The sequence below is a fragment of the Vicugna pacos genome, chromosome 20 (genome assembly GCF_048564905.1).
Source record: "Vicugna pacos chromosome 20, VicPac4, whole genome shotgun sequence".
Classification (NCBI taxonomy): Eukaryota; Metazoa; Chordata; class Mammalia; order Artiodactyla; family Camelidae; genus Vicugna; species Vicugna pacos.
In genome coordinates this window covers 10,137,238-10,208,661 of record NC_133006.1, presented here as the reverse complement: position 1 = coordinate 10,208,661, position 71,424 = coordinate 10,137,238, and the positions used below count along the sequence as shown (strand labels likewise).

The 71,424-nt window shown below is 44.3% G+C and overlaps 1 protein-coding gene and 1 long non-coding RNA gene across 9 annotated transcripts; one reads left to right on the top strand and one right to left on the bottom strand.

The window, feature by feature from the left end:
* The first annotated feature begins 16,248 nt into the window (after positions 1-16,248).
* On the top strand, positions 16,249-45,614 carry TFAP2B (transcription factor AP-2 beta). 8 transcript variants are annotated; one of them, XM_072944827.1, is made up of 10 exons: positions 17,443-18,028; positions 19,724-19,750; positions 20,955-21,413; positions 26,255-26,315; positions 34,037-34,256; positions 35,801-35,919; positions 38,035-38,176; positions 41,097-41,356; positions 42,397-42,459; positions 43,656-45,614. In XM_072944827.1, the coding sequence occupies exons 1-9, from the start codon at positions 17,600-17,602 to the stop codon at positions 42,456-42,458; spliced, it is 1,779 nt and encodes a 592-aa protein (XP_072800928.1). In that variant the 5' UTR covers positions 17,443-17,599; the 3' UTR covers position 42,459; positions 43,656-45,614. The 8 variants fall into 8 exon arrangements, with proteins under 8 accessions (XP_072800931.1, XP_072800933.1, XP_072800934.1 ...); XM_072944830.1 differs by lacking the exon at positions 17,443-18,028 and adding an exon at positions 16,249-16,585 and having other exon boundaries at positions 42,397-45,614; XM_072944829.1 differs by lacking the exon at positions 42,397-42,459 and having other exon boundaries at positions 17,444-18,028.
* LOC140687676 (uncharacterized) lies at positions 30,103-34,080 on the bottom strand. The gene is made up of 2 exons (XR_012062103.1): positions 33,814-34,080; positions 30,103-32,868 (listed from the first exon to the last, which is right to left on the bottom strand). It is a non-coding gene; the product is annotated as an uncharacterized lncRNA (long non-coding RNA).
* Positions 45,615-71,424: the final 25,810 nt, after the last annotated feature.

Sequence of the window (71,424 nt, the reverse complement as noted above, 5' to 3'; positions counted from 1 at the left end):
AGAGGGTATGGAAAAGCTGCCTTTCCTTTCTGGCTTCTTTAAATGTTTTCTCTAATTAGTTAACTTCCATTTTATAGTGGATAAGTTTTGTTTTCTTAATGAATGACAGAGTTCCCCTGAAAAGTATAGTCTTTTATCCTAGAGGTTATAAAGCTATTATAATGACTGTGAGACAGAAGACTGTTAAAATGGTTTTATTGAAAGGGTTTTGGAGGAGATGGCCTGTGACTTCCTTGGAACACAGAGGAAAAAGCCACTGCCTGGCTACCTGTGAAAGCATGTATTTAACTACTATAGGGCCGTATAATTCCTAGAACACATGATGGCAATTTTTGAAATTCCAGATTTCTTTACAGATTGGTCAAGCTAAAATTCAAATGGTCAGTAAAAAATCATATTTAATAACACTTTTTTGAACCCAGAAATTTTTTCTATAAATCCTCTCAGTCATTGTCAGAATGGAGACGAATTAAATTCATTCATCTATTTATTCATTCAACAAAAATATTTATTGAAGAAGTGTAATAATTAAAATATAATTTAGATGATTGAAAACCACTTAGAAGCACTGGCAGAGTGAGGTAACCATCATAAAGAATGTACAAGGGGAGGGTACAGCTCAGGTGGTGTAACAGGAATTAATGTAACCCTCACTTTTCCTCCAAATCTTTTTTTTTTCCCACATGATTCTCTCTTCAAACGTATACACTCCCTTTCAAAATATCAGCGGGCGCTCCCGAGACCTTGATAAGCAAGAGAGAGTATTCTACTGCCCTCTGCTGGCGGATGGAGTTATCACCATCAACCGGACTGCTGGAGCAGGGATGGGGGCGCTCCGTGATTCCCTCCACAGCTAGTTACCACCTGCCAGCTAATGTATCATCTAACACAGATGATGGACACAGAAGCACAGAGACCATAGATGAATGGATGGATGGACAGATGATAGATGGTTAAAGAGACTACTATTATTCAGAGACAAGGCTGAGTATTTTTGTTCTGCAAACTATATTAGATCTATTATCAGCACTAAGTCAAACTTCTATAAACCCGCAAAATAAAACTAGGGTAAAAGTTTTAGAACGATAGCCATTTGACAAGTGTGCAATGTGGAAGGAGATGATTCTAACCAATTGTACGGATAACTGATAAACTGAAGCTGCTCAGGAGAGGGGAAAGATCTAGATTAGAAACTGGAAAATTGTTGTCAAAGAAATAAACGAAGAATAAAAGGGTGGATAAAGAAGACGTAATCACAACATCGTAATTCTTTGTTACGTGTCTCTGTTCACGTATATGAAGTCCACGAAAGCACTTCTTACAACACTTAACAAATCGTTACATGGCTTTGTGCCTTAGATCACCCCACCTTTAAAGTTTTCAGCCCAACATTACAAGCGCACAGTGAGCGTGACAGATAAACCATGTTGCATTTGTGTGTCTGTTTTCTTAAAATATGGTTGTTATATTTAGTCTTACAATTTATTTGCACCATAGATTTCATTGAAAGTTTCCAGAAGGTTGATGTGAAATATAATGGCTTAAAAATTGAATCGATCCTGGTGGAGGAACCTGCTGTATCCTCCCTGTCCAGGAACTGGTGACACTCACTTCTACGTCTTAATGAAGCATCGTGACTCACTGGGGTCGTGTCTGGGCTGGAAAACTGGCTCAGCAATGTTATTCCCATCCTTGGGCAGGGAACAGACATGCGTGTCCAACTCAAACTTGGATTGTCAGCACGAACAAAGCATTGAGCACATTTTACTTTGTTCCTCAGAATTTAGCCTGGCCTCAAGTCATTACTCAGTAAATACTGATCAATTGATTCAAAAAGTTTGTTAAATAAAAAAATCTTGGAAAATATGAGGACTGTATTCAGACTGGAATACAAACAAATGATTAAAGAAACCTTTCTAACTGATTATTAAATTCTTAAACTTAGAAATAAAACTTATGGAAATAGTGACTAATAAGATAAATGCGAGAATCCTTCATCAGATGGTTGTAGGATTTGAGCAGAAGGTCACGGGCCATGCTGAGTAACAGAAGTATTGTACATAAGTGATTCCTTCTAAGCTTCTCTATGAAAGTATCCAAGCAAATTGCACTTTCTTTTTTCATCATTTTCATTTTCCAATTTGCTTCACTTTTAATTCATTAAATTGGAGTAAAAAAAAAAACACATTAAGCATAACAGCCCACAATACTGACATCACAATCAATTGAGAAGTGTTTGCATCTCCATGCTTTGTAAACCTACATTATACGATATTCAAATATGGAGGCCATGCTTGTAAAGGATGGGCCACCGTGGAAGAGATGACAAGAGTTTACCAAGCAAATTCAGTCACCTACTTTTTAGTAGCTATTCTCGCTAAGATTTTAAAGTCTGTATCACCTCAAATACTGTGTCATTCTTATTTTTAGGGCTAAGAGACTGGACTGCATTACACATCTGATTCATCCCAACTCCAAACTCTCTGAATAGCTCCTCTTACCTGCCTGTGTGTCTGAGTGATTTGATGTAACAGCTTCAACAACACCTTTCCCTGCGGCCCCAGGCACTGTAGGAACAGTGCAGATGTGGTCCCTGCTCTCTTACGACTTTATAGCCCAGTCGAGCTTATGAGTGAATAGACAAATCTAATAAAGGATAATAATGCTCTCTCATTTAGCCTTTATTCACTTGACCAACATGTTTTGATGCCCCACTCTGTGTCAGGTACCCCACTCCCATGGAGACATGAAAAAAAAATCAATAAATGAGACAATTTCAGAGAATGGTTATGTGCTATGAAAAACGGAACCAGAATAACACAATATGGAGTGGATGGGAGAAGCTTGTGCTCTGATCACATCTCGCCTTGATTTAGGTAGTAGTTTTTGGTGGCGGTAAGGGACATCAGAGAATGCTTGCCAAAGGACGTGATATGTAAATGGAGACCCAAAGAATTCACTTCCTATTAAATAATTGTTTTTTTGAAAATACCTTTTATCCGCCTCATTCAGGTGTTTTGAAATTTAAAACAGCAAGGATACAGAAAGCCACGCACACACAAGACTAGAAGAGGCACTAACGGGGTGCACGAAGGGGTAAGCTGTGCTGTCTCCCCTCAAGGCTGTGCCGTGAAACACAGAAGGATTAATTACTAAATGGTGCGCTGCTGACTTTAGCTGCTGTTGGAGAAATCAAGGGGCACTAGACTAACTGGAAAATGGTTTGAGGAGAAGATGAAACTTGGACTGGTTCCTAAATAATATTAAAATTAGGCAGAGAGCAGCACAAGTCAGAGATGGAAACTGGAGTGATGCAACGGATGGACAAGTATGGAAATTGCTTGAGCAGGACTGAGAGGAGAAATAAGCCGAACAAAGGGCATGGAGAAACATGCTGGAGGCCTGAGAGCCCAGACAGAGGGTTTGATGCTTTAGGGTGAAAGTCTCAAGCATGAAGGAGACACGCCAACAGCGCTGTCTCTGGAGGGTCTGAGCTAGATACTGCGTTTACTGTAAGTTTCTCTCTGGAATAGGCGTGTCCTGACGTTGTCACCCCCTCCCAGTGATTAGAAGCCTTCCCCTTCCATACCTAGTGAGCTTCTGAAGTCTTGGAAGAAGAGGAGAAATATATGTCCCCTCTGTTCACCAGAAGGAAATGGTCATCATTATGGCTCTGGGTCCTCCCCCTGTACCTGTCTGGGAAGATGCTGGGGATTAAACCCAGGACCTCATGCATGCGAAGCATTGAGCTATACCCTCCTTGATGGCCAGCTTGTCGATGGAACACTCACAAAACTTGGGAAGATCCACAGGTGAAGCAACAGTCTGACTCAACCTTCCTGTATCAGACTAAAGTACAGCTTAGTCTTCAACCGTGTTCTCATCCCATAAGGGATGTCAATCTTGAAAGACTGGGGGAAATATAATGAACCTCGGTTTGATATCTTAATATAGTAAGTGCCTGGAGAAGATGTCTTATGGAGAATTTCAGAGTTATGTGGCCAATCAGGAAGAGGTTTAAAACAAAATCTCAAATATCAATGCCTTAAGTGAGATAAAGGTTACTTCTCTTTTGGGAGAGGGTATAGCTTAAGTGGTAGAGCGCATGCTTAGCATGCAAGAGGTCCTGGGATCAGTCCCCAGGACCTCCTCTAAAAATAAAACGAAGCTAATTCCCTCTGCTGCCAAGATAATTAAATAAAATGATAATAAAAATATATTTTAAAAGAAAGACGAGGAAAGTTACTTCTCTCATATGTAAAAGGAATCTAGAGGCAGGCGGTGCAGTGTTGGTGTGGTGGCCCCAGTCACCCATGACTAGTGGCCCAAGCTGACAACCACCACACCCACGTCGCAGGAAGGAGGGATGAGGATGAGAGAAAGGACTAAATGCACCTTTCCAGCTGAGTCTGCCTTCGCACATCCTTCCCGAAGTCTCACTGCATCTATGGTTCCCTGGTCACATGACTCTACGTTCCTCAGAGGCTGAGAAAGACAGCCTCCCAGCAAGGTTTATTCCAAGTAAAACCAAGCTCACTGAGGCTGCGCTGCCTCATTGCGTTGGAAATAACTGCACTGGAAAGTCCAAATGTGAAGTCTTTACAAATGGGAACAGAAAATGAAAAATAGTGAGTGATGACTGGGGTAGTTTGAGAAGTCTGAGTCTTTTCCCCAGGGTTAGACAAGAACCCAGAACAAGGACCAGGTGCCCCAACTGGACCTCTCCTTCTGACTTACTGGTTGAGGATGTGTGTGTTAATATATACATAACTCAGATTCTCCAAATATTAATATTCCACCCCATTTGCTTTTTCTATTTCCATCTGAGAATAAACTGCAGACATAATGCTGCTTCATCCTGGAATACTTCAGGGTGTGTTTCCTAAATGCAGTGGTATTCTCTCACAGAGCCACAGCATAACTTTCAAAATCAGGAACTTGGTATCAATACGATACAATTTATAATCTACAGCCACATTTAGATTTTTCCAATTATACCAGTAATGTCTTTTACATAGCAAAAGAAAGTATCAGATTATGCGCTGTATTCGGTTGTCATATCCCTTTAATCTCCTTTAATATGGAACCGTTTCTCAGCCTTTTATTATATCAGCAATTATTTTGTAATTTATCTCTCAAATTGCCTGAGTCCAGGGTTCCCTTTTCATCAGGAGAAAAGAGTGGCTTTCCAGTGGAGACACCTGGTGGACGCTGTTAGTAGCACCAAACATGGCGGAATGTTAATAGCACCATCCATCCTTCTGATGGGATGCAGGGAGGGTGCATAATTTCTGTGCCCTCCCTGCACGAAGTTCACAACGTGAATCTAATTTCATTCGTTTAGTTCTGGTACGACGCCAAAAACATTCAAGCAAAATGACTTCACGTGCATCGTACCCCCTGTCTGTCTGTCTGTCCGAATTGCCTGACGAACCATGCGCCGTTAGATCTCCAGGACTGAGTTTCTCCACCTTGTTTACTTCACCGTCTAGTGAGTTTGCGAGACAAGGGTGAATGCTACAGAGACCAAGACCAAGGCCTTGCCTGGTGTATTTTTGTCACTTGTGATCACATCTGGGTTGCAAGGCTTCCATCTTTTCCTCCACCCTTTGTATCTAACCAATTGTGTTCTCACTATTTCTTTGTATATAAATATGTGGACCCCAAATCTGGAAAGTTGAAGGGAAAATTTACTTCCCATCCCATATTCCAGAATTTGAAAAAAGAAAAAGATGATTGCATGTTGTGTTATTTTCGATCCAATTCCTTGAATTTGGTGTAGACTTTCTCACTTGGATTAAAAGGCAAAAAAAATTTTTTTCAGTATTTATTGAAATGAATTTTGTCTCTTTTCCCATGAATGCTCAAATTATAATATTGCTATTATCTGCCCAAAAAATGAAAGCTATATTTTTCCCACTATCCAAGAGCAAACTACGCCAAAATTCTTATTTTCAGAGCCATATGAAGTTTCAGGCCTCATGAAACCCAAGCTACCTGCTAAGGAAAAGAAATGTCTTGGGGGAGGATGTAGCTCAAGTGGAAGAGCGCATCCTTAGCATGCACGAGGTCCTGGGTTCAATCCCCAGTGCCTCCTCTAAAAATAAATCAATCAAATTACCTGCCCTCCCCTCAAAAGAGATGTTGTCTCTATCACCACTTGCTATTTATCTTCCTTCACTATGTCTTATTCATTTCACTTGTTTCATTTTGGGCCAGGGATTAATCTGGAGTGTCTAATTTTAATTACGAAACCCTTTTATACAAAACTTTTAAAACATGGTTTTTAATATAATTTAGTCCTAACTTAAAATCTTGTGAAAAGGGAATGTCACAGGCTTGTGACAGCTTCCTTTTAAAGATTCCAGGAGTAATGATCCAGGGAATGGGCAAAGGAGAACCACTGGGGGAAAAAAAATCAAAGCGGTAAAAGCCAACATTAATCAGGAAGTAGAGACAGAGCCCGATGTGCTTTCCCAACGGAACAGGCTGCTCTCTGAGGACGCAAGTCGCTGCACGGACCCAGGAGCGTCCCTGAAACCTGTCACTCTTCCTGATGTCCTTCCACAACAGAAGTGATAACCGGGCCTCTCTTGCATTAGTTCAACTAGAGGTAGCCTCCTTCCAAAAAAACAATATGGTAAATTAGTAGACTATATTTTTTAACAAAAATACTCTTTTAAAATATATTTTTAGTGAACCACAGAATATAATTTCCTACCTGGGCTTTAGGATTTTATTACAATTTCTCTAAAATGTTATTTTAAAGTAATTAAGTAACATTATTAAACCAAAGGTGGTTTCAAAGGTGCTTTTAAAAAATCACCTCATATGTATACTGTGTGAGTGAGTTACACCTCTGATCAAAAATATTTGACTGCACCTGTGAGCCAGTTAGCCACCATCCTATGCACATTTCCGGGTCACCCAGGAAAATAAATAATTTTTTTTTCTTTTCTCCTCCCACTGAGGGAGAGTGTTAGCTGGATGAAGAAACAAACTACTGAATGCACTTGGCAGGGGTGACCATTTATCTCTGCATCCTTGCAAAAGCCCCGTCCCTCTGCTGAAGCCCCTCCCAGCTCTGGCTGGCCTCCCTCTTCAGGTCCCAAGTTCGGGAGGGTCAAGTTGAATTCCGTTCATCCTGAGCTGTTTCACTAGCTTTAGCACTCCACCTTCAAATATAACTGTGGAAAAATACCGATCAGGCATTTGCACGTTCCAGTCTCATTGACAGGATTTCTCAGTTGCAGCTGGAAGGGGGTGTCTTTATATGGTCACAATGCCTGGCACCATTCCCCTTGCGCCCCTCTCTGTGTTTCTCCTTCTCTGCTTCCCTTACATTTCAGCCGCATATCCAATCCACCTCCTCCTAGAAACCCTTTCGGATTAAAATCATGTTTCAATAGCGCTGGCTCTCCCTCCCATCCATTTCCCTTCTAAACTGGGCATTTCCATATATAAGTGCCTGTTCATGGTTTAAAAGTATTGTATATTTAATATATCTTTCTCTGAGTTAAACTGACAGAGTATCACTGTTGTATTGGGAGCAAAAATATTGGTTTATACAAAAGAACCAGAAATGAAAGTTACTGTTCCTCGTTCAGAGCAACCAAGCTCTAATAGCATAGTAAGTTTCGAAACTGGCTCAGAGAGAGTCTGGCTTAGACAGTGATCACTGAGTAAATCCTCAGCAAAGGATTTAATTCTTTTAAGGATCAAACAAATTGTGTAGCAAAAATGACTGCAAATGAAGACCTCTGAGGCCTTTCATCCATACCTTAAGTAAATATATTTCCTTTTTAAATTATATAAAGCCAACCACAGAAATCCAATTAAATATAGGAAAAAAAAGTGAACATGACAAAAACAGAGACTGACAGACCAATAAGGCTATGGAGTCTAATTACTGTGATGTTATTTCTGCTAATAGAGATCAGATAACGTACGCAGTACACGGAAACATGGGCTCAGTGAACGTGTACAATTCCCCAATCAGATAATACTTCTACAGATGCAAAAATAATGGGAGCTTCCACGTGTATCTCTCAATGCCATTTACACTGATTCACCTGCTAAGCTTGCAATATCATACCAAGCTGAGCACGTGGAGCAGAATTACAGTGTCTTGGCGTCATTAGGGTCCTCCCGCCCATCTCCATGCGGGCAGTGTCACCCCACCCTGGACAGAGGTCCTCCAGCCCCTGCTTGTGTCGTGCAGGGACAGGCAGTTCAGCACCGTCAAAGCTGCCTTGTCTAGTACCTTACATTTTTTGAGAAATTATTTCCTCACACTGAGTTTAATTGGTCTCCTGGTAACATCTCTCTACTGATCTTTAACCCGTATCTTTCAGAAAAAGAGCATTATTTCACCTAAGATGCTTTGAGCACATGTGGGCCGGCCACTTCGCTATATGCTGGCAATATAGCAGTGAGTGGGACGGATGCCTGCTTCTTCCCCTGATTCCCCTAGATCAGCCCTGAATACGGGGAGACAGAGTTCACGCCCCTAAGTTTCCTCTGTTCTAGGATGACTGCCCATGGCCTCTCAACTCTTTTTCCTTTGACACGGTGTCCAGGACCTTTTCTGAATCTGGTTTCTTTCTTTTACAGACGTTTGGCTTTATCAGCGACGTCTTGAGCAAGTCACCCCTGACCTTTACTAACACAACCTGGGGTTTCACTCGCTCTCCGTGTTCATCAGTCTCAGGGAGCTGCTGGCTGTGATGCTGGTGCGATCACAGTGTTCCAGGAGCCACAAGGACCAGCGGGGCGGAAGCCTGTATGCACTTTCATGTCTTCCTTTGTCAGTCTCTGATCCTCGCCTTCACACTTAGCTTTTTGTTACTTTTATCTCTGTTAACTTAGAGCTTTGAGGATTTGTTCCAGGGTATTAGCCGGTCTAGATATTCCTGAATCCTCATCCAGTCCCCCAAAGAACTGACATTCCCCTCAAAGTTGAGCACCTGAAAAAGTACTGAGCACATCTAAGTCTTCTGAGTCACCAATATCTTTTATTTTTTTTTAAGTTTTTTTTCTCTTAGAGAGGAAGCTGAGTAGGTTTATCCTTTTATTTATTTACAGAGGAGGCACTGGGGATTGAACCCAGGACCTTGTGCATGCTAGGCAAGCCCTCTACCACTTGAGCTATGCCCTCCCCTTGAGTCATGAGTATCTTTTAATGTTAGAAAGAATAAGACTGAGGGCAAGAGTCCCATAGCAAGCTATTGAAACAGTTGCTTCAAACTGGGTTTCATGAATCGATCAACCTCTTTGGGAGCGAATTATTCAAATAGTTGTGAATCTGTGACAGTAACATTAGATACGACGCACTGAGTGGTTGCCTTATGCTGAAGGCTGTGATAAGCATTTCATGTGCATTATCTCACATAATCCTCATGACCATGCATGGTTATTGCTATGCACGTATTTCGTATAATAAAGGTCTCATATACGGAAATATGTGTCTAAGATTCCGTGTGGGAAAATTACGGCTCAGGGAGGTTAAGTAATTTTCTAATATCAAGGGAGTAAGAGGCAGATCTGCATTTCACACACGTCTGTCCCACTCCGAAGCTCATGTCCTTAGTCAAAAGGCAGGCTGCCTCCACATACCGTGGCCGCACTTGACGCAGACTGCAGAGCCACTGAGAAAGTTTTTGAAACGTCTCCGTGAGCTCCAGACCTATTCTGTCCCTGACATTCAGTCTAGTAAACCTATAGCAAAGGGAATGAGAACACGTGGAATGATCTGCTCTTCCTGAATCCATGCTGGTGCCTTGAGGTCCCTCTCTCTTCCAGAGCGCATGACTAACCACTTTGACAACCTAAACTATCATTTTTCTAGGGGGACAAGGCTGTGATTCTCCACCTGTAGTTTCTAGAACCCATCTTTTTTCCTCTTTCTGAAAAATGAAGGGTTTTTTCCCCCCAGCTTTTGCTAGTATACATCACGTCCCTTTTGCCTACATTATCAAAGGTTAGTGACCATAATTTCAAGATCAAAACTGCAAACTCTTGACTATATCAGCATGTCATTCTTTTAGACTTAGATGCTTGATCTCTTTCAAAGTGCCTATTAGGTACGAACTATTAAAACTCTTCCCTCAAGCTGTATTTTTTTTCTACTTTTTTTATTGAAGGATAGTCAGTTTACAACATTGTGTCAATTTCTGGTGTACAGCACAATGCTTCAGCATACATGAATATGCATATATTCATTTTCACATTCTTTTTCACCGTAAGCTACTACAAGAAATCGAATATAATTCCCTGTGCTATACAGTGTAAACTTGTTTATCTATTTTATGTATACCAGTCAGTATCTGCAGATCTCAAACTCCCAGTTTATCCCTTCCCATCCCCTTCCTCCTGGTAACCATAGTGTGTTTTCTATGTCTGTGAGTCTGTTTCTGTTTTATAAATAAGTTCATTTGTCTTTTTTTTTTTTTTTAAGATTCCACATATGAGTGGCATCATATGGTATTTTTCTTTCTCTTTCTGGCTTACTTCACTTAGAATGACATTTTCCAGGTCCATCCATGTTGCTGTAAATGGCATTATTTTATTTTTTTTTATTGTTGAGTGGTATTCCATTGTATAAATATACCATAACTTCTTTATCCAGGCACCAGTCGATGGGCATTTAGATTGTTTCCATGTCTTGCCTATTGTAAATAGTGCTGCTATGAACATTGAGGTGCAGGTGTGTTTTTGAATTAAGGTTCCCTCTGGATATATGCCCAGGAGTGGGATTGCTGGATCATGTGGTAAGTCTATGTTTAGTCTTTTGAGGAATCTCCATACCGTTTTCCACGATGGCTGCACCAAATCCTCAAACTGTATTCTCACCCTTTCATTGTTTGCTGTCTTCTAAGCTGGTGTGCCTAAAAATGTTTCTGTGCGTGATTAGTATTAATCAAAAGATTGGGGTCAGTTCTATTAAACTCTCCCCCAGAGAGTCCCAGAGAGCTGAGATTTTGCTGCAACCTGTTCAGAAAGACTTTCATTTTAAACTTTCCATTAATTACCACTTTGCTTTTATAAATCTCATAAAGTCCATTTCTAAGGCGAAAACCCTAAGATACCACCCGGTAAATCGCCTCATTTTACAGATGAGAAAAACTGAGACTTGGGAAAGTCAAAGGACTTGCCCAAGAAAACACAGCTAGGTGAAAAACAGTCTTTCCTTAAAGAAGTGACAGGAGTCATAGAATACACATCTTTCTCTATTTTTCTCAAAATGCAGGAATGTGCGTCCTAGGAAGTAGTTTCTGTGTAATGCTAATTTCTCCTCAATGTCCCTTGTACGTGAGAGACACTTCAGCACTGATGTTATACATCGTACGTGTTTATTCATGCTTTAAAGGTTAGATTTCTGCTCTGCATCTTTCCCACATCTTTATTTGCAAATGTTCCTCACAGATAATGCATTGGTCTGTTGGTTGCGTTTTGAAACCAACTTGTTTAGTGTTCTCATCCTTTGAGATTGCTCCTTCATAAAGTAATAATATGGAAAATGTCCACAATGATGGAAGTACCTGACCTCCTGCATTAGTGACGCCAGGGAAGACGTGCAGCACTCGCATTTTGTATATGCGATGTCCACTGATATTGGAAACGATTGTTCTGTGGCTGTATGCACCATTTACTCCAACCGCCCCCCCCACCCATCTTCCATTCCTTAATCTCTTTATCTCCAGGAGATAGAAATTTAAAAGCTGTCTCCTCAGCCCCTTCATACCCCCACAATTAAACAGAAAAAGGCCGAGGACTTCAGAACATCTAAAATGTAAAATAAAATGACTGCTGGTCCCCTGAGTCCAAGAGAAAGTAGAAGTTTCCAGGGTCACAGTGCTTTTCATTCTCACAAGTGATTTCAATGCAAACCTCACTTTGAAAATTCACGATTGTGCCATGGATCAAATATGATGGTTAGAGTAAGAAATGCTACTTCCTTGTGAATGTTTGCCTCAATCTGTATAATCGTGAAGAGTCAATCTAAAGATAATTCCACCCTTGTTTAATTTTTTAAAAACAGTTATGCAAACATAGTCCCTTCTATTGTATTTCCTCACACCCAGGTCACTGACACCTACCTCTGTGGTCGCAAAACCCTATAAATCCAAGGGCAGGTCCTTGAATTGTAGTTTCACATGCTCGACAGTAATTTTTCCAAATTGGTGTTAAAACTACATTAATTAAAATTCCCCCCAAAAATATGATCATGAGAAAGCTTTCAGATAGAAACACAGTAGAAAAACAGAGTCAAACTATAACAATAAAAAGTGTAGCTGTCATGTCTTATTAATCAGGTTGGCGGGCCATATTTCTTCTGATGGGTAAGAGGTGGCAGTGGTGTCTGGGTGTGTCAAAGTAAGCCAATACTCCCTTTTCTCTTGTCCTTTGCCTGTTTGTAAATCCAGGACAAAAGTAACTCTGGAAAAACTTAATAGTCCAAAAATATTGTCTTCTTGACTTTGGAAGGAGGGAAGGAAAGAAGAAAGGAAGAAGAAAGAGACAGCATCATGGCGCTGTAGACAAAGTGCCGAGTGTGTACAGAGTCTGGAGACCCAGGTTGGGATTCCCACCTCCACTTTCTAAACAGGAAGTTACCCTCATCCCCAGCTGATGGAAGCCTTCACTTCCTTGACTCCCAGCTCTGTGTCTTGAGTTGATAATGGGGAATTAAATTGTTTTACAGAGTGAAAGAATGGAATAGATTCCTTCACGTGTGTGATTGTGATGAATTCGCACCTGCATTCCCATTTCATAGCTCAGTACACTGGCTATTAAACAGCTTGCATCACTACCCAGAATGAGTAGGGAATCGCGGTCCTGACTTGGCACAGTAATCCTAAGTCTTGGTTTTTGGGTTAAAAAAAAAAAATGCAGTCTATCAGGCAGCTGCGGAGCAAGGGAGCTTACGAAGCCTTAAATCACAGGTGCCAGGGTGAAGAAGGACGTCTGAGAACGCTAGACAACTCTCAATTCGATTTTTAGAAGAAAGGAGAAATAAGACAGAAGAGTGCTAATAATTGACCTTGATTTAATATAGTGATATTTTTCAGTGACATTTAAAAAAAAAAAAAAAAGAAGTGATAAACCTACTCGGGAAGCCTCCAGCAGAGGGCTCCACGCTGGGTGCCTTCGCTTGCATTAGGGGCTCCTACATTGATCAGAAAATATCTCCTCTGTCTGAGGCTGAGAAAAAGGGGATGTTATTAACTCTCCTCCCTGCTGTTACAAACGGAAATAAATAAAAGTGAGAGGGGAAAATACGAATATAACTACCTGGGATGTCTCCAGAGCGCTTCTACTTAGGCAAGCCTGTGCCAATCCTGAAAAATAAAAACAAAAAACCCCAAACGGGCATAAGGCAAGACGAAATGAACAATGAAATGATGACCAAAAATGAGTATTTTGCTTGTTTATCTTCCCTTAGAAACCAGAGTTTGTTTGATCTTTGCCTTTGCTTTGTTTTGCATTTGTTGAGCCCTTGCGGGACTCTTTTCCTCCATTATGTGATTGGAGGTTTAGGTGAAATGCAAAGGAAAGTTAAGAGAGGAGAAGCTGGCTCAAATCAGGAATTTTTTCTTAGTAGAGAACGAGCTTTTACTTGTACCTTTTTTGAGGCGTTTGAACTTTCTAGATGTTGAAGCAATAGTTTCTAAAATTAGTATCTGTGATAAGAACTGAACTTTTAAAATGCTGTTAGCAATAACAGGTTTTCAAGAACCGAAAGAAATCGCTGGGAAAAAAAAAAAAAGAAAGAAATCCGAGCGGCCGTGCAGGAGTTGCTTACACAAAACCCCAACAGAGGGCGCTGTTGCCCGTTCAATGACTTACGGACGGCTTCCTAAGAAAGATTTCCCTTGCAGTTTCTAGGATTTTTAAACATAATGCCCACGTTGAAAAATGGACTCGGATCTTAATTATAGTTGTGTATTTCTTTGGGTATCTCTTTTTATATGGGTATGTGTGTATATATTTTAAAATTTAGTCTTCATTCTTAATAAACCAGATTTGCTCCTTTTCAGTTTTTCTGAAGTTTATATAATTTTTAACCAAACATTTCAAGATGTTTCTAATTTTAAAAAAATCTAACTTTAGCATAAAATAAAATTGCATATGTTAAATTGAAATTATATATATAATATATATAAGACTATATAAAATAGTTACACTAACAACATCGTATATGTTATAGTTTTATATATAAAAATATCCCTCTAGGATCTTTTATTTGTTTCAAGCTTTAGAGTTTGTTTATTTTAGAGTAAGCAATGATATACCAAAAAGAGATGGAAAAGGTATTAAAAGCATTTGGAGAGAAAAACAAGATTGTTTAAAGTGCTTTTTTATTTGGGCTCGAATGATCTTTAGGTAAAAAAGATAAAAGGAGTTACTGATTTCAAAGGGAAAAGACAGTTATTCCCATTAATAAATTTTTGTCTAGGAAATCTGAATTTCCAAGTCTATATTTATCTTGCCAAATATTGATCTGGAGCTGAGGTTAGTTCTGGAAAGGGTAGAAGGGGAAGGCGAAAGCCCTTTCAAGTCCCACTACGCAACAAAATTAGGAAGAAAGCCGTCCCATGTCCAGACTAGCTCTGGGGACAAGGAAGGAAATCTTCACTCAGATTTCTAGTAGAAAATCCGTACAGATTTTGTATAATTTAAGCTGTTAATATTCAAGTAGAGGAAAGGAGAAAGGAAGGGAGAAAGGATGGAAGGAAGGAAGGAGGGAGGGAGGAAAACAGGATGGAGGGGGAAAAGGAAGGAGGGCAGAGAGAGGGAGGGAAAGGCAAAACAGAAAAATTAAACTGGAAATGAAGAAAGGTTATTTCTGAAGTTCCTTCTGAAGCATCTTCGTGTTCCTTTCATTCGACTTATCTTTAAAAAATTAAATTAAAAAATCTGCGGAATTGTTCATTCTGCAAGATATGAAGCGGCTCCCTGGGTTTTATCGGATCGATATCCACCGCGGTTGTCCGGAGCCCTCTGCTCCGAGAGGAGCGTCCGTCTCGGCTCCCACGGCAGCGCTCAGCAGTCCTGAGATTTACAGACAATCGCCCTTTGCAGATTCACTCTTATCAGGTTTAATAACTTCCACCCCAAATTGCCCTGGTCCCTCCTCATTCCCTCCTGTCATTTATTTTCTGCCCCAGGGGCAGAGAGCCTGCACTGGTCTTCCCTTCTGGCTGTGGGGATCCTTCCGCACCCTGGATGGGGGCAGAAAAACAGAGGGGGTGGGAAAGAGGGCGATGAGGTGAGTGTTCACTTCGTGGTGAAATTCCGAACCCCTGTGCCTTGAGGGGCGCCCATTTTCGAGGTTTGGTTAACTTTGTTCTTGTTGATGTTTATGTTTTCCTTGGTAGAGAAACAAACTATACAAATCACCTTATTAAGAAAAATATACACTCACAGGAAACAAACAAAGCACGCATCCTAAAATGTTTTTCACTAGCTCCGTGAAAAACATTCTGCTTAAACCTTCCAAAGGTTCAGGTGACCATTTCTTATAGTCTCCAGGATTAAAACCACTTAAAAGTCATAGACAACAGATGCAAATATAAAATGTCCCGGGCTTCTCCAAAGAAACCTCCAAATTAACATTGTGTAATTGTGCATGTATGTAGCTTCCAATATCTGAAAAAAATTTTAAAAAAACTTCATAAAATGGAACGCCAGCCAAAGAAAGAATGGCACATGGAATCTGTTGAAAATACATCCAAACAACACTTAAAATGAGAAATGGTACAGACTGAGATGCTGATTCAGTATTTAAGTTTTCAGATGTGTTGGGCAGAATGACCAGAAAATATTAGAAATATTCACTGTGGTGAGCTGGCTTTTTTGTTCTACAGGGACTGAGGTACAGTTGAAAAAAAGAAAAAGTTGTGTAGCCATCAACACAGAGAGATCACCCTTAAAAATCCTCAAATCCAGTTTTCAAAACCCTCCTGCTGAACACACAAGATTAGGAGCTTTTGTGTTTAAACATCTCAGAAATGGTCCCCCTCTTTAAAATCTACATAGAAAATGGGGGGGGGGGCTGTTGGCTCCCTAGTTTCTCATTAGGAATTGTAAAGACTTTAGTCCATGGCTACAATGATTCATCATTTTCAATATAGAGGCTTTTAAACGTGTGTATTTATATTAATCACGGTGAACTCTCTCTCCTTTAAATGCATGTTTAGAGTCTGTCGACTCCTGCATGACCCAGGGGTGCTTATATAACTAAATGTGGGTGTCCGGGTGTAAATACGTGTTTATGATTTTTATAATATATATGTCTGTGGGTTGCATCTAACTCCTGTGCGTGTAATAATGTTTTTATCTCAGCTGAGGCTTCCTTCTCCAGCCTATTGTCTGAGACAACAGATATAAGTTGCGATGGGAGAGGAGCGTCGGATTTGGTGTGTATCCCCCATTTCCAATTATAGATGGATCATTACAGACAGCGGAGTCCTGAGAAGCCAGACATCTGCTCCTCACATGAATGCACTCACCTCCTAGAGACCAGGCTGCCATCATGCTCTGGAAGCTAGTGGAGAATGTCAAGTACGAAGATATCTATGAGGTGAGCCGACACCCCCAGATGCATCTTAGAGCTTTGCAGATAGAGAATTTGAGCTTCTTGACACCCCAACTGATAGAGATTTTTAAGCTATTTGCTCGTAGATTTCCGGTCGGTTTTTCTCAGCTTTCTCTAACTTTTAGGGAAGCTGGCTTGGGGAGACTTCGCTATTCTGAAAAAAAGGACTTTAAGGTGGAAATCTGACTACTTTAACTTAGGAGATTTCTCTCTCTTTTTTTTTTTTATTCTTTTATTTTCCTTTCTCTCTTCCTCGCACCCCACCCCCCCAACCTTTGGACTTTGATGGGGGACGTGGTGCTACTGAATGTGGGCAGACAAAATAGAGGCAGAAAGGCAGAGACTCTCCTCGTTTTGAGTGTGGGAGAGAATTAGGTTTTCAGGCCTCATTTGTAACAGACTCGGGCTCTTAATTTTTATTTTCAATAAAATTTCGGAAATCGATAACAAACGGATCCACGTAAAGGACGGAAAATTAGAAGGAAGGAGGTCAACAGATAGACGGACCGATGGATAAGATGGATGTAGAGAGAGCGGGAGCCAAGGAGCCGTAGCGGACAACTTTTTTAATTTCCTTTTTTTCTCATATTTTGCTTCTTTGAGGGTCGGTGCGTCCAAACCGCCCCACGTTTTGGCCTTTTTTAACGAATTTTTCTGCCCGGGTTGAGCTCGCGGGGTTCTTTAGCGCTGAGGCCAATGAGACTGTCCCTCGGGTGGAGATGCTGCCGGCAGCCCGGCAGGCGCCTGCCTCCCCGCGGGCCGGACTCGCCGGCCGTGCGCTCGGGTCTCGGGCGCCGACGGGGCTGCGCGCGGGGCGGGAGGCCGGGCGGGGAGGGGACGGCGGCCGAGGCCGGCGGAACTTGGCTCCGAGCGCACGCGCCTGGGAGCCCCCGAGCTAGGTGTAAGGGGAAGGGGAAAGCCTGGACTCCAAGGAGACGTAGAGGGAGGGAAGCGAGAAAAAAAAGCGTGGAAGAAGGCGAGGGGAAAGGGGCAGACGAGATGGGGAGACGGGAGGTGGGAGCCGGCGAGCGGGCGGTGGACGGAGATCGCGAGGAGAGGAAGTCGGGGAGGGGAGGGGGCCTGGAAGCCGAGCCCCGGGCGACGCGCGCGGGCGGCGCTGGGTCGGACGAAGCGGTCCTGGTGGGACGTGCAGAGGCTCCCCAAGCCTCGGGGGACACGCCACCCGGCCGCTCCGGGACGACTCGGGGAAGCCGGGCAGGGAGCCGCCTTGAGGAAGCTGGGAATGGGCCACGCGCGGGAGCGGCCCGCCAGCTTCTCCCGACTCCGCCGGCCCGGCCCCGCGACCCGGATCGCGGCTCCGAGGCGCCCGCGCGCGCCCCGCTGCCGCCGGGCGGTGTCTGCACGCGGAGCCCGGCGCCGGCGCCCGGAGTCTCCCAGCTCTGCCCAGCCCTGAATCAGGATTTTGGGGTGTGTGTGTGTGTGTGTGTGTGTGTGACACAGAGAGAGAGAGAGAGAGAGAGAGAGAGAGAGAGGGGATCCGTCTTTCTGAGGAATGATGACTGGGGTTTTCCTTCCCTCTTTGTGGTTGTGTATTGACTGTAACGGGGAGCCGCGCCTCCGCCTGGTGGGATTTGTTTCGGTTCGGCCTCCTTTTCTTTCTTTAGCAGGAGGGGTAATGGTCAAGTCGAAGGCGCTAGAACTCCTAAAAAATGTGAGCGCCTGAAGTGGGCTTGGCACAGGCGGGGATGCGGCCACGGTGTAAATAGCTCCGGGTAGGCACAGAGGGACTCCAGCGGGTTCCGAAAAGTAAGCAGCACGAAACTCGTGCTAAGAGTCTGAAAAGTAGACTGGCTACATGGAAAAGGAGGGAGGGAGAGGAGAAAGCAGCGGGGGAAGGAGGGAGGGAGGGAGGGAGAGGGAGGGGTGGAGTGGAAGAGGGGAAGAGGGGAAGAGGAGAGAATAAAGAGGGAGGGAGAGAGGATGGAGAGAGAGGGAGAGACAGAATATTGCAGGTATTCCTATCTGCCTAGTTTTTCTACTCGAAACTATAGGAGAACCCGAAGCCCGGTGGAAGGCGCCTATTTAAGTCGGGAGGAAGGTTGAACTTTAACAGAAATGGCAGTCGGGCCAGTTGAACGGGTTCCTGAAACATCCAAAAAGGTTTTCTGTTGCCCCTGGTTTTGCCGGGAAAGGATAAGTTTAGTGTACTTCAAGATTGTTTGCATGTATTTTAAATTGAAGTGAAAATCACGGGCTGCACGCGCACTAAAGAGGGAAAGGCTGCACAAGGCAGGGAAAGCCCCCATCTCGCCTCGGTCCTTTGATACATAAGCATAATCTCCAGTATGCGTGAAAGTCGGCCAACGTCACTGTAAACAACTGGGCCCACCGGTTTACTCTGCTCTCCCCTCCAAAGGGTGAGGCAACGCCTTTTTAAATTTTTTTATTAGTATTATTTTTAATCTGCACACGAAGCACGCAGGGCGATCAAGTCTTCCCATTAGGAAAGTCCCTCTCCAGGAGCAGGACACCTACGTTGCGCACAAGCCCCCAGCGATGCTCTCTCCCTCGCCGCCTGGTCGCAGGGAGCAGGGGCTGCTTTACGCGCGTCCCCGGCTCAGTTAATTGAAGTTCTGCCTCTTTCCTGCTAAACTTTTTCCCCGGTCTGCCTTTGCCAGCCCCCTCGTCTGATTACATCTAGTAATTCTCCACTGAATGAACGTCATTTACAATAGTAGGGGAGCTCTGCGCCCGCTGCTGCTTCACGCTCCATTTGTCCTCCATTCTCCCTTTAAAGTACTCGTGTAATATTAATAGTCATGAATATCAATTATTATGAGGCGGTGTAGGCAAGCGGAGGGAGGAAGGGGCGCCCGAGCAGTCTGAGCCCAGCTTCGGGCGGAAGAGGACTGCCTCTGCAGCCTCGGAGAACCGCCGAAGAGAAAAAGGCCGAAAAGACAGCAAGAGACCGATGAACAGCTCTGTCTGTGTGTGACAGGCGTCGGCAATCTTGTTGGGGGGGGGTAATTTTTTTTTTTGATGGCTTGTCCTGGAAACACCTCAAGCTCGGCTCCTGTGTCCAGCCCGTTTCTCTGCTGGACTCCTTGATTTTTTTTTAATCATTGTTTGATTTTTGAGCAGTAACCAGGCTTTTTTTTCCAGATGTTAGTCCACACCTATTCATCCATGGTGAGTTTGGATTCACGTTATACGAGAATTGCATGCTCCCTCCTCTCACCGTCTCTCTGTCTCTGTCTCTGCGTGTGCGTCTCACTCTCCCGTCTCTGTCTTCCTTCGAGCGCCTTTGGCTTGGTAATTTAGCACCATAATTGGACGAGGCTGCAGCTGCTTCTCTGCATTGTGTGTTTGTCTGAGCTCCATGAGTCAGCTGGGGAGGTGGGGGGGGAAGGCCAAAGAGGAAAACTTTTTATTTGCCACTGCAGTTTGGAAATTTAGGTGACTGTTTCTCCAAAAAGAACCATGGGGACTTTACTGTGGCATTTCTACAGAGGAGAGGAAGAAACAAGACCCCCCCAACACCCCCCCCCTTCTCCTTTCACTTCGTTTAGCACTCCCATTAGGACCAACAATAAGTTGTCTGGGCCTTTTGGGTTTGTTTGTTTTTCTCCTCCCCACCCTAAGTCCTTCATTTTCACACCCTGGAGTTTAACAGTCTTAAATGTAGGAAAGTCACCTTAGAAATCACTCCTGCACACCACAGCTCAACTTAATTTGACAGGGACTCAGGATCTGATTTTGAATGAAGTCCATTTCCAGCAAACACTCCATAAAGGATTTCATCCCTGCTGGGGAGGCAGGGGTGCCTGGAAACTCAGATCAGGCAGATTCCTGTATCTCCTGAAATTACCAGGTTGTGTGGGGGTCAGCCCGGCTGGCTTGCCAGGGAGACAGAAGTTGGTTTGGAACAGGAGGAACAGCCAGGCAAATAGTATGAAGTTTGATTTGTTATGCTTTGGAGCTCTGAAGAGTTAGAAAGAAGTAGTTTAAAACACCCAAAAGATCAAAATGCCATAGTCAGACTCCTGTATTTTTCATTAAGGAATTTAGACTCTGTCCCCACCCCCACCCCCACCATACACACAACCACTTTACCCTCACTTTTTTTGCTAGCTTTGCCCCCCTCCCAACAGAAGGCTTAGATGCTGGTTAGGCGGGTAATTCTCCCCCATCTTCCCCCCAAAGCCTCGCGTTTGGAATTGCTGAAAGCGCGTACCCTCTGAACAAACTTGGGAGTGCGAGTTTCAGACTCTTGTTCCCCTGTCCCGGGAAAAAGATCCTGAAGCTGGGCTTCTCCATTTGTCGCTTGTATTTTTCCCCCTCCCTCTCTCTGTCTCTGTCTGTCTCTCTCTCTGTCTCCTGCACTCTCTCCCAGGACCGGCACGATGGCGTCCCGAGTCACAGCTCGAGGCTCTCCCAGCTGGGTTCGGTGTCCCAAGGACCTTACTCGAGCGCCCCACCGCTGTCCCACACCCCGTCGTCCGACTTCCAGCCACCCTACTTTCCGCCCCCCTACCAGCCGCTGCCCTACCACCAGAGCCAGGACCCCTACTCCCACGTCAACGACCCCTACTCCCTGAACCCCCTGCACCAGCCCCAGCAGCATCCCTGGGGGCAACGGCAGCGGCAAGAAGTGGGTTCAGAAGCCGGCTCTCTCCTGCCCCAGCCTCGGGCCGCCCTGCCCCAGCTCTCGGGCCTCGACCCCCGGAGGGACTACCACTCGGTCCGCCGGCCGGACGTGCTGCTGCATTCGGCGCACCACGGCCTGGACGCGGGCATGGGTGACAGCCTCTCGCTGCACGGCCTCGGCCATCCCGGCATGGAAGACGTCCAGGTAACCGCGCGCGCACACACACACCACACACACACACACACACACACACACACACACACACGACGATGCACAAATAACAAATGCCCTGGGAGGGGGAGGGGCAGCTCTGTCTCCTTTGGTTGGGGGGGGGGGTTGTTCCCATCTTTAGAACAACCGGACACGAAACGTGTAACTGTGTGTAGACGTGTATGGCTCTCCAGTGGCGATTTCAGGAGGTCCGATGATAAAAGCTAGAACCACCAGAAATTACATCATGAAGGAAAAAAGTACATGAGTGTTTTGCTCGTTTAGGATCTTTGGCATCAAGGCTAGGTGTTTTTGTTTTGCCTGAGCCATCGGACTCCCTCTTGTTCGCTTGCGCTTTGTGTAAGCAAGCTGGCGACCGTCCTCAACCCGCCCCCTCTGCGCGTCCCATAGTGAGCCTGGCCCCTGACATGGCAGGTGGGGCCCTGGCTGCCTGGAGGCCGAGGCCTGAGATGCAGCTTGGAGGTGCAGGGTCCTCTACAGAGGTTCCTGATGGCTTTGTAAAGACTTTGTTAGGCATGACAGTGTTGACTGGAAGAAAAACACGTGCTATTTTGTCTAAGCCAGGTCTTACTTTGAATGTCCCATAAGCTATAGACCCCTTTTCCAAAATAATTGAGTTCCAGAGTCATCATCCAAGAAGTGGAATATTTCTGGGGAGAGACCCAGAAAGCCACAATTCTGTTTGGGAGTCCATGAGGACATGTACCATTTTAGAGATTCTTTTCACCTTTTGGACCATTAAACGACTGTGGAGCACTATTCTCCACATCCCTCTGCAGTCGTCTTCCCCCTCCGCTAAATACCTTCCTCTCCCTGGAGTCACCATCCCAGTTGAAGAGGCATCACATGCTTGTTTTTTTTTTTTTTAAAAACAAAAGGCTCCAAACACTACCGCCCCCCACCACTATCCCATCTGCACTCTGCACAATGGAGCCTGATTTGGTTGCGAATGCTTGGTTAAACTAAACAAAGAAACATCAAAGAGATGATTTCTAAAAACTGTCCGGGTGATTCTGAGCAGGTCTCCTTTTGCTCCCTAATTTAAATAGTCTCCAGAAAAGATAAATAGGGTTGAAAGGTATTTAATTGACCCTTCGGTTTCATTGGCATGATTGTATATATTATGCATCATTTTAGACATACCTCTGAAGCAAAAAAAAAGAAAGAAAAGAAAAGAAATGGGGAAGGGAAGGTGTGCATGAGTCCCTCTGCTTTACCTTGCTGAACAAAATGTCTTTAGAACAGTTAAAGTGTGGTGGCAGCACCAAATCCTGTCTCTCTGTGGTCTATGATGGTTTACTGCTTTAAAGGAAATTCAGTTATTTAATATTTCCAAAGATTTTGGAATCACCTGAGTTGTGGCTGGATGTACCCACGCTAATAAGAATGATAGTTTTGTTGATTTAACGGAGCTTAACTGTCCCTGTCTGGGCATACTGCTCATTTCAGAATATCATATGAGAAAGGGAATATTTAATAGTTTTCTTTTTAATGCATTGGGGTAATATGTGTCCGGGGGGGCAGTTTTTAAATTAACCTTTCTGGGTACGGTTCAAAGTGCTAGATAATGAAAGTGCATCAACTCATCACCATGGCTGTTGGCTGTGCTGCACTGGCTCTCAGCGCCACCCTGTAGGCCCAGTGGCTTAGGCGCTGAACCCAAGAATTCTCCTAAAAGAGGAAACAGATTTCTTTGGTTTTAGTTGTGTGTGTGTGTGTGTGTGTGTGTGTGTGTGTGTGTGTGTGTGTGTGTGTTTAAGATAGAATTGTGAGGGTTTGGAGTGTTTGGTGAAAGGCAAAGGCCAAGAGAAAAACAGGGCCAGGTCAGTGTGCATTTTGGAGGACGCCCTGGTCAAAGCGGCACGCGGCGGCGGAGTTGCAGCCGGAGCTTGGCCCGCGAGGGTGGGGAGAGCTCAGAGCAAAGAAGGCGCAGGCCCCGGACCTTCGCCTCTCCCCGCCCGCCCGACCTCCGCCCAGTTCCTCCTTGGAAGCATCCCAGCAGGTCGTCTGGAGAGGTGGGGAGGCCCGCGGGACTTTCTTGGTCGACCCTCAGTGCAAGGGGTCGCGCGGGATACACCCCGCGCCTGTCCCAGGAGGGGAACCAGAGGGGCAGGAGCGAGCCGTCCCCGCCGGGATGACAGGCCTCCTGAGGCCGGAGTGTTCTTGACGCGACACGGGGCAGGTGACAAAGAAAGATAGGGGAGGAAGGAGATGGACCTAGGAGCAGACCCTCGAATCCAGGGGCTGCGCCTTTTCTGTTCAATCCGGGACTTCCGAGTTAGGGATCTGGAGCGCGGGGCCTAAAGTTGCAGGAGCTGGTCGGGCTTTCCGCGTTTCCTGCGGCCATGGGATGGGTGGGGTGTAAAAGGGACCAGAGGTGCCACGGCCTGGGCCTTAGTCCCTTGTTCCATCTCAAAGGCCTAGCGTGGGTTCCGGATCCCCTACCCCAACCTACCGCAGACGAGGAGGATCCCAGGGCGCTGCCGGGCGGGAGGGCCTCACAGCCAGGGGGACTCACCTGGCCCAGGGTTGGGAGAGGATGTTGTGTGACCCAGACACACACGCGGGGCCACCGCCCCGACCGTGAGAGAAGAGACAGAGGAGAGCTAATTAACCAAATGCTTCTAATATTTTTTTTAAATGAAACTATAAAACCCTGTCAATTTCTATTTCAATTTACTCACAGGGGCTATTAAACCAGCAAATCGCTGTTTGGATTCTGGGTATGCTGCATTTCACTCACTGTGTGTGTGTGCGCGCGTGTGTATGTGTGTGCGTGCGTGTGTGCGGGTGGGGGGGCAGTATTAAAAACTCAGAAAAAGCAGCATCAGAAAGAGAGAGATGACACCTAGTTTGGAGTTTGTTCAATTGCTGTGAATACCTCTTTTCTTCTTCTGATCTTTGCTCTCTAACCTCTCATCACCTCTGCTCCCTAAGAGTACAAACATAAAGATGTTAAGTCAGACCCCTGCCACACACACACACACACACACACACACACACACACACACACACTCAAACACACCCTAGTGTCTTAAAGCAACCCCTGGTATCACTTTTAACTAAAGAAGTCTAGTAATTACGAGTCTGAGTTGTTTTTCTGAGCTTCCGCATGCAGTCCTAATTAAATCTTTACGACCCTCCCTGTGACGATTAAGCGCCAGCATGCTGCGTGAATATCCTGTACAAAAACCCAGCAGGCGGCCGTAATTAGATAGAAAATCAGACAAGAGCCTTCTCATTAACTACCACAACTACCCCACGTCGCTGATGAGGCGTATATACATATTTACGTACCGACGTGAGGGTGAGGTGTGCGGGCGCACCGGCCCAGCCCGTGAGATCGCGGAGCTGCCCGCCCACAGACACAGGCGAATGTTCTGTCCTGCGTGGACACGTCGCCATTGTAGACACGTGAGCACAGAAAGGCGTGAATCGTGTGTGTGCGCGCCCGTGTGCATAGTGGGGCCTCTTGGGAGTCCCCGAACAAGTTCCATGATGCTTTTTTTTTTAAGCTTTACTTTTTACTGTTTCTTAAGATGTAGATGGCATGTTGGAACATGGAAAATGGTTCTTAGGGAGAATCACAATTTTCCTCATCTTTCTGAGAACAGAAGAGTGACTATTAAAAACGAAAAGAAACAAATTAACATGCCCCCTCCGTGGTTAGGTCATCTCATTTCTAAGGTGCTGCTTGTTTGGGGTAGACAGTCTTCCTTGTGATGAACACACGCCCTGTCTGGGGATGCAGTATGAGTGGGTGGGAGGCGCTGTCTAAACACGACCTCCCTCTCAAGCCCTTTGCTTTTTACTCCTCTGTAGAGTGGGTGACAGATTGGTCCAAAGTTAGGTTTCTTAGGATCAAGAAAAGCAGCCATCAGATTGCAGAGAGGTCTAGCATTTATTTTCACTGGGGAGTAGGGGGAGGGAGTCCCCTGATTTTGGATGTCCTGGGGTGCACAGCCAGAACTCTGTTCTCTGCATCCTGGCAGTAAGAATCTCATTCCAACAGCTATAGCCCCTCAGCAGTGCCGCCAACACCTAGGGTAGAAATGTTCCTTCTCTGGGATGATATTGTGGCAATGGGGGGTGAATGCTTTGTGCCATTACCTAGGAACTGACTGGGAGGATCCTCTGTGTGTGTTGGTGTGTCTGTAGTCACTGCATCCCTAACAGGTGTGCTTCTTGCTGGGTGGCAGCAGAAGCAGGGTTGGGAGGAGGTACTTGTGCAGGTTCTCTGAGGGGTTGTCCTACAGCAGGAGGCTCAGAGCACAGGGATGTGCGTGGACTGCAGTGGGTGTGCGGTCCTGACAGCCTGCAGACGTGTTCCTATATGTTGCTGTTTGCATTCCATTCCAAATTGCTCAGACTTTAATTAAAATCCTATAATGTAAACTATTATGTATTTTTAAAATGACTCTGGGGTTAAGATGCACTGGGATAGAATAGAAAACAGAAATTGCTCTTACTAATACTTTCAGCTGTTGCCAAATTTTCACTATTCATAAGAGCAAATAATATAAAAGTTTCAGTGTCTACATAATATCTGTGTTTAATATAATAACTAAGCCAATCCTGCATCCCAGACATCTCTCACAGTTTCCCTTTTTCCTCTTCTTCCATTGGAAGAATTTATAATTTGGGTGAATTTCATTTCTGTGTCCATTTGGAGGTAATAATGATACTAATAAAACCTCCCTTTGTGAATTAATATAAATGGAAATAACAGAAACTCCAGTTTGGAATGACATGATTTATGTGTGCGCTTCTTTAATATCCAGTCGATTTGAATAGTGATATTTTTATATTCACAGTCAGTTGAAGATGCCAATAACAGCGGCATGAATCTATTGGACCAGTCTGTCATAAAAAAAGGTATGGATTCTTTCCCCCCAAAAGTAAGCCAAGTTTTCCTGTGTATTCATGTCTTTATGATGAGTTTTCACTTTTGAAGGATTTCATTATTTTATGAGATGCCAGTGCTTGTTCACAATTAAGGGACAGCGGCTATTGGATGAAGACATGTTGGGAAGAAGGAAATGGGGTAGGGGGACCGCAGGCAGAAACCCGGATGAGAGAGATGGAGGGACAGAGGCTAGAGCCATTTTTTTCCATGGTACATTCGGTAACAATTCTAGATATATCTCACATAATTGAACTATCACCATGTGTGGAACTGGCTGGGAAACACTGCCTGCAAAAATCTGCGATTAATTATTTCATTGATAACTGGAGTTTGTTGAGCGAAACCCTGTGTCATTGGGGCAGCTCTTTCTCTCCTTGTTTTTGTATTTGGGTTTTGGCTGGTAGTTTTCTTCCCAGTTCTCTATGTTTTATGACTTGTTTCTTCTTCTATTTTTTTTAATTGTGCCAAATGTGTCGCTAACTATGCTCTTCCTAAGAAGCAGAGCCGGCCTCTGCACATTTCTCAATCTTCCTACATACGCATTCATGATTTAGTGTGACTGTGGAATCACCCCATACTGTTAAAGGGCATGTGATATTAACAAATGTTTGCAGTCTCTTGTACAGCTGTAAGCAAAATAATTAACTAATTAAACTAATTAAATGTAATTACAATAACTCATTTCGGGCGTATTGCAGCTGCTTAATTCCCCCCCCCCCCCCCCGACAGTCACTGAGAGGATGCCTGGCGATTAGTGTGGCTGCCGAAAGGCCCGAATGTCACTCGCATGCCACAAATTTAGGAGCTTGAATGTGTAAACAGTGCAATCTTTAATTATCGCAGGAACCGGTGTCTGGAGATAGTTTTAACTACTGTTAACCCTTTCTTATCAGTGCTGGAGAAGGCCTGTCCTTCTGTGTGGTGTCATCAATCCCTAGCTGCAGTCACTTAGGATTCATTTAAGCCGGATGACACTGACAAAAGCAATGAAGAGAAAAAACATGCTTTGGAAAGTAATGTAGAGTCAAGCCGGTGGAGTAGGAGGGCTGTGGAGTGAGGATTCCAAATGGGGCGAGATGTTCTGGATGTTCTTCTCTCACAGAGGCAGGAAAAGTTGCTTTGAGAGGTGGCAGGTGGGAGGGGGGAAGCGGGACTTGAAATGAGGCCATTTGGCATCCCAAAGAATAGCAAGGTTTGGGGCAAAACGATTTATTTTAAGTGTCGTTCCAAACGTCTCTCCGGCTCTTCTTTAGATAGTATCGGTTTGGTTTTGCGCTCCCAGGGTTTGGGTTTGCTGGGACACCTGGTCTCCTGCTTTGATTTGCAACTGTGCTGACAGCTAACTTTCACCATTTCCTCCTGGGTCTTCTCTTCTGGTTAATTGCAGGTTGATAGGGAGGGGCGGGGTGTGGGGGAGGTAAGAGAGGCACTTCCTCATTGGTTTTTGTTGTTGTTGTTTCTCTTCTGTTTTAGGTCCCCGTCCCTCTTCATGGAAAGCTAGAACCCCTTAGTTCAGGGTTCCGTATCCTAGGAACAGCATTTGGGCCGTGGTGGGGCATGCCCAATGGATGACCAATCAGGGAAGTTATTAATAGCCAGGCCAATAAAAATATTTGGAACTTAGCTTGCCTAACAAAACGGAGCTGAAAATATTTGTGGATGTGGGGAGGGGGGCTTCTGTTTCAGGGCTTGTATATATTTGTCAGTGAAATGTGAATACTTACGTATGTGGGTATCGCCGGGAATAAGAAAAGGAGACCACTGACTCACATTGCTGGTTCTGTTTTGGAAATGTGGGGTACTTTTAATGGCCCCAACACCTCCCTTTTTTTTTTTAAATGAGCAGCTTGAAACATCTAAGTGGCACCCCAGTTGCGTTATTGATTTAGGGAGTGTGGTATAAATATGAAGTGTTAGGTCAATTCTTATTTAATATTTCAGGTATTTGCTGTGTCACATGAAGAAAAGACCCTAATATCATATTTTTATCTTTAGAGAGCCATGGGCAAAAGAGGAATAAGTGGTTGACTTACTTTTCTAGATCTCTATGAACCACTTAAAATAAGGTTATGTGTTCATTAGCTCCTTCCCTGCCCTCTGGCCTCCCCTCTTTGCCCCTCCCCCACGCTTATGAGGGATGACTCCAAGAGATTAATTTCATAAAAGAGGAGGTGAGAATGTTTTCTGAACTAAATATTCTGAATTTCAACACCTGGCAAAGGGACTCGGTTGCTTTATTTTCTATTGGGCTTTTAGAGAGATTTTTAAAACTCTGCCTTGTTAATAAAAACAGCAACTGGCCCAGGTTTAGATGTCTGTGCCTCTGTGTGTATTGAAGCCAGAAAACTTACACATAAAGGATCTATGTCTCTCTGTCTGTCTCTCTCTCTAATTATGGAAGGTCTCCCTCCTAAAGTTAACCAGTCCAATTTTTCACCCGTGTTGATATCACCCCCATAGGTTATAGGCTAGCTCTCTTGTTGTATTTGCTATCTGGGCTTAGCTGACATTTCTGAAGTAATTTAGTTAAGAGGAAATGAGTTGTTCCCAGTAGAGAGAGCAAACGAGTGGAGTGAAGGTAGCCAGCGTGATAAATGGCTCTTTCATTTGAAGATCTCCAGAGCTCGTTTACGGCTAATTTTCTGTATTGGCCCCCTTTGAGCTATTAATGCAATCGGCAGGGACCGTGGCCCCTCTCTTCTTAGCTGCCCCATTAGAGCTCCCATTAAGCCAGCGAGTCTCGACTCCATGGCAGGGGTAGGGGGAGTAATGAAAGGTGCTTTTTAAACTCTCCTAATCTAAACCGGCAGAGGGTGGTTAATACGATTTGAAGGGGGCTGGTCAATGAGCAATCAATAAAGTAATAATGAGAAGGATTCGGTACATTAACAGTCTAAAAATCCAACGAGACATTAAAAAATCATTCTTAACTCTCAGTTCCATGAAGATTAGGAATCTGGGCCCGGAAGGGGGTGGGGGGCTGGTACCCAGCTAACATAAATGATCTTTGCCACCATCCTAAAGCCTAACCTAAAGAAGGCTCACCTAGGCTTTGAGAAAAAGTTTTCAGTGCCATCAGAGGCCAAGATGCAATCGGCTTGACACCTTAGACAGCAGAAAAGATGCTGAGATTTCTTGGAAAGGCTAGCGTGGCTGGAGTCCAAGGTCCAAATGTTGTGACTGTGGGGCATTTTCATTGGTCTTAGGGATATCCTGTTTGGTTAGTTTTAATTCAACCTCCGTTCTCTTCCACTTTTTTTTCCCCCGTTAGTTCTGGCCCCTTCCCCACATAAACACTTGGATTGGTGTGGATTTTCTTTGGGTGGGTCAGAGGACTACAGAAATTGCCAATTTCAATTCCAAGGGGTTCTGTTGGGATTCCTCCTTCTGATCTAGGAGGTCAAAAGAACCCAGAGTCTGTGGGAGCCTCTGAGAGGGTGTATGTTTCCTCTTAAAGGGAAGGGTTCACATTTCCAGAACTGACTTGGATCCCAATCAGTATTTATTCAAGTAGAGCCTCTCAGCTATGGTCCAGCCACCCAAGGAGTAATCAGAGTTCACAGAATTTTAAAGCTGGAAAGGTTAGACACTCTTCTCCAACTCCCGTTCCCCCACCTCCCCACACGCCCTGCGTGGAAACTGAGACAGAGGGAAAATAAATGACTTCCTCAAGGTCTCAATCACTGAGTAAGTGATGGGACCAAACTGAGTTTCAGCCTCTTAGACTTTGCCCCTAAAGGATGCCAATCCTGGATGTTTGTAGTTTTTTTTTTTTTTTTTTGGTTTTGGTTTTTTATGTTCCAGCTTCCTTTGTGGGAATTCTTTTATTTTCCTTTCCAGGATTTCAATGCTCACGTTTATACACACAGGATCTTATATCCATGCGGAATAACATTTAGCCCTCAGGTGGAGAAGAAACAAAGCAAGTATGGGAACAGGGGTGATCTGCTGGTGAGGAGTAATTATTTCAAGCAACGCCCAACCTCCTGTAGCTTCCCGGTGTCATTTACATATTTAAGTCTGAATACCTTTAAGTCCCAGGGACTTAACCTTTAATCTATCAGATGGGTTCATTTCTTCCTTCTCCTTCACCAGCAGATCAGACCCGCAGAGGATGTGCCTCCAGTCAAACACCAAGATCTCAAAGTTATGATTTCACAATTAAGCTTAAAGAGGACAGATTAAGAGCTAGCCTATTAACACTGTGGCTCTATGTAGTCCACTAATGAATAAGATTTTCTCCAGTTTTCCTCGCTCTCTTAAATAAAACTCTATTCACTATAATGAAATATTAATTGGCTTTTAAATCTTTTTTTCTTCTCCCCCCCCCCATATAATTCCAGTAAAAAGGGAGGGGAACAAGTTTTGTGGGTGTTCCATTCAGAAGTTGGCCATTGACAGGGGGTATAGTTCAGTGGCAGAGTGACTGCTTAGCATGCCTGAGGTCCTGGGTTCAATCTCCAGTACCACCATTAACCAAAAAAAAAAAAAAAGAAAAGAAAAAGAAAGAAAGAAAGAAAGAAAGAAAGAAAGAAAGAAAGAAAGAAAGAAAGAAAGAAAGAAAGAAAAGTCAAGGCACACACAGAAGTTGGCCACGCTATCCAACTGAGAACTGAAGAGAAAAAAAAAAACCCAGTTTTAATGTATGCACAGAAAATTGTAAACATGTAAAGAACTGAAAGCTTCCCGCTGAGTTTTGCTATGCTCCATTTCCTTACCATTTCCTGCTGTCGCTTTAAACCTATCTTAGTCATCTCTGGGTTCCGTGAGCAGGCGCAGCGCGCTCATAATTACTAACAAATCAACCGGGCCCTGTTGCTCCCTGGGTTTATTGATAAGCTGGAGGAAAGCAGAAGGGAAAAGACAAAGAGAATAAAATATGGGGTTAATCAGCTGAGGAAAGCAGGTGTGAGGGTGGAGGGGAAGGTGATGCTAACAGTTCGACGGACTTAGAAGAGAGTCAGAGAGTCGGGCCAAGGAATGTGGGAGTCCAGTTTGGGGACCAATACAGAGTGGGGACAGAGGTCGAGAACCTGAGTGGAGGGTGCGAACAAGATTGATACTTCAGTTCGAAAATGGAAATATAATCTGAAACATGTCTGCACAAACAGTCTTCATATCTGGTGGGGTAAAAAAGCACCTCCCTCCTCCTCTTCCTCGGGCCAGCGGTGCTCTCTGGGAAGCTGACGGGGTTGGTGGTAGTTTGGCGACAATGCGTATGCAAAAAGGTGCAGCCCGCGGGAGGGAGTGATAAACCTTCCCCAGAGGAGAAAGCTCTTGTCAGGGAAATCAGGCAATTAACAATAGTGAAATTAGAGGGCAGGTTATATACAGTGTCCCTAAAGGTCTGGCTCTTCAGGAGATCTGGCGCCTGGGACTGTGGAAAGCAGGAAAAATTCCAATTCTCAGGAGATGTTCAGTTATCCAGCATGGGAAATAGGAACTGACCTTACTATTTTCAGCTCAGTGGCTTTTTTTTTCTGTAAAAATATTCTTTCTAACTAGTATTTAAATATTAAAATGTGGCTGACTATCAAAGATGAGATTTTTATATAATTTATTTCTATAGTTTCTACCATGTTAAAACTACAAAGGGCCAGCTATATTTTGGGGAAAAGTTTTTCCAAGGTTATCGATTACCAGTTCCCATGATCATCAGTTAATTTGTTTATAATGCTTGAACATGAATCTGAAATACAGAAATCAGGACTGCAGTGAAAAAAATAAGATATGTTAAAATAGATGTGGATATTGTGTAAGAGGATTAAGTGACAGGGTGTTACCACCCCAATCACTGTTTTTAGGTGACTTTAAATCTGTATTTTACTCAAATTTGATTAATCCTCACACTGTGAATCTGCATTGGTTCGCTCTCAAATGGGAAATATTTCACTGATGAGGATATGATGAGAATCAGAAAGAAGTCTCCCTCTGTAACACCCCTGGCCCATCATCATCACGACCATGTAGAAGGTCCACTCTGTTACCTAACATCATTCCTCTGCCCTGGGACAGACTCTGCAGACAGATCCAGAAATCCTCAAATGTCTATTAAGAAGTAGAAAAAGGGAATGGAATGTCCAGTCTCCCCATCCACTTCCCTCAGAAAGCCCTTTCCACAGGTGTTTGTAAAGGGCCAAATGCAATTCATAGTAAATAAAAGATCTGGGAACCTACCTGGCTTTTAGGAGTCTCTAAACAATCATGGGGGCCTGAATGCTGCAATCTGTGATAGAGAGAATAGGCTGTTTCGGAAACACTCAGAGCGGTTAGTCTGTTCTAGACAAGGGGGGTTATATAACTTGTTTGATGTATAGGGTTCTAGGCGCCAGATGGTAGACAGAGCACATCTTTCTCTTCCCAGGATTATAGAGACAGCACCTTTATTAAAAAGAGGAATAGAAGCATCCTTTTCCATGCCAGATACATTGCACATTTCAATAAATCCCCTGGACTGGTGATCAACAAAGACCATCGGAGGGGCTTCATATCCCAAGCTGCCTGCCCAGTGACTTCTAGAACCTGCAGAAAGAAAATGGGTTTCAGCAGTGTCTAAGCCTAAGGGAGCAAGACTGCCAGGGAACCAGGAGGCTGGCCGTTCACCGTGTTCCGTTCCTTGCTCCCAGCCTCTGGTTCTACTGAGCCTCCGCCTCTTCCTGAGGTGCAGATGACACTGAAACACAATTAAACAGAAATACGGGCTGGAGAGACTGACTGCGCCTGGGTAGCAGTGGCAACCAGCTGTCAGCTCTTATTAACTTCTGCATAAAACATACCTTGAGTGTGGTTTGTTATCAATTACTTGCCGAAATGAAACAACTGGGGCAAGGCAAGACCGCCGCTCACATGAATTAGAGTGATTGGTTGATTGATCCGGGCACCTGTTGTAAATCATAACTGCTCCAAACAATCACCAGCCGGTGCCTTACGTTAATTTGTAAACAAAATTCATGTCACTGTGGAATTGCTTTCACTGGAGAGGAGCATTTGGGTTCATTTCTAAATGAATCAGTTGTTATGATGTACAGAAGAATGGGATCCACTTTAGAGAAACGAGCAGCTCTTTGGGGCTAAACTCCCCAGCTTAATGGTATTACTCGGCTGATCTTGGGCACAGTGACTGCTGGGGCCCACCCTCCTGATCCTAGCCAGTGATGACAATAATTTGCATCCAATAGGCAAGGAGGGATGGGTTCCCATAAAGACCATTGGTATTACTATTTTATATCACTGATAGGGATAATCAGCTTCAGACTTAAGCACCAAATACGATTACTATTCTCAGAAGACAGATGAGGAAACTAAGATTCAGAGAGGTTCAGCTTGGTGTCTAAGGTCACACAGCTAGCATGTGATGGAATTGGATTTGCCTGGCTTCACAGCACAATCCAAACTTGGGGTAGCCTGTTACTCTTGATTTGTGTAATGAGCAGGACTGGGTCAAGAGACTCCCACATGTCCACACACCTGGGGTAAGTTTCCAGAGGAGTGATGGCTTTTACACTTGTCGGTACACAAGTGCTCTGAACGCACCCCGGCTCCACGGGAACAAACACTTCCTCCTGCAGCTTTCCGCTTGGCGCGAGTCCTGTGGCCTCGCCTCTGCGCACGCAGCGACGCATTCTATCCTCGGGTCACCAGGATCGAAACCCGGTCACCTTTATGGCATATATTTTTTTTTTCTCTCTAGTTCCGGTTCCTCCCAAATCTGTGACTTCTCTAATGATGAATAAAGATGGCTTCCTGGGAGGCATGTCGGTCAACACCGGCGAGGTGTTTTGCTCAGTCCCCGGCCGCTTGTCTCTGCTCAGTTCAACTTCAAAGTACAAAGTTACGGTGGGGGAAGTTCAGAGACGCCTGTCGCCCCCCGAATGCCTCAATGCATCTCTCCTTGGCGGCGTCCTCAGAAGGTAAAGTTCCTGCAACCAGGGTTTATGGGGCGCGGTTGCCTAGCAACTGGCCCCGCAAAGCGCCTGCGGAGAGCGGCGGCCGCCACGTGCTCCGCGCTGGGCACGCGCAGCCTCTCCTTCCAGCCCCTGTTTCGAGCCACGGAACCTTCCAGTTTCCCAGCCCTGCGCCCCTCTCCTCCCCACCCCCCAGGAGCCCTGGGGGCACTCTAGCCTGAGTGGGACCCACAACCTACACACGCTAGTCTAAAACAGGACTTTCGTGGAGCAACCCCCTTCGTACCTGCAATGTACTCTGATACCTATTTTGTTTCAAAGTGCACTTGGCTGCTGACTAAGTTGGTCCTATCCCATCAATGCATTTTGCCCTGCAGTTTGTAAAGCTTTCTTCGAGACTTGCGTGACTTCAGAATCAGTACCACCACTTATATAAGACACCGCCTTAGAAATATTGACAGTATTCCTTGGGGCCATTCAGATGCTCCCCAATATTGGAGAAAGACAATCCAGAGGCTCCTTGTGGAAAATGGAGGAGGAGATGGCTTTCATCTTAAGGTTCAAAGCCTTCCCAAAAATCGCTGCCAACACCTGAACCCCTTTGTAGTGTCCCTGATATGAAGGTGACAATGCATGAGATGAACTTTCCAAGTTAGCCTGTGCAGACGGGGGTTGAAAGTCCCTTTATTTCCTAAAAGTGGCCAGAGTGTACAGTACAGCAAAGGAGGCCAGAGTAACTGGTTTTTTTCCCTTGTATTTTTACCCAGACCTTAACACAGCAAGGGGGATCCTTAAGAGGAAGTAAGGATGTGACCTACAGACTTTCCTCACCTTGAATCCTCTTGCTCTGCTCTACTTTGTAGTTTAGTTTTCAAGCGAGTCCTCTGAGCCCCAGAATGTGGAAGTTTCTTTCAGTCACCCCTGGGCATCAACGATGTGTGTCGAAAACTTACTATGAGATTAAGTGAGATAATCAGTATAAAGTGCTTATCTCAGAACTGAACTCCCTTAAGTGCTAGTTTTACTGTTATTATGATCACCATCATCATTAGTTTCATGTTTCCGTCTTCCTTTCCCTTTTAACCCAACTGCATTTTATAGTGACTCTTGACCCCTTCCTCTCAAAGTCCACCTGTTCCAGCCCGTGCCTTCTTCTCTCTGAACCACCCAGTCCTATCCCTTTTTCCGGCAAGGTTGTGCTTGCCCAGTTTCTGCTCACCTCACTGGCTCCATGACAAGGAAAGAGCTCAGTGCGTGTGTGCACCTTCTCTGGACCTACCACCTACACCCTAATTATTCCCATCTGGTATCATTTTTTTTTCTCACGAGATAAAAAAAAAGAAAATGACTCGATTTTTTTAATGCTCTGTATTGCAGAAATTAAGCAAACCTCAGCAAACTATCAGCAAATAACCAAAAGGAAGGGGAAAAAATGTGCTAACCTTAAGTTAAAACCTCTTCAAGCTCCACTGGGCTTTAGATTGCTAAGTCTAAACTTTGTTTCAGGAACACTGTGAGGTTAATCAGAATGTTAATTCTTGCAATTTCAGAGCCAAATCGAAAAATGGGGGGAGATCTTTGCGAGAAAGGCTAGAAAAAATCGGTTTGAATTTACCCGCGGGCAGGCGCAAAGCAGCAAATGTCACGTTACTCACCTCCCTGGTGGAAGGTAAGCAAGACATGTGGCCATTTCACGAAGTGGCTGAGCTTAACTGCTGGCTGAAGGCTGACATTTTACACGTTTCATGATTAACTGGAAATCGTTGCAGTTGTTGTGCCCTTATGAGTTGGATGTCAAGCGACTGCTTGAGAGAAGTTCAAAGGTCCTTTTACTTAGAGGGAGGGGCGATTGCGCAGAGGCCAAGGAACCTGCGCAAGGGTCCCCATGCTCTGAAGAATGCTCAGGTCTGGCCTCTAAGCCAGTGCAGGAGTCACCGCTGTCACCAGGTGCAGGACACAGTGCCTGAAACACCTGTGGTATGAACTCTTGCAAGAGTAACTCTGTAAGCAGCAATCCATTCTGTACCCCTTCTCCATCCCAGATTTTACCTCTGAATCATCAGTAGTAGAAAACACATTGCCACTTTATGACACTATTATTGAATTCATGACCTCTAATGGTTATTTTAAAACTCTTGTCACTCCCAGGGCCTATTACCTGGGACTTTTTGAAACATAGCTTTATAACTTCAATGACCTAGGGAAAATGGGGGAGGGGGTGAGGAAACATGAAGGGGAGTCATGTATGATCTTCAACTGTGAATTTAAAAGCCCATACTTACAGCAGACACATTCTGGTTTGCTCATTACTTTGGGATTGGGGATGAAATTTATGGTATGTAATAAACAGGGTCTTCTCCACAGTCTAGAACAAGGGGATCTGCCTTTGAAGTTGTGGGGTGTGGAAAGGATAGGGAATACAGCCAGATGGACCTAATGGAGAAGGCTGTAGGATTTTCTCTAGGGTCTAACATGGAGGTCTTGATTTTTTTCTTCTATTTTTATGGGTGCGATATTAATGACACTCCTTTGGGGAGCTGGTTTTTGGAGGAGGTTATCTTAGAATATTTAAGAAACAACCATAAAATCATCACGTTTATAGGCATTGCACTTTGGTATCTTTAAGGCAAAGTTGCTTGGCCCAAACTTACCCTCTGGGGCAGTGGTCACCAAGTTTCTAGACCCCACTTATTAGAGGCTGACTCTCAGCCTGGGGGTTTTACCTTTTTGCCCTTCAGGGAATTGCTAATATCGCAAACTTCATTTTGAAAAGCAGTCAAGGTAATTTCAGCCCAAGACAGGGATTCGGGTGGAAAAGGGAGGAAACTGGAAAACCCACTGGAATGCCAATATTTAGTTGGCAGTTTCCAGTGTTATGAGTTGTTGTAAGCACCATGCCTGAAGTATTTCGTGGTTACTATGCTAATGATTAAAAGTAAGTCATGCTCCTTAAAAATAGCATAGCTATGAGATAATTCAACATATCTCTTCTTCATGTCGGGATCTTCTCTTGAACCCCTAAGGCTGTGCTTTAAAAGGGTAGTAATGCTTTATTCGAAAGGGGCTTCCACATAAGCTGAGGAATCTCTCAGCTGTCCAGGTTTTCTTTAGCCACTGTGTCATCTTTTGTGCAGTGGAAAGTCCTTAACTAGGAGAATGATGACAGAAACCTCTGAAGAGGAGAAATCTGAAATTTAACTAGCAGGAAACTGACAAGGAGAATGAATCTTTCACTGCTGGATAGAAACTGATCCATATATGATTTACACGTATTCTTTAATATATGTGGACATATACACACATGAATTTATATTTGTGTACATTAATTATTATAGGAAGATACAAAAGATAGGAAGGCTTTTACATTTTATTTAAAGCAGGTGTAACAGATACTTAATAAAGAAGCAGAGAATCTGGCTTGACTATCTAGTCATCTCTCTAGGTGCAGTTGTAAGGTGGCTCCTGAACATAGTCGCCCACCTTTCCCTCAAAACAAAGCACAGGGCGTGTGAGACCTGAAGCTCTCACACAAGGGATGTCTAGTTAGGACTTGACTGGAAGGATGATCAGGCAGAGGCTGGACGAGCAGCAGGAGCAAAGTTTGTTCTATCAACTTTAATTATGGCCCGAGAACCCTGTTTAGTTTGGGCATCAGTCCCACCTTTGCTATTGCCCCCAACAGTTGGCCTCTTCTGTAAACAACGGAATTGACCAGGAAGCGCCTCTTGCCCTGGGATGGTTAGGGACTGGGTGCTGATTATTTCCTCTTCTGCTGTCTTTTCAGGAGAAGCTGTTCACTTAGCTCGGGATTTTGGGTACATTTGTGAAACAGAGTTTCCTGCCAAAGCTGTTTCTGAGTATTTGAACCGGCAGCACACGGACCCCAGTGACCTGCACTCCAGAAAGAATATGCTGCTGGCCACCAAGTGAGTGCCCCAGACCCGTGGTCCTCATCCCGGACTGGACTCCCACCCTGCAGAGCCACCTGGCTTGGGAGGAGGCGGTGGGAGCAGCAGTGCAGACGCCCTTGCGGGGCAGGGAAACTGCTCAGTGGTGGAAATAGAATTCGAAGCCCATTGATTGCTGGCTAGGAGCCCTCCCAGCTCCGCCCCACAACGCCCCCAGCCGCACCCCCTCCCTTCAGCGTTGATTATGGGCTGTGTGTTTGTGTTTGTCTTCTCTATTTCCAAGATTCTGGAAAGGATGGCTTTATGAAGCAAATCCAAGCTTTTTACAGTTCACTTCCGCAACCCTGGGGATGTCAGGCAGACCTTTTCTGGGTGGGTCCTTTTTTCAGTTCTTTCCTGGATCCCGGGATGCATATTTCTGCCTGGGTTTCACATCTCCCTGTCCTATGCACACAGCCACGTGTGCTCGCTCACGGTGTCTATATGTCACCCACGTGTTCCCATTTCTACCGGCAGCTCTAATTACTCTGTTTCCAACGTTGCTGTTTGGCATCTTCCACAGACGTGAAATTTACTACAACTCCAGAGGGGAAAATAGTAAATCTCTGGCTAAATTTAGGTCTAGAGCTCATTTGAACTTTTACAGTGGGTTTTCTATTTATTTGATTTACTCCCGTCTTTGGCTTCGATGTCATATTGCTGGTGTTTTATGGCCGGCTCAGGCCTGCAGTGGGCGGCGCTGCGTGCGCCCGCACGTTTCTCTCGCAGGCGCGGCCCAAACAGCGGCGCTCATTTATTTAGTGCTCGGGGACGCGGTTTGTTCCGTTGACAGCGTAATTTAAAGAAATATATGGAAGGCTGAAAAATCATTTGCTCAAATTTGTCCAGATGTTTTTGAGACGTGATTGGAATTTGATTGCCCCTTTCCGCAGGGTCAGAAAATATTAATGTCCCAGAACTTTAATTGCTTACAGACCCTGGTTTGGGCTTTGAAGATTTAAAGTGTTTGACTCTAAGCATTTGTTCTCCCCAGTTCAGAATTTCCTTTTTGGCACTTTGGTAATGAGTACAAACTTAAGGAAAGCCTTTAACCATCTCCTCCAACGATCAAAACCTGGCACCCACCCTCTTTTTAGAAGGTTTTCCTCCTATGTACCAACCAGCAGTATAATCGATCTTTGTCAGACAGTTCTCCTCCTCTTCCATGCCCTGGTGGCTAGTGGCAGGGGAACTGTAAAGCAAAGGTACTTTTGGGAAAAAAAATAAAACCAAAGTAGATAAATTAGGTAACAGGATTCCACAACCAACTCTGTTGTTTCCCTAAGGAGTGCTTGTAACTTCCCCCCACCTTGAAGCCCTATGGCTTCTCTTAGGCCAGTACTTCGTCACCTGGGGTGAATGTCAGAACTGTCTGGGGAGCTTTTTCAAGATAATTATTCGAGGACCTAGCCCCAGGCCCCTGAATAGGAATCAGTGAGGGTGGAGGCTGGATGTGAGTATTTGAACCCCACAGGTGATTCTGAGGTACCTCTGACTGAAGAGCTGCCCTATTTAGATCAGAATTGTTACCTGTTTCTTCCTGGTTGTGAGGATGTATCTGTGCATTTCAAACAGAGAAGCCAGTAGACAGGGGAGGCCTGTCGGTGTCATCTACCCAGCAGCCTTAAAACCAAAGCCTGTTTTTTGGCTGCTGCAGGTTGGGGGAAGAAGTTTTTCTCCCTCCAGTTTGGCCATTACTCTTCCTGGGAGTAGTCCCCTGGGAAAAGGTGCCTCAGGGTCACCCGCATCGGCCTCCAGGGATCTGCCGCGGTCACCGGTTGGCCAGGTCAGGTGTCACCAATTGTCAGACCATCCTAGGGAGGTCGGGATTGGAGTTCTGTAGTTTGTCTTTTCTGGTCACCCTACAGATCAGGTGGAGGCAGGCTGACAGAAGTCTGCCAGTCTGTGAAAGGCTGTGACCTTTGGGGATGCCATGCCTCTGACCACTGGGTGAACCAAGCCACTGGACCTTCAGGGGTAAAATCCTTTGGTCCACCTCCTATATTAAAAATTTCTCAAATAAACTCAATCCATAGTTAGGCACACAGGATTTCTAAGGCTGGGAAATTCCTCTAAATTGTCAGTGCCTTGAGGAAATAAAAACCTTCAACAAATAAAAAATCTACCCTCCCTGGAGTCTTAACCAACTACCTTTAGGTTTTATTTAAACAATGTGGGAATCCTTTTATACGGACAACAGCCCTGTTGTACAAAGATCTTCGATAGCCTACACTTAAAAGAAAGGGGAAAAAGAAGGGAGGGGGCGGGTGGAATACCTCCCTTCCCAAATACAGCAGGTAAACAGTTTTTTTTTGCTTTGAATGAAGTCAGCATTCTCTCCCAGAAGAAACAGTTGCTTGCCCTGGGCCATGCAAGTCTCCAGCAATCTGCTTCCATGGCAGGGACAGGCTTGTGGCCCAGGGCCCTAAATCTTCCAGGGCTTTTTGAATCTGATCACCAAGAAGTTGGAGAGGAGGGGAGATAAAGGGCTTTTAAAAGAACTGTCAGGTAAAAGCTAAAAATTACTGAATATTCCAAATCTTCCAGATGCTAAAGCCTGATGGAGTTTCCAAAGCCGGATGTATGCAGTCTCAGAATGAAGGGGGGGAGAATGGAAGGGGGGAAAGGCCAGGCTTGGGGATGGTAGGGGTGCGGAACCTCCCCGCCCCCCTTCTCCTTCCAGTCCCAGCTGCTTTAGAAGGCAGAGCGCTGGGAAAGGAAACAGAGCGGAATCGCCCGCATTAGCCTCGCTCTTCGGCTCCACGGTGACCGGGCGCCTCTGGGCTTGTGTGAGCGTCTCCTTTCTAATGCCAATGACAACGACACTGAGGGTGGGTTTTTTTTTTTTTTCCTTTTCCCTCCCACTTCCCCCTCTCCAACCCCCACCCCGCCCTGGCAGGCAACTTTGTAAAGAATTTACGGATCTGCTGGCTCAGGACCGGACGCCGATCGGGAACAGCCGGCCCAGCCCCATCCTGGAGCCGGGAATCCAGAGCTGCCTCACGCACTTCAGCCTCATCACGCACGGCTTCGGCGCCCCGGCCATTTGCGCCGCGCTCACGGCCCTGCAGAACTATCTCACCGAGGCGCTCAAAGGCATGGACAAGATGTTCTTGAACAACACCACCACTAACAGGCACACGTCTGGGGAAGGCCCAGGTAGTAAAACTGGCGACAAGGAGGAGAAACACAGGAAATGAAAAATTAAAAAAAAAAAGGAAAAATGTTTTAAATACAAAAGGAAAACAGAAAAAAATTTAATTTTAGCTTTAAAATATTGGATTGGCTTTGGAAGAATTATATTAGGTAGAATACACATACAATCAAAATTTAAAAAAACAAAGCTAAATAACTTAAAAAAAAAACTGAGGCGTACAACGGAGCAACAGTATCGGTTCTCAGTGTCTATTTCAAGATACATTTGGAGACAACCGTCCGGATTTTCCACTTCGGTTCTTTCGAGCTTAGTAATACTGATAATAAAAAGAAAACCATGATTTTTTTTCCCTTTTGGAAAATAAACATAAGACTAAACGTGAGAAAACGCTAACTTATTGGAAGAAAATCGGAGAAACCTTGTCGGTGTCAGTGCTTTGAGAGCTGGTTGATTGAGACGCACGAACTTTTTTTAATTTTTAATATATTTTTAGGAAACTCTCTCGCAGTCCCCGCCCTTCCACCTCACCTCCCTCCTCTCCCAGCCGCCCTTTTCTCCGTTGCCCTCCCATCCTCGGCTGTCACGGGATCTAACGGGATGAAAAGGCTAGCCCTCTGACGCGGTGTTTCGGTCCCCTCGGTGCCCCCGCCCCCGCCCCGCCCTGAGTCCTTAACTCACCGGGGCCCAGCTCCCGGGCCGTTTGCATAATTAGGGAGGGCGGGCGGGCGGGGCGGGAGGCCCGCGGGGACGCAGTCGGTGGCGGCAGCTCTCCGGGCCCGGCCGGCCCAGCAGAGGCTCCGGTGGCCCAGGAAAATCCGGACCAATAAGTTGATTCAGACGCATCATCAGTTCCCTTCAGAAACGTTCCTAGTTACCAGCCTTGCCACCATCTGCATACAGAGCATCTTGCATTTATTATACTTTGTGTCATCTACCAATTTAAAGAACAATAGTAAAACAAAACCACAATATGAATACGTTGATTAGTATGTAATTCCTTCGGAGGGGTATGTACCATTTCATTCTCTTCTGTTTTCCAAAGCTTTGCCCGCATGGTTTATGAGCTTCTTCAAAGAGGACTTGGGCTTCCTACACAATCTATAAGGTACAGAAAAAAAAAATCCGATCCCTTTTTAATCAAAGCCTGTGTGTCAGAATTCTGCAGGTGCACTTCTTTAAAGAAGCTCAAAGGGAATAATTTAGAAAAAGTGGCCAATAAGAGATTGAAGCAGCTTTGAGTCTAGTTGCTAACGGATACCTCAACACGGAATTCCGGGGAAGTGGGGAGCTGCAAAATGAATTTTAAGGGAGAGGAGTAAGGGTTCTTGGAGCCCAATATTTTGACAGTATTGCCTCACCTTTAAAATGGATTTCATTTCTTTGGGCTCTTTGGCGATTGCTGGAAAGCAGCAGCTTTTCGAGTGGTCATGGGGAGGAGGATGGTGCAAACTCCCTGTTTCAGCAACAATTTCTTTCTTACAAGATGCTTTATGAATGAGGCTTTTTTTCTCCTCCCAGACGTGCACTTGTTTTGGCAATAATACTAAAATAATGCAAAGTGAAAGGAGATGTATTTCAGCTTTGAATTTTACCATCTGGATACACTGGGACTATTCCCAGTGGATAAAGTTTCATGCATTTAATATCTCTCACTTCTGGCAGACTAGCTCCTTTCTTAGGCTTCATCTGAGCATTATCATGAAGTAAGATCCAGAACCCATGCTCCTCAAAGCAGTGGGAACTCCCCAGGGGTAGGACTCGGTGACATAGGTCTCTAAGTTTAGTGTCGGTACAGTCACCTCTTTAAACAAAGTGGACATAAGGACCTCTGCAGCATCCCTTGACAATAAAGATCCAGGGGTCAGTTCTTCAGGATTTACATTTAGGATGCACTGGGATTTTAGGCCTGCAGCCTCATGGGCCTTGGCCTGGGGAGAAGGTTGTAGGGCTGGGGTTTAGGAACCTGTTTTGAGCTTTGAGCTGACATTTTTACGGGGGGAGGGAGTTAGGGAGCTGGTATTAGGTCACCAGGAGGGCCCAAGCAGTGGTTGATGTCAGATCCCTGCCCATCCACCGCCAGCTCCTTTGGGGTCCTCTGGGTGTGCAGGGCTCAGTTATAGATGAGTCGAAGGAGGACAAAGGCCGGGAACTAGACCTTACCGAGAGTGTAGACACTCCGTCTCTCCCCAGCTTAGAAGCCTGCGCCTTTGTCCGAGGGCCTGGCCACTCGCATTAGACGTGTTCTGATTGCCAAAGGCCGGGAGGAACCGCACTGAAAACCATCGTCTCCTTTCCTTGCAGGGCAACGCGCCCCACGCGTGTGACGTGCGAGAGACGCGATGGACGCGCCTTGCTCTTACTGTGCAGGTCCCGAGAGCGCGGGGGCCACTCGCGCCCCGCCGTGTTGAGGACATAGAATCAGCCGCTGGAGGGGCCGGCGGGCCGCGGGGGCCCTTCCCGCTCTCGGTCTCACCCTAAGGCCTAAGGCGACCGAGAAAGCCCGGCTCTCCAGTAGGTAATGGGGCGGCGCCCGGCGGGCTGCAGGCGGGTGGGGTCTCAGCGCCGCCTAAGCCCCTTGGTGCCAGCGGCCGCCCCGGGCGCCTGCTCCCCGAGGGCGAGTGGCCTAGAAATGTCCAGGGAATCGGAAGCTTCCCTCGCCCTTGCCAGGACGCAAACTCTCCAGCCTCGGGCTCCTAAAAGCGGGTGATGGGGGTAGGAATTTTGCTGGGATACGCAGGCTCCTTCGCCGCCCTTCGCCCTCTTCCGTGCGTTCCTCCCGCGCCCAGGCGGAGGAACTCCCGCCCCTGGCTTCCTCCCCCGCCGCCTCCCCCCAGAGAGCCCACTGCCCCTTCTCCCTCCCTCACTTCTCCTTTCATGTACGACCCCCGCCCCCTCGCTTTCGTTAGCCAGGCCCGCTACGTTTATCTGATAATTGAGTTATTAAAAGATTTGGTTTCCTTGGGCCCATAAATCAATAAACAGTGGGATTAACGCAAAGGTTTGCCTTTTAAGTCAAGGGAAACGTTTAAAGCAAGCCCCTTTGAGCCTTGTTTTCAAACTAAACAGGTGAGTTGCAGCTCTTCCCACCCCCGACCCCCTGCACTCTTAAGACACTGTATCCAAGCCACGTGCCCACTCCTAAATCCTCGATTCCAAACCCAAATAGCTAAAGGTACGAAGGAGGCTACAGCTTGTGATAGCGCTGCCCTCACATTTTTCACTTTGCAAGTTCCTTTGGAGGTTCTAAAGGTCTCCTGACCATTCTCTCCAACCTTGCCTCCTCCTGCTTGTATCGTGACTCTCTCGGAAGAGCAGAAAAAGAGACTCCAACATGGAAGTGACCTTTAACTTCTCCCCCAAACTGGGAAGGTAACTTTCTTTCCCCTAACCCAGTTAGCTTGCATTTTCTTTCCTTCACTCTGGCACCACGTCCTTAGCTTTCTCCGCCCCTACGTAAAGAACTGAAGAAACTTTCAAAGACGTAGCTCTTTTATTTTCTTTGGCCAAGGAAACTACTTTCTCTCAAGCAATTATTCTCTATCCTATGAAAACTTTGGTTGAATGGAAAACCCGAAACCCCAAACTTATCTACACACTGTTCCTCCGGTACAAAGCCTTACTTAAAAGGGCAACTCGTTCCTCCTGAGAGTGTTTATAGAGAATTTGTCATCACATCTGATATCCTGTATGTGTAATACATCATGTGAAAAGGAAATAACCTAAAACCATCTGATGTTGTCTCAAGAGCCCAAACAGTGTTTTCCCTCCTGTGCTGATGTATGTTAAATGATCGGGTTTAAAAACAAAAGAAGAGATACCAAAATTCACTTTGTTTTCTTTTTAAAAAAGTAGAAGCAACACTATTCTTCTTTAAATGCCAAAATCGACTCCTCTGTTGAGTTGGTGTCTGATTCATTAACATTGTTTCTGCCACACAATCTAGAAATATCAATCTATTGACTCTTCACGAGAAGAGCTCTGGAGGGTATCCATGTTAAGTTTGTATATATTTATTTATGCTTAATTTAATGGGAATGTGTAAATATGGCGAGCAAGTAGTTTGGGATTATTTATCTGTGAATCTATACCTCTGTGAATGGGTGGTAAGAAAAAAAAAAACCCGCTTGACCTTAGGTAGAATCCTATCTGAATTTTTCTGTTCTTTATAGACAAGCTGTTATGGTAATGGGTAGAAATTGGTTTATTGTCCAGTGTTGATCTGATTTACATAAATAAAAAGATTGTTGTGTTTTTGTTGTGTTTTCATCTTCAGTTTCTTGAATAGATATTGTTTAATCGTACACAGAAGGAAAGTATAGCCAAGAAATTTTTTCTTTTTGTTCCCCCATCACCGAAACACAGGCAGTGTTTTCGTTACAATAAATAAATTTGCTTCTCTGAAAAATGGACACTTTCGTTTTCACTAGGAGATGTTTTTGAGTTTTTTTAAAAAATTCTGAATTGATACTCTTCTCTATTTCTAACCAGATTTGCAATAAAAGCTCATGTTAACTGCATCTCTTGGTTTATTTTGCCCTTAAAAAAAATGAGGTTGTCAAATTTACTTCCCAGGTAACTAAAAGACTCTGTGTCCCAGGAGCTAAGGGCCTCTGGGTCCAAGTCAAAGATGCTGCTCCCCTCATGTTGTTGGTGGGATGGCATTCTGGCATGATGTTCTGTGAAGGAGACGGTGAAGAAAAGAGGCCCACAGGATCAGGTTTGGGTTCCTGCACCCCACGTCTTGGGATCTGGATGAGTTAACTGGCTCATTTTAGGACTGAGCCCAACCCTGACCTCCCCAGCAGTGCAAGGCTCTCTATAAAGAAGTGAGGCAAAGCCCCCTTGACGAGGGGAGGAAAGAGGCTGTCTCAGGAGGTTGGTTCTTACCTTAGGCTCAGAGGATGCCTAGAGAAGCCAGAGCTTTTCTCATTTGGGTTAATGTGCTGCAGCCCAGCCCTAATGGGCTGCAGTGATCAAACATCTTCTCAATCTGTATTTCATCCGAAGGTTTGGGTGTCTTCCCTGAGGCTAGGAAAGTAAATTTGTCCAAGATGTTACACAGCTTGGACAAGTCACTGTTTCTCTTTGGACCTCAAGGTCTTTATCTGTAAAATGTGGGCCTCCTAAGGTCCTTTCCGACATCAGCATTGCCTAGTTAATTATAAAAAGCAGAAACAGCAATATGTATATCCATCTAAGGATAACTGGCAAAGTTAACTCTTGATAACCCCAGATTATGAGAGTGCTTAGCATATAGTTGGTGCTCAGGTCATTAATAATATGACTCCCATATCAATTTTCTGTCTTTCAGGTGACTCATTCCCAGTTGGCCTTCCCTATAGGGAAAGACAGAAAGGACAGTGGAATCTACTTTATGTGAGATCTCCCACTTCTTGGCTTCTTAATTTTAAAAAGGTGGGGAGGTATCATGGCTAGAACTATAAATGACTGAATCAAAGAAAAGCACCCCCACCAAAATAAAAGGGAAGTAGAAGGAAGGGAAAAAGAAACAAAATAAAATAAAACAACAACAAACAACAACAACAACAAACCCAGGGGAAGTGTGATTAAGAGAGTGTACGATCCATTTATCTAGAAAGAAAATAGGTATATGATTTTGTTTCTGGCTCGGCTATATTACAATGAGTTCGTTCCTTCCTTCCTTCCTTCCTTCCTTCCTTCCTTCCTTCCTTCCTTCCTTCCTTCCTTCCTCTCTCTCTCCACACCCCCCCTTCTTTCTCTTCTCTTCTCTCTCTCTCTGGAGAGTGAGGGGTTGATCGCCACCAGGATTATACAGAGGGGCTGGCCTAGTAATTTTCATCCCCTAGAGCAAATTTTCCTACAGAAGGGTTAGCTCCAGCTCTCGAGAAACAGACTTGCCATCTATTACCCTGTAGCTGCTTTCCAAACCATCTCTCTTTCCCATCCCCATTTGACAAGGATATGAGGCAATCATCTTTACTAGGCAAAACCCAAGGTCCTGAGGGGCCCCAATGTGGGGAAAGAACTGGAGGAAAGGGAAGGAAAGAGGTAGGAAGCCAGAGCCAGCCTTGCCTAACAAAATGGCCCTGGGCTGCTAGGTACAGCTCCTCCGCCCTTTTATCACCGTTTTACCAGGCTGCGGAAGGAGTTACGCAAAGAGCCGGCAGCTGGACCCACTAGACGGTAGACACTGACCACAGGCCCAGCGCGGGGACCCGGGGTGACCTTGGAGGAAGTGTCTGCCGCTCCTGCCTGCCAGGATGCCCGGCTTCCAGCGTCCCAGAAGCCTGCTTGTTTGCTGCCCGCTCCTGTTAGTGGCTGATGGGGCCTTGATTAAAAATAATGCTAGGAGGAACACCCGATTTTTTTGTTATGAGGCCACATTCCTTTCCTTCATTTGCAAATAGCCCCATGGGATCCTTCCCCCGGGAACCCGGGCAGCCAAAGCTTAGAGCCACCAGAGATATACTGGATTGATGGGACGTATGTCTTCTTGGGGGCGCTCACGACTCCCAACTTGCACGCTTGGACTTCGAGGGCGGTTGTCTGTCATGTTGAAGCCTCAGAAATTAAACGTGCAGCTCACAAGTCCATTAATTTTAGCTTCCCATTAATCTATTTATAAGTGAGCCAGCGCTGGCTCTATAAATACAGTCCTATAAAATTGAACTCCTTCCCATAAATCTTCCAAGTTGTTTATTTACATGTATTCCCTGGCCCTGTAACGAGCGAGCTTCGTTGCAACTTGGGGAAGATCCGGGCCGACCCGTCCCTAGACGGGGTGAGCTCCCCTCTCCCAGCTTCCCCGCAGGAGTCGTGGGCTCCTTGGGAAGGAAGGAACTATGCGGGGGCAGAAAACGGAGGGCAGAAACTCATTTTTCCTTCCTGACTTTGCTTCCTCGTGTCTATCCCAAACTCACGCTCTCCATATTTCCCATCACAAGCACCACATTGATTTATACCGTCATAAACAGCATTCTTGCGACTATAACTTCTCTCATAGCTTGGGGTGAGCTCCTTTTTCACTTCCCTGGCAGCCACTACTTTTAAATCAGGCTTCATAAATAACCCCAGCGCTTCCTGAGGATGAGGTCAGTCACACGTCTCCCCGGGTCCACTTTCTTGGGTTGGGTCCCTCCATGCTCCCCCCCACCCCTTCGTCACAGGTCCGTGCACTCCCACCGCCTTCCCCCCCACGTTCCCAGGACACAGCCGCGGACCGCAAACGCCGACACAGGGCGCCACCGCAGCGACACTCACACCCCGGGCCGTCTGCGTGCGCACGTACCGCGCGTGCGCCGGCCCAGCTCGCGCCGAGCGCACGCACGGGGCGCCGCTGCCCGCGTCTAGGCACGCTCTCCGGGAGGCACGGCCGGGTGTCAACGAGCGCGCACGCGCGGACGCTTACGCACGCGCACGCACGCACGCGCCGCGGCGCCCCGGGCGTAACTCCGGGCGCTGGGACCGCCCAGGGCGCGCTGCGCCCGTCGGGCTTCCTGCTCCGCGCCCTTGGGGTCCAGGCGTTGGCAAAAGGCCGCAGCTTGGGCAACACCTTTTCTTTTTTCTTTTCCTTTCTTTCTGTATTTTTTTTTTTTTAGAGCTGCTTATGCTCAGATTGAGGGAGCGGTTTTGTCTCAAAAATTCAACACGTTCCACGCTGGTCTGAAACTAGCAGGTCAGGCGGCGGGTTTTGGCCCACTTTGTTTGAAACCGTTTGTTTTCTGCCCACCCTACTTCTCTTCGCTTTTCCCCTTCTTTCCGAAGGGCTGCGGCCTTCTGGAGCTGACTCAGGCGAGAGGCGTCCAGACCCAAATAGGGGTCACACCTGCTGCCGGGAGAGGCCTCTGCATAAGAATGCTCTTTAAATTTTTTAAAAAGCAGCATAATAGCCAGTGGACTTAGCAAAGCGTGACTTGCCCAGGCCGCGCGGAGGAGGGCAGCCCTGCAGTCATCTGTGACTCGACCACCAGTTAACGTCCTGGACGTGCCTGTTCGCGGACGTATTAGCAAACGTTTCAAGGATGTGGCTGTCAGATGTCATTAGCCAACGCATTTAACTGGGAGGAGGGCACGGCCAGGGCGACTATGCATAGAATGTTCTGGGGAGGTCAGAGTCTCCCCTCTGGAACAGTCACGTGCCCCTTCCCGTACAGATGTTTATCAAATGACGGGAGAAGCTGGCCCATGAACAGTGGGGCACAGAGGCGTGGAAGGGGAGCATGCAGGTCTTTCTGGGGGAACTCAGACCCAGGTAAGACCCGTGTACTGCGCAGACTGAGGGGACGATCGGATCGAGTCAACCCAATGAGTTCTAGCGCTCCCCGTGTGAACCCTCCGGTCCTGAAGGCTAGAACCTAGCGTCCGGATGCGCAGCTAGAAGCTGGAGCTTGGAAATACCTGATTCCCTGGAAGTGGCCGTTCAAGTGGGCAAAGTGAGTGCGACCATAATTCGAGGGTCCAGGGAAATAGGATTTTAGATAGCTTCTACACAGTGGTGGATTTTACTGCTTAACTCTAGACGCTGTAAGTTTTGGAAGGGGCGGGCAGGGGTTGTACAGATATGGCTGGGAAAATCCCAGTCAGTACAAAGAAAACAAGTGTAAAACCAAACCAAACCAAACCTAAGTTACTCCATTAGCCACCCCCTCCCCACCCCACCCCCCACACAAATGTGCCATCGTTAACTTGGAGAGATCAAAGTATCAATCTTGGACCAGGTTGACTTTTGTGTATATGCTATTCTCACTGATAAATGATTCTATCAGAAACTAGGTACCAGACCTTTTTAGGGATTGTGGTTAGAGCTATTTACACACACATAGTATCACAATATGGAAATTCCCTAATGGCAGGACTAAACAAAAAACAGCCACAGCAAAACAACATTTACTAATGTGAATTTTCTTTTCCATGGGCGTCCCATGTGTTAAGGAACAAAGGAAAGGTTTTTAAAATTATTAGTACTTTTTTTCATTTTAGGTTTTAGGGCTTTTGCTTTCAAGAGAGAATTCTTTTGGCTAGAGATTTGTAAAGATAGGGAACCACCAATATTTGAGGTGGAAGCACAGCTGACTCTGGGTTGTTTCACACACTTTCCCTTCTGCTGTTTTTAGGAGGAGGGGTGGGGGGTGAGCCCTACCAGCAAAGTGGCCCACTGAGGGATTCATGTACTTTTATGTTCAATCCAAATATTCTTTTCTACTTCAAAGATAAGGGCCATTCAAGACAATGGTGCCCAATAATCTGATCCGGGTCCCTGTGACCTTTACCCTTCCTTTAATTCTCAGTTGTGAACATCTGTGTTTGGTGGCCCATGTCTGAAAGTAATAAAGACAATTAGAGCAGTTGATTTTTTTTTCTCGGGGAAGAGGGGCTTGGGTGCCATTGTGGAGAGGTAAAAACTTTGTGGTAGTGTTTTGTAGGATGAAACTAGGGACCTAACAGCCACTGGGCCTTGCTGCTTTGTAGCCCTTGAGGAGTTGAGTGTATAATGTGCCCTGAAGCTACAGGTGATTTCATATTGCTCCTTTCCTGATTGGTCTGCGGGCAGTTTTTTGTTTTTTTGGTTTTTTTTGCAGTCCTATCATTTGTCACCTCTGCACCAGAAGCAGCAGCTAATACCCTCCTCTTCTCCAGCCTTGTTCTGAGTTTACTTCCAGCTGTGAGGACGGTTAATGAGGGTCCGGGAAGCAGTCTCACTCTCCTCTCACTTTTGTGAAGGCGCTTCTCTCTCTCCCACTGAAGAACAAACTCAGACCAAACCAAACCCAAGCAGCCTGACAAAACACAAACCACCGCATGCCACTCCATTTATGGAAAAGTATGTCGGCTTCCGCTGTGTAAAACTTCAGAGTCCACCCATCTGGAGGCCACTTGAAAGGGGCTCAAGTTCTGAAAGAATCAGACACTCTAGAGCTAAACCATTTAGAGAAGTTTATCTCCAAAACAAATGACATTTTCTCGATATCTCTTGTCCTTCTTGGTATTCTTCTCTGAGTTTCTGATGATCCAAAGCTGGTTTCTTGTAAAGGACATATATCTGATCCTGAGTGAGCAAACCTATTACTAATGCACGTGCAAACGTACATAACAATGTACAACTCTTGGGTGAAGTTAAAGTTGTAAGTGACGGATTATACACACACATACACACCCGGAATCTCGGTTGCAGTGAAACATTTTTCCTAATGGAGGTCATTTGCAAAAGTCCTATTTTTAATATTCTACAGTTTGTACAGGGGGTGTGTCTAAGCATCAGAGCGTGAAACCGTAAAAGGAGGGTGGAGTTTTCCTGTCAACTAGACACTGGGTGGCTTCCCTGCATGTCCTGGCTCTAACGTGGACACAGGAACGTGAGCTTGCGGTTGAATCGTTCTGCGTTTAATCTCACGTGTGCCCAGGCACACACAGAAGGCTGTTTTCATTCATCGTTTCTCCTTGATGTTAAACATGTGTTGGGAATTTTGGAACTCAGGCTTCTCCAGATCATATTTGTGACTTTGTTCTCACACATGCAGTTCAGAAACCTACAAGGTGATAACTAGGTTATTCTTCCTCTCTCTCTCTCTTTTTTTTTTTCCCGCTGTTAATAACTCTGTCCTTCCTCCTTTCCTCTCCCCCACTGGTTCCCCCCTCCCCAGCATTCTGTCAAGCAATAGGCTGTAAAATAGTTATCCAGACCAGCAGCCAGGCAAGTGCCGTTTGAGAGTAATTTCTGCCCCAAGCGTTTAGCCCAGGGCAAAGCAAGCGTGCTCTCTAACTGATCAACCTGGATATTTCATTATTCATTAATTTACTGTTTAACCAAATCCCACTCATTATCAGAGGCAACGCTTGGCAGAGCCCAGCGAACAGTAGCAGTTGGTGTCAGGCGTGGAGAATTGGCCCATTTGATCCTGGGCTGTTTTATTATTCAACACCACTGACTGGGAAAAAGGTCCATGAATAATAAAGAGCCAAAGCGTGTTTGAACTGAGAAGCATGACACAGCCTTACAAAACTGCAGTTAGAAAATTAAAGGCAAGGTGGCCCAGACTTTGCATTTTTTATCTTGGCTGTGGGCACAGACATTTATATCCCCACATTGTTTTCAATGATTTTTTTTTTAAGTCCTGAAGACAGAGGCATTTGTTTCAGTCAGTCTCACCCTTTCAAAACAGACCATTGAAGAACTCAGGAACAAACTCACACAGTAAGAAACAAACATGCCTCCAGATGGGAACTTGAAAACATCATTTCTAACCTCATAATCAGTTAGGTCCTTTGTGGCCCTTCTCAGCTATGGGGAAGATTTGGGTGATTTTAATTCTCCTTTGGACCTGCCATCATTCATACCCCGGGTTGGTTTAATAAGATAATTCATGATGCTGATCAAATGCATGTTAAGTTTCTTTTCTGTCCAATTGGTTCCCTGACAAGTCTTTGGCTCCATAAGCACCTGGCTACAAAAATACACATGGCAAGGGTTTTAGATGTAAAATCTCATTGATATGAGAGAAGGGCCTATGAAATACACAGGTGTGAGGGGGGAAGTTCGTGTTCTCCCGGAGTTTACACAGGCATTGGTGGTCATGGATTCTTTCCTACTCTGTGGGGTCTGTCAGTGGACAGTTACACTGAATACAATTGACGGATCGACTGGTGGTGGGCCTCAGAGTGTGACTATCTGTAGAGCTGACCTGTCCTGTCATTCCAGTCAAGCATCTTTTTGATTCATTGGTTCCTAGTCCTTGAATAAGTATGATGAGACAGAAAACAGTAATAATAACAGTGCCTTTGGTAGGCTGCTTTCGATAGCATACCAGCCCCTTCATTTTATTCTTGCCCAGCCTACCTTATACAGAGAAATAAAGCACATGAGCTGTGGCTTTCATTCAGATGAGCAATAGCTGTGTAGGAGTAAATTTCTGGGGACCAAGAAAGCCCGTCTGGGCTGCCTATACTCATGAAAATAATGTAGATACAATCTTCCAGGAAACATGGTCAGGGAACTGCTTTGGTGCTGAGATACTTAGGGACGAACAGAAGGCGCTATCCAAAGGCGGTGGTGCTGAGATCAAACCTCAAATGATTTTTAATGTCGGAATCTGTAAACAAAGGTGGAAAGCACTAGGGGGAGGCTTGACTTTTTCTGACCTCAAGAAATTCTCTTGCCTGCCTTGGACGCATTTGGAAACTACCATAAATAGGCTGAATTTAAAGCAAGACAGAATGTTAACATGGAAACATGTCTTTTCACATCATCAACCTGACCACTTCATTTTGCAGATGCTTAAAGAATGGCTTTTCCAGCCTCATACATGTAGCTCCTGGCAGGTAGAACTTCAGTTCCGAAGTGCTCTTTCCTCCACCAGAGATCTTGGGACTTTGGTTTTTATTCTGGATATTATGTCAAACTTCTTCTACGTATCTTTCAGTAGTTTTGAAGAAGAGGCCTTAAAAAAAATCTGATCCCATAGGACTGAAGTACAGCATTTAAAAAACATCCCTTACAACCAATAAGCTTTTGACATCACAATTTTTCATATTAGTCACAAAGAGAGGCTGAAATTGTTCCCCCAAATTAGTTGGGACTGGAAGGTCAGGGTCATAAGATAAAGAACTCCATCATTTTCCCTCTTAACATGGTGGACCAGATTGTTCACTTATGATAAATAAAAGTGAGTGTAAGTTAACATAACTAAGTGTGAGCATGTTTGGAACTTGTAACAGATAAAGATAATGCGTTGACTTCTCAGGTCGTGCCAGCCCTCATTAAAGCTGAAACCACACACCTTGAGCCTGACCGCATGTTCAGGACTCCCAAAGTGAAGAGAAGTAGACACTGTTAGTCAGCTCATGCACTTGAGAATCACAAGGACCCTGGTCCCCCTTTTGTTCCAGTCTTGCTCCAGATTGAGATGTTGACTCTTACCCTCCAGGGAGATACGACTTTAGGAGTCTGAAGACTCTCTGGAGCGCCTTGCAGTCCTTGGGATTTAGAACTTCGGAGGGTCTGGAATGCTCCCTAGAGAAAAGACTCTTGGTTGGAAATTGGGAAGGGGAAGAAATCTTAGCATTTTTCTGGGCTCGATGGGTCAGGGGGATAAAGAAACCCAATCTAAATATCACCTCATCTGAGAAACATTCCTTTCCTAACTCCTTTACCTGCTGCTACAATTACTTTTCTTAACGTCTCATCCCACGGTTCTCAGCTCTGGCTGCACATTAAAATCACCTAGAGAGAGTTTCAAAAAATACCGATATCCAAGCCCCATCCTCTGACTTACTTGATCTAAGACACGGGTATTGCTTCAAGAGATTGTCGGGTGATTCTAACGTACAACTGGGATTACAAATCAGTGTGTTGTGTTCTAGAGCACTTGAGAACATGACACCTAGCCCGTTGTCCTGCTGTCAAAGTCTCTCTTCGGCCACTTCATGTTATAAACTCTCAAGTGTAAAGACTATGTCATAATCAACTTACATAAGGCATGTTAGTTCTTGCACATTCATTCAACAGATTCTTGTTGAGCAATTACTAAATTGCAGAATCTGATGGGGATACATCAGTAACAAGACAGACCTGGGCTTTTTTTTTTTTTTAACACCTTCATTGTGATATGATTCCTGTACTGTAAACTACACATATTTCAGATGTACAATTTGATGAATTTTGGTAGATGTACAGACTTGGGCTTTTTCCTTGTGAAATTTACAATCTTTTGTTCTTGAAGACAAGTATGTGGATCCTGCCTTTGTGGCTCTATCTAGGGTGAGCTGACAGCTGGCCAAGAGATGGTTAGTACGAGAGAGAATTGTTGAGTGCCTCCTCTGTGCTAGCCATGGTGCTAGGTCCTGGCTACGTTAGGGCAGATGAACCAGGCTGTAAGAGCTCTGGTTTGGGCAGAGTTTTATCCATCCTTTGGATTGGCCCATGTGTTTCCTAAACCCTGTGCGTTTGTGAACTTTTCATTTAAACCTTACTTACCTATACAGTGAATCTCAGATTTTTAAAATATGAAAGTTTTCAGCAAATTACTAAAATATCTTATGATTTCAATCCTCAAGAATGCACTCTAGCTGGTAAGTAGAAAGAGTAGCTTCAATTTCCTTTACTCAAGTTTTATCCCAAGCTAGGGATATAGTATAGTTTTCAGGTAGTCATGAATTTGAAATGTGTATCTGGATATTTTAATACAATATACCTTATCAACATTTCCTTCTAAATCAAAGATAAGCATCCATTATGTAGATAAAATAGTTATGACATTTTGCATTTCACTTTATGAAGTACTTTCATTAACTTAAATAACATGACTTAATTTGATCCTGGCAACAAATCTGAGATGTAAAGTGGGTACAAATGCACCTCTCTCGATTTTACCAGATAAGAAACCTAGGCTCAGGTTGAGACCTGAGCTTACCTTCCAGGTAATAGGCAGAGCGGATAAGGTCCCCGCTCTTTCTCTCATTCCATATTGCCACATCTAACATGAGTGCGTATCCCCACGGACCACAGAAATATACAAATGCTAAGCTTTGTTACAGTGCCTGAAATGCAAAGACAACGATGCTAGCATATTATTGTACAATAGCATGAGATATACACTTTAACACTTACTAATTTACATCAACTGGAGAAAGATGGGCAGAACTTTGCGAGAAGTTGGAGCTACAGATTATTTTGAAAGGATGAAGTTTTACCTCTTTCAAGAAGAAGTGGACCTATAATAATTGAAGAGACCTCTCAGAAAGTTTTAGATTGCTCTGATCAATACACAAGATTGCTTTGTAACTATACTCTGACTTATGCATGTGTAAGTGGGTGCTCGAGAAAACTGAACACAGTGTGTCCTCTTAAACAGTTCCTGTACTCTCCCCGTAATCTGTATTTATACCAGCCATTTGTTCAGCAAGCCTTTTCTCCATTGATATGGTAAAGGAAACTTCTGCTCAGCCAGACCTTTGTCAGGGCAGAAATTCTGATTTAAGTGAGTCTGAATTAATGAGGTTTTACTTTATTTGCAACTTAATAGGTTTTGCGCCATATATCTGCTTTTATATACACTTGTAACTTTATTAATATATATATTTTTATACATTTAAAAATATTCTGCAGTGCTACTGATTTGATTTACCAGTGAACCCGAGACGTTTCAAATTATTTTATAGCTTCTTAGCATAGATTTGCCTTAGTCCATCTGTAGCAGTGGAGGAAAAATTCTGTTTCCTTAAGTCCTTTTATGAAGGTGCCAAAAGGTATAAAAATATGAAGCCATTTAAGAGCCAGGCTCTTTGAAAATACCAAGCACACACAGTGTGCATGCTAAGTTTAATCACACTGATGGATTTACATGTAATGTCTCAATTCCAGGCTCCCTCATTAGTGCAGTCAATCTTGAAGTTCTCCCCGGTGAGTGAAGGGTGAAGGTGACTTCATCACCCGGGAGAGGACGGCTGGCTATTGCCAACACCCAGAAAGGGACAGTGGGAAAAAGCTCTCCCATATGAGGCTATAATCCTAACTGTGGTCAATGTGTTGAAAGCTTTATATTTCCTGACCACAGGATCTTTCTATAAAATGAACAGGGAGAGGGGATATTCCCAGGATTAGCCAGCTGGCTATTTCTATATGCTTATTAAAATTTCTGGAAGAAATGGTGGGGCCTTTAACCCCTTTTAAAATATATCCACTTGAGAAATCTTAAGCTTCTCCCTGCCTGAATTTAATGTTGGAGGACTGGATAAAATATTTCCAAACTTTACTTTTGACAGTGGCAGCAAAGAAATGGGAATATAGAAAATGGTGGTAAAAACAGCAGTAGTAGCAGAAGCAAGGAGAGAATCCAGATGTCACCTTCATAGGAAATCTTTTCCTCTTCTAAGGACCCGCAGGTCAGGCTTTTTAATTTTGGACAAAACAGAGTTTCATTCCATCCCATGCGGGGTGCAGGGACAAGTCTTGTCTTTTGGAGGCTGCGTTTGGAGCCTGCTGCCTCTTTGTATTCAGCATCCACATGCTATTCCCTAGCTCGCTGAGCCAGTCCCTGCACAATAGTGGCATTAAGGAAACCAAAGCACAGGCAATGCATTTGACTCTTTGTTTAGGGAAGAAAAAGCAACTTAACACTAAACATTCATCAGAAGACACTGGGTCATCAGGTATCCTGTAGGAGCAGCGTTAGAGTCAGGTCTGCTAATGACCAACCTGAGTGTTTGGTCAGACCTGCCAGACCCAGGGATATTCTGTTTCCTGGCGTTCTTCCTTCTCCTCCTCTTCCTCTTCTGTTTTTTGAGAGAGATTTAATAAGTGAAGCCAAGATGGGCACTCTTTCTATGTTTCAGCCTCCCTCTTTCTCTTTCTCTCTCTTGCTCTCTCTCTCTCCTTATTGCTCCCTCTCTAGATAGATAGATAGACAGATGACAGACAGACAGATGGTAGATAGACAGACATAAATAGAGTTATACACAATGATCTTCATTTCCTTCTTCCTCTTCTTTGAATAGATCAGTGAGACAACCAAATCTTCATTGTCAGATGTAGGGCTCCCAGGGCAGGCAGAGGGAAAGTCTAGTGTACTTTTCTATCTTGATGTTTCATCACTCCAGTTAAGACACTACATCTTTTTCTTCCAATGGGCATTTTCAGAACCAGTGTGTAGGTGTGCACTTTAGACTGGGACTTAAGCAAATTCAAAGGAAGATCCTTTTTTGAGAAGTATAATGAAAACAGTGGTTTATTTGCTTAGCTTTTTACAGGTTAAAGTGTGCCTTCACATATTTTGTTTAATTTACCTCCCCCCCCCACACACACACCAAGTTGTCTGGAGCATCATGGACTGCATAGGGTTGACTGAGTCAAGGGAAGCTGGGGAAAGTTGATAGGCTTTGTCCAGTGACAAGCAATGAAGAGATTTTCAGCCAGTTCTCTGGAAGACTTCTAATTGGCCGTGGACATCCTGCCACACCAGAGTCCTCTAAATTACAACAGAAAATCACACCTATCAATTTAACTATGATAATTTAGTTGAATAATGAAAGAATTAATTAGATGAGTTTTAAGTGTGTGTGTTTACAGTCATCTCTTACCTGGGGAGGGTTGTGTGTCCAGGTCAAGGGCAGTGGTACAGGGGAAAGAGAGGGCACTGATTTTTGAGAAATATCTCTGCTTTCTGGTATCTAACCAACCATCAGGTCTGTGGCACACAAGAAGACAGAAATGTAGATTAAGTGATTATCCACAGAAAGAAGAAATGAAGGGAATATAAGGACAGAAAGGAAGGCAAGATAGAAAGACAGAAATAAGAAATAAAGGAAGGAATGGGAGAAGGAATTAGCGAGTGTAATGGTAGTAATACCACTATTCTTTCTCATGGAAAGCCTGATATTTGGGGCCCTAAAATGCTATGTTTAAATTAGAGCCAGTCGGACATTTAATAAGACTCTGAGACAAGAGCAAGCTTCCTCCCCTCTTAATGTCTCTTCTATTTGATTTTTGATACCAGACATCAGCCAAAGCTTTTCAATTCTCTACTACAAATTAAAAAATTTAAAATACAAATATATAGGCAAAACAGTACAGAATATGGATGATTTTTCAATCAATGTATAAAGAATGATTTCAGCTTATTTCCTATTTGGATATAAGGGAAGTATTTATAATTAAGTATTCTTTATACCTTTGACAATGGGATGGAATTGCCATTGAACTGAAAGATGAATGGAGGAGTGAGTCAGTGGAAACTCTTAATATAATCAGTGGAGAAACCTGGCCACCACTGTCTTAATTAGGACCATGTGTCTCCTGTTGTAATACCCTGAGAGGAAGAAAATGCCACTTACGTTGTCACTGTGGCCTTGGATATCTTGCAAAAAGCGCATAAGCTGAATCTGATCACAAGGAAACCCGAATCTGGGGTAGTATACATGACAAGTGGCCTGTACTCCTCAAAAGTGCCAAATGTCACAAAAGATAAAGAATGGCCAAGGAACTGCTACACACTAAAGATGACTAAAGAGACACGCAACTAATGTGATTTATGGTTCTATATTAGAACCTGAATCAAAGACAAATTTGCCAAAAGGATTTATTGAGGAAATTGATAAAATGTAAATGTGGCTATATATTAGAAAACAGCATTGCATCGATGTTAAGGTTTTGATTTTGATCATTGTACTCTTATAAAAGGTCGTGATGAGTGCAACTTATTCTAGAGGGAAAGAGAGAGGAAGAGAGGGAGGGAGGAAGAGAACAGAAGTGCTGAAATTGTGGGTCTAGGTGAATACGGAAGTTCTTTGTTCTATTCTTGCAATAGTTGTGTACGTTTGATAAAATGTCTACATGAAAAATCTTTACGAAGTGGAGAAAGCACTTTCTTTCTTTTCCTTCTGTTGAGAAGAGGAAAATGGAATTATGCACTGGGGCTGTGTTTCTATAACTGATAGCTTAGCAGCTCTCGCTGGTGAGTTAGAATAACTGGCTTGGCTAGTGTCATATTTCTCTACATTAAATGCAAAAAGCTAGTCAGTTTTGAAGGTTCAGCTTGGTCAGACCGCATGGCTCACATGTTTCTGTATATGAGATAATAGTATGCCCTCAGCAGAGAGATGCAGTGCAAGACATACCCACACAGGACCAGGCATCATTTTAACCTGCCTACCTGGACATAAAGATCTTGGTTTTAAACCTCAATTGGGACATTTTGGTAGAGTTTCTTCTCTTTAAAAGTGGTCAAAGTATTTTAAAATATTTATAAAGATTCTTTATGAAGATACAAAATTAAGAACAATTAAATGCTCATAGGAGAATGAAATAAATGTATTTACTAAATCATGAAATTAAACTATAGATAAGCCAAACTCTTAAGTAATATTTGGAAATAATGATATTACAGTTCTGCATTGTCTACGGAAGCGGCAGACATGGCTAGAGAAGTCTCAGGCCTGGTTCAGGTCTGGCCTCGTTTTTTTCTGTTATTACTTGGTGTCACACGGATCTACGATCCATCTCCAGTGGCCTGTATAGGCTTGGTCACTTGTGTCAGGGCTAATGTATGAGTTACGGAGAGTTCTTAGTCCCTCAATTGCCACAAAAACATTCAGCATTTGAAGTGCCAACTCCTCGTCTACTGATTTTCATGGCTTTAGCTATTTGCTTCCAATCTCCTATTGTCTGGATTCATGTTAATGCTGGACATATGATTTGCCTCCCATTTGGTACTTGTTCAGCTATTCTGTAGCTCCCAGGAAATAAATGCCTTTTCTTTGCAATAGTAACGGAGAGGTTTTGAAGATTCTCTTGGATTTTAGGGGTGGGAAATAGAGCAGACTTCAGGCTGAGCACTAGTTTAAAAAAAGTCTCCCCCACTACTCAGAAGTCATTTACTTTATGGTTACTTCCTGTGTTTCGCTATCAATGACCCCCCATGACATCAGCAGCCCTTGGTTAGAAGCTGTTCACCGGCTGCCTTGACAGGCTTTTGCCATTTAACTGTTTCATGCCCGCTTGAATATGTCATATACCCACGCTTCTAAGTGCCCGCAGTGAGTTTTCTCATGACGGAGGTTCTGGATCCAAATCACAATCTTTAAAGACCTGCCTGTTTTTTAAAACTGGCAGGTTTGGAATTGAGCTGTAGAAATTGAAAGGTGGCAAATGCACAGAATCCCTGGGGCTTTCCTGAAATTTTTACTATCAAATTTCCTTCATAACACGAGGCACATCTGGACAGTACAATGACAGTGGCGATTTGGGGGTTGGAAAGGGGAAAGGGGGGGGTGTTCCTGCCTCTGTATAAACATTCTGATCCCTGCCTTGTTCCCGGAGAACTGAAGGTTGTACAGCTACCCAGGTGATTTCTGCTGTATCTGAGCTAGCTGTGTGCCAGCATCAGTCAGAACACAGCCATTAGCAGGAACTGTCACCAGTGTGGGGGCAGCAGCGCAGTAAGAGTGATTCTCCCCTCAGCTGCAGCAGTTCCTTGGGGGTCTCTGTAAACACAGCCTCCTATCAGGTTAGCTTACAGATTGTCACAGTGTTTACAGATTGTCCCGAAAATGAGATGTCATGCAAGGGGTTCCTGGGGTGCAGCTCTTGAAATGAATTCAATATGAAAAATTAAAGTGATGTGGGATCTTAGCACAAGTCAAAAAAAAAAACCTATGCAGAATTGTAGATGAAAGGAGTTAGTACTGTAAATTATGTTATCATGGATAGGGGACCTTTATATCAATCATTAGGGCTGGAGGATGAATTTATATATGGGTAATTGATGAGTCACATTAAAAAATGGCTAATGTAGATAGTAGGTGAGTAGGAAATAATACCCCTGATGTTTGGGCCTGAAGCTGCCCTCGGAGTCACTGTAGCTAACAGTCGGGAAATTATTTTTAACTGTGTGTGTAAGGAAAGGCCGAGTACTTTTTCCTTTAGACATCTCTGAGCATCCTAAGTCATTACAGGTGCTAAAGCCATGTAAAGATTTTAAAGCACTACTTACAGATTCCAGAAGAGAAGGCCTGTGTGGTCTGTTTTACTGCAAGCACAGTAAAAATTAGTGGGCCCTATTTATTCATTACTAATCCGGCGGCAGAGATGCATCTTAATTCCTCATGGGCTTTAAGTGCTGCTGCTATTATTTGCTGAGAATTTTTCCCTTTTTTTTCTCCTATTAAATCTTCATTCCAGGAGTTGTGTTTATTTGGCACAAAGTTAAAAGGAGAGGATGTTGTTAAGAGAAGGGACCACTTTACTGTTCCTATTAACAGCATCTCAGTACCTACCACTACTAAAACCCAAGTGGTTCCATCTCTGAAGTCTGCCATCAAAGGGTAATTTGGAAACTATTAGAATTCACAGATACTATTTTTCTTTTATCTAAAAATATATGTCATAGTCAAATGGTTGAAATTTTATGCAATATTAATTCCTTTTTCTAGGTTTGGGTGATATGTTATTATCTTTAGATGACCAAATATAAAATATTAAAATATTTTCATTTGATTATTATTCTCTGATAGTCATAGAATATTTTAAAGTTTCTGTCCTAGAGGTACAAATGTATTTTAAAAAAAAGAAAAACTTCTATCAATAAAGAGTTCTGTCTATGCTGACACGTGCAAGTAAGAGCATTTGTGGAGCGGATGACGGTGATGGGCAGCATCTGAATTGTCACAAGATCGCAGGGGCTAAGAAGGATGTAGCTGCCCATGTTTTAAAACTGAAGTGCAGAGCACAAGCAGCAGTTTAATGAAACCCAAAGAAATACGAAACAGTACATTCTTTTCCTGAAGAGTGATAATTTAATTCCCGAGATTTCCTCTTTTTCCTGAAGAACTCAAGTGACTAATAAGATTAAGTTCATTTGAAGCATTTTAAATTTCATATTATATACGCATAACTGAGTGAACATTCCCTCTGTGGACTGAATATTTGTCCCTTGCCCCTCAAATTCATAGACTGAAACTATATCCCCATCCCCACTGATATTATAAGCAGATGGGTCTTTGGCAGGTATTGGGATTAGATGAGAATATGAGGGTGGGGCCCTCATGAATGAGATTAGTGCCTTTTTAAGAGTGATGAGAGTCCCCCTGCTGCTCTCTGTCACATGAGGCTACAAGGACGATTATCAGTCTGTGATTCAGAAGAGAACCTCACCAAATCCTGACCACGCTGGCACCCAGTCTTGGACTTCCCACATCCAGAACTAAATTTCTATTGTTTGCAAGCCATACAGTCTTATGACATTTTTGTTATAGCAGGCTGAGCCAAGACACTCCCTGAGGGAACCCCTTTTACTTTTAAACTTGGGTCCCAAATCAATGTTTCCTTCTAATAAAGGCAAGTTTGTACCTTGGACATTGTATCTCACCAGCCCCGACCTAACTCCCTGCTCATGTAAGGGGCTCAGAGAGACCACCCCTGGTTACTGGCCTGTTTTTATCTCAACCCAAGTTTCTGATGTGCTCGTCATCTAGAATTGAAAGCTGTACTATTTTCGAGGGTACCTGAGAGACTCAGGTGAACACTGGTTTGCTGGCTTCCCCTGTCTTGTTGCCGGCATTCTGGAGGTAGGGAGCCATGGCCACTCAGTGAGCCCTGGGCAATTCTAGATAGAGGACCATTGTATGACTTCCTAGGCACTAAAAGCACCCTGAAAAGGTTGAGTGGGAAACCATGCCAATAACACATTTTGGATAATAATTTTTTTTAAAAAAGGAAATGAAACCAACACATTTATATTTTAGTGACAAACAGTCATTTCAGTGGGTATCTGAAAGGACAATGATATGTGATTACTACATATAATTAAGCTTTTGAGAAAAACAAAACAAATTGCTATGTTATCTCTCTAAACTATGAAAATAGTTAAACAGCACATTAGAGATTATTTTTATCAGTGTGAGAACAGTAGGTCGGTGGTCAAGGTACTCGGGCATCAGTACTGGCTCTGTCACTAAGTAGCCACATGACCTTGTACAGCTCTCCTAACTTCCTTGGGCCTCAGTTTATTCACCTGTAAAATGAGAGAGCTGGGGTAGACCAGTTGGAGTTTGTGGACCTGTCTTCTCCATGCCTCACAAAGGCATTTTAAGAAATAATAATCATCTGACCTTCTTTATTTTATTTAACTTTTTAATTCTCCTGTTGAAGTACGTACCCAGGTGACAGCTGGGGACTCTGTTCCGTCAACTTACTAATGAAAATATTACTGAGTTTGTTCAGAAGATCTACAGATATGCTAACTGGGCAGCTGCTCCATTCTTCTCAGGGAGCGATTCCAAGGGAAATATTTGGAATTGGGTTTGAAATACTTCTTCCTTATTCCTGCCTGGGGGGGTTTATGTAAAAGAATAAAAATTTTCCCTAAATCAGTAGATTCTCTGGTCTGATCCGCCTCCTCGAGGACTTTATGAGCAGGAGGGAAGGCTGTGACAGTTTTTCATTTTCTACAGGAATGTCTGAGCTTGGAACAATAATGGAGTCTGGAATTGCTCTTCATAAAAGTGTATGAAATTATCAGCAGAATGGAAGGGAAATGCGGCAGGTGAGATCAGAGATATAAAAATAATTTTCCTATTACAAAGTAGTTTTCTTTCTTTCAATGGCACGCAGGGCTAATCCACGCCGATATCCATGCTGGATATTTGTCTGGTAATACAGTTCTTTGCAAATAACTTCATACTGTATTACTACTGTGATAAATTCTCCTCTACCTGGAGCTCTTCCAGATGGCACAACACCCTAATAAGCAAAGTCACTTCTGTCAATGAGGCAAAGACTGTGCACACCCTTCAGAACGCCAGACCCTGGACGAGGCACTCTGTGAAACATGGCGTCCCTAAGACTAATAAAAGTGACCTTTAAAATCTTGACTAAGTTTGCAACACAAATGGGAATAAGGCAACTAGAGTATCCCAGAACAAGCCAACCACAGTGTCTGCGAGGAACTGGCATTCATGTAACCCCAAGAATGTAAATGGAATAATAATTTTGTTGACTTGAAAGCCACAGAGGATGCCTGGGGTCAATATAAAATGCAGAAAAAAGACACTGTCCTTAAAATTCTGTTATAGAAACTTGAAGACTTTGTCAGATTTCCAAGGCTTTCTCTACACAGAAGAAAAAAAAACCCATATTCTCTTGAACACATGCGTGATATATTATACATGCAGACATTCTAGGGGTTTATGGGTGGTGGTAGAAAGAATAATTATGGACTGCTGTTCAGCGAAAAGGCAAGAGAAAAGACAGAATTGCATTTTGATGTCACAAATGTGTCAAAGACAAGCTGAGGCATTTTTAGAAAGGGAAGAAGCTGAGCAGGCAGGTGCAGAGCTGCCTCCAAAAAGATTCGCTCAGAGCAGAGAGCCTTCCTGAGCATTCTCTGGAGAGTGGTCTTAGAGTCAGAAAGAGTCATTGAAGACGTGGCATGTAAATGTCCTTCCCTACTCAGTCTCTGTCTGGAAATGGCGCTTCTCTTTTCTGAGTTTGCTTTCTCTCTTTTCAAGGGAAGATATCAGCCCTGGCTATTTATTCCTCGTCAAAGAGTCCCTTTAGTTTACAAAATTAAAAGCTGTAATTCTTTAATTCAAAATTCTTTGTATTCAGAAGTCATTAAGCCTATTCTAGTCAATTTCTAGGTATTTCAATTCAATTTCAGAAACACCATCTACATTTCTTAAGTGTAGATGTCAATATTGGAACATACAAGAATTACCCTTCTCATTACTAAGCTAGCTACTTGTAACACTCTGGCACCTTGTAGAGAAAACACTTTACCTCTCTAGGAATGAAAACTGTGATGTGAATGCAACGTTTGACAGTAATTTGTCCTGAATTTGACAAAAGGAAAGAAGAAGGACAACCTTGTGGAGCGAAAAAGACCAGCGAATCTGGAGTGAGACAGGCATGCCAGGCTGTACCACTTACTAATGGTTTGGTCTTAGGGAAAGGTGCTTGACACCTAAGCTTCAGCTTTTTTACCTCCAAAATGGGTTTATCGGATTTACTTTATAGGACTATTCTGAACAGTTAAATGAGTAGGCAGTGTAAATCACTTAGCACAATGCCTAGCAAATTACGGAATTCCCATCAGTGCTGGTTTAGCAAATCCTCCCTACTCCAGTCCCTTCCTCCCTCCTGTAAAATCCGGCACTCCCGTGGACAGAGATGTGTCCTAGAAGTTACATCCCTCAGCAGTTGTTGACCCAAGGAGTGTATTAGCAATGCAGCTATCTTTGGCTCTGAAATGTGGCACACCCGTCTTGGTGGGCACAGCCCCTAACATCTCCCACCCTTTTTTGTTTCTTATTAGCACCTACCTCTCCTAGTTTTCTTCCTGAGGCCATAGATCTCTGTCCTGAAATACGTAAATTTATTCAACTCTCGCTGATTATACAGCAAGGTTACTCTTTCCAAGTGGCCTTAAATTAATGGTTCAGAGGGGTAACATAGAACCTAATGTCTGCTGAACTATATCCTTTTCCTACTTTTTCTGTATTTGAACTGCAATATTACTGTTCCACTCTGTTGTCTAACTCGGTTAAAGCCTTTATTTGTCCCTTATACACTTTTGGTGTTAATAATTATAAATATATGAAACTGCATACAAACTATAACATCTATAGAATTATATTGGTACCATTTAAAGAAAAAATTATGTACCAGTTTTCTCCATTTAAACATAAGCCCCTGGGTAGGGGTTTGATTTGATAACAGGTGGGAAGGGTAACACCTCCCTGAGGCTGGGGTCTTCCAAACTAAAGCCACTGACAATGAGACTTTTTCATTTTGGTCAACAGATTGCCTCTAACATAGCTGAAGTCTGGAGGCCTTTGATGTAAATCTGGCTGATGTAACTCGATTACGAAGCGCAACAGTTTGAGTATGGTGCCCACGCTGTGCTTGACACGTAAGTGTGATATCTGCTATATGTGGCTTTTTGCTTGATATTTTTAAGAGATAGTGACACTTCTCTAGCCTGGCCATTGAGGCTTCCAACCAGTTGACTAACGGGCCAGCCCCCGGGGACAGCCTGAGGCCATGACTTGCTCCCAAGATGTGTTTGTTGTACCCTAATCTGCTGACACACATTTCCTTATCCTAGGTCCCCCTTAAAGAGGCTGAGAAAGGGCTTGCTTAGGGTCACTTATCTTGGGACGTGAACTCAAGGAAAAGGAGTAGGTAATCGGGAGGTGAGAAATCAAGAAGGGAAAGCTAATCAAAAGGTGTGTTATGAAATCGGTCATGGTCACAACTGTGTGCAGTCGGGATGAGAGAAAGGAGCGCATGCTCTCCAGCTCCCGACCCCTTTGGTCCCCAGTTGCTGGTGGAGCGGTTATTGGCTTGGAGTCCCCGGGGCGTGCATGCATGGGAGAGGCTGCCTGCTTCCCGGGCACCCCCCGTGGTGCCGCTGCAGAGGCTCTTCCTGGCCCCTAAGGAGGATCTGGAGGAAACCAAGTGTCCCAAAAGACATAAGAAGTATCTAGCCTGTAAGTGCACCTTCCCTTCCAGCCAGTTGGACAAGGACCTAGTTTCTTTGGGGAACTGTCTGGGGGTGAGAAACCAGAAACTCCTGACTTCACTTTACAGTTAAGGTCCTCACGACCTCACTTTTGGTTGCCTTCAGGTGCTGTCCTGGGCTCCTCTGAGAGCAAGGCCTGTGGCAGAAGTTTGGACGAGAGTATTTTATTTGGGCTCTTTCATCTCAGGGAGCCAGAGATCAGGAAGCGGGTTGAGCTCCAGGATGCCATAGGATGTGTTACTGTTTGGTCACCCAGGGGCGCCTGGGGGCTCTGTCCTGCTGGGACTTTTGAGGTTCCTTATGAAACGTATCTCTTTCATCATCCCCCAGGTTTAGGGAAGTCAAGTGCATCTCCTTAGGCCACAGGGCTGTTAGAGACAAGAACAGATTGTAACCCGGCTTTGGGTGACTCCCGAGCCTGCTTCCTCTTAATGACCAGGCTACAAGGCTCGATTATACTGTATATTTTCCTTAGGATAATCTCCTGCCCATTCAAAACCCACCTGTCTAACAGATAGGAAGTAAATAAGAGCAAAATTATCATACACTCTAAGTTATCTGGCATAGATTTGATTTCAAATGGACTCTTGTAAAGATTGTCATGTCCTTATGTCCTGCCAGGGGTAATTCCCAGACGACTAGACATAATTAGGGCCTCTTGGAAGAAAGCATTACTTGTTAAATGCATTGTCGTTGTTTTAGTTTGATTGTTTACATGGAAAACAATTAGAGAATCCAATTTCTAGGGAGGTATGTGTCATTATAAAGACTTAAGAGTATATCAGCTATACACTTTGGATTATTTTTTCTGTAATGAGAGTGAATACAGCCATCAAAATAATATCGTGATTAATCATAATATGCTGTTTTTGAGATTGTCTGAGTGTGTCTGTGGCTTCGTTGTTTATGTTGAATTCAAGCTCGATCATCTGTGGATGGTGCTTTTTGATGCTAGTGGGGAAGTTGTTTATCTGTCTCTACAACTGCTTAGGACCCGCCTAACCAAAATTACAAAGGAGCAATGTTTGTCTTTAATGTCTTAAGCTTCTTTTTGGTGCTGGTTTTCCCTCTCTCCACACCCTTAGATGCCAAGTACATCTATTCTTTGGCTTTGTTGTCTCCATCATGCGTGTAGTTCGGTATGGACTCAGATCAGTGTATTGTTGGTGTTTATTGCCCTTTGCCCCTCCATGTCTCACTTCTTACGCTCCAACAACCCTGAATTGTGGTGGTACCCTGACCCCAGCCTGCTGGCTCTGCCCTTTGCTCAGGAGGCCCCGTGGTAAGGCTCTCCTCCCTCCTCTTTGCATGCTTATCTCACCTCATCTTTTGAGACTCAGCTCAGGGATAATCACATTAGGAAGTTACCCCTGATACATCATACCCCTGATGCTGCCCGGTATAGATCTCTCTTACCGTCGTCGTCACACTGTCTCAGAGCTGTTGTTTTCATAACACAGTGATCATCTTGAGGGCAGCAACTCTGTCTCACTCACATTTGTCAACTCAGCACCGGGTAAATAGTAGACACTTCATATACATTTGCTAAATTGAATTTGAACTAAATTTAATATTTCAGGGGCAGGAGTTCTTTCCCTAGCTCCTAAAATAATATAATAAAAGATGGCTTTTCCTACTTTCCCTGGTGGAATATCAGTGTTTCCATTCTATAACATCTTGCATCCAGGGTTTATAACTTGGTGAAAAGTTAAGCTTGATCTACATAGTTTCATTTGATTAAAGTAATTTTACAGAATAGAAGAACGAGGTTAGCTTGGATAGCAAATGTGTTTCTGAATTTTAACTGACACAAGAAACCAGTTTTCAAACCAAAGCATATCCTCTGGTTTCGGTCACATTGTGTGCCAATTCTGAGTCATTGCCTAGCTAACTGGAAGCTTTAGAGTATTTTTAAAATGTCCACGCTCTGCAGATGGTGGGATGTCCACAAAGGCATAACCTTGAACTTCTGTTCCCACTGTTCCTTTCCCTGCCCCTTTCAGTTCCTTCGTTTATCAGATGATTACCACGTATGTAATATGTAATCGCTTATATTTGAATGTTCAAATTTAGAGCTCAGGCAGCCTACATAATTCCAAATTTTAAAGACTGCATAAATACCTGCTTCTGGATATTAAGGGAATTTTCAATTCCCATTTCATACATAATCATGTCATGCATTCTAAGAGCACAGTGGTGGGAGAAAAATCACAAATCAAAGTCATTTATATCTAATACCGTGCTTGAGAAAACTTTTATATTAAATGGTAAGCATCAGTTATGGTGATCACGATGACAGCTTGGTAGAACGAACTGAAAAAAGAATGGGAACCTAGACAGATAAAATATGTGTTTTGTTGCATTTTAATTATTTGGAATTCTCTTTAAATAAATATGTGGGTATACATAGTGCTCACCATGTACTTGTACCACCGCTGCTTCAGAAGCATTTTTCTCACCTTGTTCTCCACCGTTACTTGAATAGAGACCACTACCAGTCTCTATTCAAAACTTACTCAGTGACTTCATTTCAAAAATTTTTCTTTCCACAAGATTAATAATTTACTGACTTATCCGTATAATTTTTTTTATTACTCAACATTTGTTTATTCAGTGTATCTTGCATGTTTCTCTGTACATATGATACTTGGTCACAGTTTTAATATCTTAGGTTTATTCAGTGGTATTAACTAGGTACCCAGATGTGAGTTTCTGTGTATATGTGTTTGTATGTTACCTACGGTGGAGGTTTAAGAGAGAAGAGACAGTTCTTTCTGCTTACTGCCTGTATCGATCAGGGTTCAACCAGAGAAACAGAATTGGTAGGATGGATGTGTGTGTGTGTTTGTACACATGTAAAACAAAGAATTGGCTGATGTGACTATGAGGTTTGGCTTAAGCAAGTTCAAAATCTACAGGGCAGGCAGTCAGAAAGAGAAGATTATGGGCAGGTTGGAACTCCAGGGGCACAGGCCAGAGCTGCTGTCCAGAGACAGAATCAATCTTGTTCTCTTTCTGAATCTTTAGCTCTGTTTTTTAAGGCTTCCCTGCTGATTAACTCAGTCCCCACTAGATTATCCAGCATACTTTTCTTTACTTAAACTCAATTAGAGATGCCAGTCTCTAAATCTGCAAAAACCCCTTTACAGCAACACGTAGATTAACATTTGCTTGAATAACTGGGGGCTGTAGGCTTGCAAAGTTGACACATGAGAAAAGCAACCACACTACACTTACTCTCTGCTTGAGAGGAGGGGGAGATAAGGTATTCATCCATGAAGCCGCTGAGCAGGAGGAAAATCCACAGCTAGCCGGTGCTGTTGGAATGCAAAGGGTCTCAAAAGTTATTGTTTACTGAAGTTCATCTGGGAAGGCTTCAAGCTAGGCCTTGAGCTAGATTTGAGTATGGTATGGTAGTTGGTCTAGAAAAGAGGTCTGAAGAATGTTCAGGTTGAGAAGGATGAGCATAGGCAGATGGGTAGAGGACAAGGGTCAGGGACAGGGATGAGATTAGACTGAGTGGCGGGAATTGCAGACCCAAAAGTCTCTATGAGCTGGGCCGCTAATGCAGAAGAACCAAGTGGGCAGGCGTGCGAGACCGTTCGGAGTGGCGGGACCATGGCAGCCTGAAGAGCCGTACCCAGTTTAAAGTCACTGAGATGAAAACAAACAGACAAAAATGCAGTTTGAGCCAAACAGAATATACTGGGGGCATCACTATAGAATGAAAACGCTCCCTCCTCCACCTGTATGTGGAGGTGGCGCCTTTGGGAGGTGATCAGGTCATGAGGGTGGAGCCCCCACGAATGGGATTAGTGCCCTTATAAAAGAGACCCCAGAGAGCTCCCTCGCCACCTCTGTATGAGAGGTTACAGCCGGAAGATGGCCATCTATGAACTGGGAGGTGGGCCCTCACCAGACACTGAGTCTGCCAGTGCTTTCTTTGATCTTGGACCTACCAGCCTCCAGAACTATGAGAAATCAATTTCTGTTGTTCATGAGCCGTCCAGTCTATGGTTACAATATTGTGATTTATAAGAAATATGTGTTTGGTCATTTAGATGACCAACATATATTTC

What these genes read in the sequence shown, in the direction of transcription:
- TFAP2B (XM_072944827.1), top strand. Translation starts at nt 17,600, where the DNA reads ATGGGGAGACGGGAGGTGGGAGCCGGCGAGCGGGCGGTGGACGGAGAT. An exon ending in CCCTGAATCAGGATTTTGGG is followed by an intron (nt 18,029 to 19,723) that starts GTGTGTGTGTGT and finishes TTTTTTTTCCAG; the next exon opens with ATGTTAGTCCACACCTATTC. An exon ending in CTTGGCGGCGTCCTCAGAAG is followed by an intron (nt 34,257 to 35,800) that starts GTAAAGTTCCTG and finishes TTGCAATTTCAG; the next exon opens with AGCCAAATCGAAAAATGGGG.